Source organism: Muscardinus avellanarius, assembly GCF_963383645.1.
Source record: "Muscardinus avellanarius genome assembly, chromosome: 17".
In the NCBI taxonomy this organism is placed as follows: Eukaryota; Metazoa; Chordata; class Mammalia; order Rodentia; family Gliridae; genus Muscardinus; species Muscardinus avellanarius.
The window spans coordinates 56,843,718-56,915,552 of NC_137803.1; the positions used below are offsets into that span (position 1 = coordinate 56,843,718).

The 71,835-nt window shown below is 44.5% G+C and overlaps 2 protein-coding genes across 2 annotated transcripts in view; both read left to right on the plus strand.

Annotated features, from left to right (window-relative positions):
* Positions 1–28,441: 28,441 nt before the first annotated feature.
* YES1 (YES proto-oncogene 1, Src family tyrosine kinase) lies at positions 28,442–56,728 on the plus strand (the record flags this gene model as incomplete). Its single annotated transcript, XM_080714826.1, has 11 exons — positions 28,442–28,709; positions 36,314–36,413; positions 39,050–39,148; positions 40,585–40,688; positions 40,763–40,912; positions 42,730–42,885; positions 43,049–43,228; positions 47,977–48,053; positions 51,126–51,279; positions 53,407–53,538; positions 56,520–56,728. Exons 1-11 carry the CDS (start codon positions 28,445–28,447, stop codon positions 56,726–56,728), a joined length of 1,626 nt encoding a protein of 541 aa, XP_080570952.1. The 5' UTR covers positions 28,442–28,444.
* Positions 56,729–69,990: 13,262 nt separating this feature from the next.
* The window catches only part of ENOSF1 (enolase superfamily member 1), a gene marked incomplete at both ends in the record, with an annotated part of 35,170 nt that continues 33,325 nt past the window's right edge, over positions 69,991–71,835 (plus strand). Inside the window, one exon of the mRNA XM_080714721.1 lies at positions 69,991–70,074. Coding sequence (XP_080570847.1) covers positions 69,991–70,074 — 84 coding nt within the window. The remainder of the gene's footprint in view (positions 70,075–71,835) is intronic.

Here is a 71,835-nt window from a genome sequence, read left to right on the forward strand (position 1 = left end):
CCCCAGCCTATTTTTTATTCTCTATTTTCAAACAGTCTCACTAAGTTGTGGAGGGCCTAAGTAACAGGCTGTCTGCGAACCTATGATCCTCCTGTCCCAGCCTCCCAAAGTACTGGGATTACAAACATTCTCCACCATGCCCAACTTTATTTTTTATTTTGAAACAGGGTGTCACTGAAGGTCTTACTGAGCTGCTGAGACTGACCTGGAACCTGTGATCCTCTTGTGTCTAAGCCTTCCAAGTACTGGGATTACAGGTATATCTTTATAACGTATATCTTTATAACTTAATAAAGACTAGGTTCCTAGTTTATATTAGAAATATAAGAGCCAGGTGTGGTGGCGCACGCTTGTAATCCCAGTGCTCGGGAGGCTGAGACAGGAGGATCGCACAGGTTTGAAGCTAGCCTCAGCAGCTTAGTGAGGCTCCCAGCAACTTAGTGAGACTCTGTTTCCAACTAAAGTATAAAGTAGGTCTGGGAGTATAGTCTGGAGGTAGAAAACCTCTGGGTTGCACCCCCAGTACCACAAAAACAAAAACATTAAAAACAGAAATATAAAAATGGAGAAAATATATCAAAATGGGAAAAGTTTTACTGCTTTAGTAAACATAATTAAATTATTTTTAAAAATTCTAGATTTTTCTGAAATACATTTGGTTCTATCATGTTAATAGTGACAAACCAGGATTATAATTTAGGTTTGTATTTACTGAGGACAAAAAGGGAAGAACTCATTTTCTTGCTGCAGTATGTGTAAAGGAATGCATAGTTCACTGTCCCTGCCCCATGGCTTGTTGAGGATGGGGGTAGGGACAGGAAGCGCAGAGAGAAAAGAACTGACCACTGGAACTTTAAGATTGTCTAGTTTTCTTTCCCTGTTTCTAACAGTATGTAGGCGCCAGGTTTTCTGTTTCACTGACTGTAGAGGACAGTCACTTAAATAATTTTTAAATTTGACTTTCCTAGCAGTAAGTAGAAATTGGGGTGAAGTAGAGAAGGTTTGCTGGCTTTTGTGTATGTTAATATTTGTAATTGTTCTATGGCAAAGTGTATTATTGTTTTTTCTTTCTTTTTTTTTTTTTTTTAGCGGGCTTGGGGATGGAACCCAGGGGGATTTGACCTCCGAGCTACACCCCCTGCCCTATTTTTTATTCTTTATTTTGAAACCGGGTCTCACTGAGTTGCAGAAGGCTTCACTAAGTAGCTGTGGCTGTATGCGAACTGCGATCCTCCAGGTCTCAGCCTCCCGAATGCAGGGATTACAAGCGTGCGCCACCACGCCTGGCTGGCAAAGTGTATTAATTTCTAACCTTTGTCCTGATATGATTAGTCTTTTGTAGATATAAGAATACTTAAAAAAATAATAGTAATCATAATTGGGTGTGGTGGTGCACACTTGTAATCCCAGTACTGGGAGGCTGAGACAGGAGAATCACAGGTTTACAGCCAGCCTCAGCTACTTAGGCCCTCTACAACTTAATGAGACCTTGTTTGAAAATAGAGAATAAAAAAATAGGGCTGGGGATGTAGCTTGGAGGTAGAATGCCCCTGGGTTCAATCCCTGGGGCAAAAAAAAACAAAAAACAAAAAAGCAGGTAGTGCAAAAGAAGGAAATTGGCGTACTAAGAAAGAACTAGGAAGTAGAAGACAACCTGGATTTTATTTCACTTTTACAGTTATAAACTGTACGCTCAGTAAATTCCTTAGACCACTTGAAATAGGAGGTAATCAGGCCAGATGGTTTCTAGTAGCCTTTCAGCCTTATATAAATGTGTTTTTGCTATAGTTGCAGTATTTGTGATAAGAAATTAAGCAAATAATTTAAGCAAATATTTTAGTGTAGAATTTGCAGTAAAATTAAATGTCACATAAGGATTATAGTTAAAAAAGACTCATGCACTTGGCAGTAAACTTTCTCAAGCAAATATATTGTTATTCCACTAATTAAGTGAACATTTGTTAATCCTCTCATGTTACAAAAACTGCCAGTTTTGATATCAGAAATGCTTGGAGCATAGTCCTGCTCTCTAGGAACTCACAATTCGGTAGAATTGGCAATGATTGTACGGCTTTTATAAATTTTGTTTTAAATTAGATCTTTTTTGTGTTTTCGTGTGATAATCCATTATAATGTTTTCTTTTCTTTCCTTTTCTTTTCTTTTTCAGTACTGGGGATAAAACCCAGGGGCATTCTACCTCCAAGCTACACCCCCAGCCCTATTTTTTATTATTTATTTTGACACAGGGTCTCACTAAGTAGCTGAGGCTGGCCATGAAACTGTGATCTTTCTGTCTCAACCACCGAAGTACTGGGATTGCAAGCATGTGCCACTATGCCTTGCTTACTTTTGGGTTTTGATGATATTAGGTATCTGATACCTCTGAAACTTTAATAAGACCCTTTATACTAGACAGGCAGCCTCAAGTAAATTGGTTCAAATCTCTATGCTGAAAGAATTGATCTAATGTTTTTCTAGACACTAACTCATTACAGATGTTTGTGATCCAGATGTACAGGCTTCACAACACTATTCTAGTTTTATAATAAACATAATAAATGCAAGGCTTTTATAAAACAGTTTGTATTTATGGTACAACAATATTAGAAAGTTATGCTTTGTCCTCTTGAAGCAGATAGTTGTGATGTCAGTTATCAGGTAATTAGGGTCATTTGGACAAGAATTTTGCCACATTGTATCAGGAAAATAGCTACTGTCGATTGTCTGGAGAAGATGGCGGCCGCAGCAACAAGAGCTGGCAGCGGCCAAATAGGACAGGTATTTCTCTGAGAAGCCCCGGACAACAGATTTTGGTTTAATATCGGATTGGGACAATATATAGAGACATTTATAGCCATGACTTCCTAACTAAAATATAAAAAAGAAGAGACAGACCAAGATGGCGGAGACAGCGGCGGCCAGTATTCCGCCTTGAACTGTTGGAGAAATCTCCCAAAATAAAGACTGCTCCTGCCCCACGTGCTCAGGAATTCTGCACAACATACTATGTAAGAAAAAATGCTCCAGAGGAGGGCCAAGATGGTGGCGGCAGCAACAGTCAGTAACAGGGAGAGGCAGGTAGATTCATTCTGATCCACCCTGAACTTTTGGGGAAATCTCCCTGAAAGTAGACTGCACCTGCCCCACATGCTCAGAACTCTGGACAGCATACTATGTAAGAAAACTGTTCGGGGCGCATCAGATGGAGCCCCACATAAGTCTGGTCGGTCGGCCCTGCTCGTCCCGCAAGCCAAGGGCGCTCCTGGCCACCGCGCTCCTCTGCGCAGCGCTGGGGCTGGGTACGCGGAGCAGCAGAACCTGCTCTCCGTGGTGAAGCTGTGGCCTCCGCTCTTGGCGAGGAGATAAAACACATCGCTACTAAGTACTTGGGCCCCCAACTCCTGCAAAAGACTCGTACCGTTTTTTTTATTAAAAAATATTGAAGAGGGAGGAAGATGGTGGCGGCTGCAGTTGCAGCTGCAGCGACGACCATGGCCACAGTGGTGATGGTCAGCAGCAGCCGAATAAAGATATGCACCCCCTGAGAAACCCTGGACAACAGACTTTGATTTAATAGCTGATCGGGACAACACAAGAAACATTTCTAGTCATGACTTTCTATCTGAAATATAAGAGAGAGAGTGGAAAAGGGCGGAATTAGAGGCAAGATTGCAATGCGGCGCCCGCCACTGCAAGAAAGGTGATTTTTGGAGGGATATCCCAGAAGAGATCAGAAAGCAGACTGCCCCTGCCACACATGCACGGAATACTTAACAACATACTCTAGGAGAGACCAAGAAGGGGATGGCGGCCAGTATTCAGGAGAGGCAGACCGATCCAACCAAATCCACCTTGAATTTTTTAAGAATCTCTCCAAAAGTAGACTGTTCCTGCTCAGGAACTCTGAACAACATACTATGTAAGAAAAAGTTTTGCGGAGACGAACCAAAATGGCAGTAGCGGCGGCGGCCAGTATTCGGGAGAGGCAGACAGATCCAATCCAATTTACCTTGAATTTTTGAAAATATCTCCCCCAAAATAGACTGCTCTTGCTGCACATGTGCAGGGATTCTAGACAACACACTATAAGAAAAATGTGCAGGGCAGGTCGGAGGGAGCCTCACCGATTTGCTGCACTGGGTGTCCTGGGAGACCTCAGCTCATGGCCGCTTCTCTCCTTTGCGCTACATGGAGGGTAAGGGTGTGCTTGGAGCAGCGGATTTCATTCTCCATGGTGAGGCTGTGAGCCTCCTCTTTCAGTGGGGAGATAAAATCCATTGCTGCTAGGGAATTGGGCTCTCAGCTTCTGCAAATGACATGTGCTGTTTTCTCTTACTAAAATATATGTGGAGGGGAAAATGGGCACCTTTGTAAACGTCATGCCCACAGTGACAGGAACCAGAGCCTGCCAGGGGGTAAGGCCAGGTCTGGAGCCAGCGGGCCGGGCCTGGAGCCTGTTGTGTGGCAGGTCTGGAACTGGGTCAGCTTCACAGCAAAGGGCCAGCGGGTTTCTTCAACTGTGTGGCCAGGAAGCAATAGAAGCTGCCGCTGCCTCACCTAATCTCAGCAGATTCCCAGATCCAAGTGACCTCTATTAAAAAAAAAAAAAAAAATTGGTTGTGAGTGGATCGTCCTGTCAAAGTTACTCACCTCTGGCTTTCAGGTTTTCAGTAAGTGGGACTAAGTGTGGAGAAATAGAAGCGCTAATACACTGTTGGTGGGATTGCAAGTTGGTGCAACCACTTTGGAGAACTGTGTAGAAGATCCTCAGAAGAAGGAAAATGAACTTAGCATAGGATCCAGCAAGACCACCTCTGGGTGTCTACCACAAAGAATGAAAACCAAAATACCAAACATGACAACCGTGTTCATAGCTGCACAGTTCACCATTGCCAAACTGTGGAACCAGCCAAGATGTCCTTCAACGGATGAGTGGATTTCAAAACTACGGGATATGTACACAATGGAATTTTGCCCAGCCATAAGGGAGAACAAAATTATGGCATTTACAGTGAAATGTCACAAAAATATAAGAAATTCGATGCTTTTCTTAATGTGCAAATTATTAGGGAGAAATGGGTAACAGGAGGAACTCTAGATGAAGAAGGGACCTCATAGAGGAGCAATGAAGGTGACCTATCTGAGGGGATGGGAGGGAGGATGAGGGAAACTCTTTAAAGCACATGATGCACTTAACATATCAAAGTCAATCAGGAAGCCAAGCCTGGGTAGGAGGGAGGGGGAGGGAAGGGGTTAGAGATTGGGTGGGGGCTGATTGGGTGATGTGTGCATGTATAAATTTTTAAGAAAAAAATAACTACTGTCATTAAAACTTAAATTTGCTTTTTTTAATATTGGGGATTAAAATACAGGGACATTCTACCTCTGAGCTACACCTCCAGTCCATTTTATTTTATTTTATTTTATTTTATTTTGTTACTGAGGATTGAACCCAGAGGCATTCTACCTCCAAGCTACACCCTCAGCCTGATTTTATTTCTTATTTGGAAACAAACTCTTAATAAGTTGCTGAGAGGCTTGATAAGTTGCCACGGTTGGCTTCACACCTGTGATTCTCCTGTCCTAGCCTTCCTAGCACTGGGGTTACAAGCATGTACCACCACATCTGGCTCTATCAAAACTTAATCCACCCCCCCCCCCAAAAAAAAACCCAAAAAACCAGATGTGGTAACATATGCTTGTAATCCCAGTACTTGGGAGGCAGAGACATGAAGATCGCAGGTTTGAGGACACCCTCAACAACATAGTGGGACTCTCAGCAACCCAGTGAGACCTTGTCTCAAAAGAAAAAATAAAAACAGCCAAGGATATAGCCCAGAGGTAGAATGCCTCTGAGTTCGAGTCACTTTACCACAAGCAGACAGTGAGGTGTGCAAAGATGGGTTATTACGGTAACCAGTAACCGGTAGCAAATGCTGCCTTTTTGTAGACCTGGGTTAGTATAATCTCTATATAGTTTGTGTATACAGAGTTGGTCTCCTTCCCCACATGTGCAAGTGTATACAGTGTATTTATCTTATATTTGTATGTATCTAAGGTTTGTACCCAAATCTTCTGACTCAAAGGCTGGTCAGTTACTGTACAATATTGCCTTCATTTCTTTTTTCTTTTTTTTTTTTTTTTTTTTTTGGCGGTACTGGGGGGTGGAACCCAGGGGCTTTTCTGTCTCCAGGCTATACTCCTGGACCTATTTTATACTTTTTTTAAATTTGGAAAGGTCTCACTAAGTTGCCGAGAGCCTCACTAAGTAGCTGGGGCTGGCTTCAAACCTGTGTGATCCTCCTGTCTCAGCCTCCCAAGTGCTGGGATTACAAGTGTGCGCCACCACGCCCGGCTATTGCCTTCATTTCTGTTAACTGTATAATTTATTTTTAAATGAGTTAGTAGAAATAGATGGGGAGTCTCATTACCTAGTGGTCCTCTGTCACTGTGCTGTGGAAGGTCCCAGTAATTTGCCCTGTCATGAGGATTTGCTACTGGCACAGACTCAACAAACATTCAAGGCTATATTTGAAGGAAAAAGAGGATTCTTCCAAATTTGTTCATTCCTTAATTTTTTTAAATTTTATGTACATATTTATTTATTGTGCTGGGTGTTAAACCCAGGGGCTTTCTACCTCTGAGCTGTACCCAAGCCCATTGATTGATTGATTGATTGATTGATTGATTGAAACAGGGCCTCACTAAGTTACCATGCTCTAGCTGTGAAGCTGCGATCTTTGGTCTCGGTGCCGCCATGCCGGCTTTATTCCTTCCTCCTGTCTTCCAGACGTGTTTGTTCCTATAAACCCTATTGCATGAACTCCTCACTGTCTGGAAGAACATTCTCATCTAAAACTCAAAATGGAAATTTATTTGCTGCTCTTTTGCCACTGTGCCGGGCTCTTGTATTGACAAAGCTTTTCTTTACCTTCGAGCCTTTCTTCTTTGGCTTCCTTTTATTTCTTCAGTTGTGTCTCAAGAATGTCCTCTTTGTCCTCCTAGTAAGCTGGGGCATTGTGTTCTAGTGGGAATACGTGACGTGGCAGCGCTGTTGCCTGTGTCTGCAGACAGCTCCCGCGTGCAGCGCTCCAGCAGTTCATCACTGCACGCGCTTGTGAAGTCTCCATGCGAAGATGGGCAGATGGGTTTTACCCTGCTGTGATTGTGCCAACTCCACGTGGCGGAAATGGCTGCCACTAGACTGTAAGCCGCATGCGGGTAGGGGTCTTTGGGGGTGTTCTGAAGTTATTCCAAGCAGCTATGAAAATGATACTCGTGAAGAATTTTTTAAGTTCTGTAGGGAAGTGCAGCAGTCATCTGGCTGTCTGCCCACTGTGGGCATTTCAGCAGATAGCCCCTTGCTAAATTCATGCGGTGACCACAGATTTTACTTGAGGCTCCTTGGAATGGTAGGCCTGGTATTAAAACTAGTAGTATTAATGTCCAGGATGAATTCAGATAAGCTGTCAACTTGAGTCTGACAGACAAACTGAGCTTTGATTTGCCACCCTGACTCTTAAAGAGTGGTATGTAAGTATCTTCCAGGATAGTTACCATTTATAGTGAGTGGGTTCTGTTTCTTCATTACTGTATTTCATAGTCTTATATATGTCTGGAGACAGGCATGGTGGTGTACACCTGTGAGTAATCTGGAGGTTGAGACAAGAGGATGGTAGGTTCAAGGAGAGCTTCAGCAACTTAGTAAGATCTTGCTTTAAAAAAACAAAACAAACCCCCGGGAGTGTAGCTTGAAGTGGAATGCCCTGAGTTCAGTCACCAGTACCAGTCAACCAACCCCTGGCACACATCAATTCCTCTTACAGTATATTGATGTGACCAAGTCATAAGGGTATCTGGTTGGAAGGAGAGTTGGTAAAAATAATCCTTGGCAGGTCACCTAGCTACCAATAACAGCTCCACCATACAAGGGGACAGTGAATTTTTTATAAATAGGTAGCTATCTCTGCCATATAAGAGGCAGGAAGTAACTGAATAGTTCAACAAGTTAGACATGTATATGAAAAACCACATTTGATTTTATGAACATGGTTAGGTTGTTTTATTTGAAAGGTATGGCTATAAATGATACTTCCTCAACGCAGGCTTTAATATTGGTAAATAAAACAAATTAGATAGACTTCACATATCCCAGAACCTGTGTGCGTGAGTGTATGAGTGTGTGATGATCCCAGAGGCATTCTATCTTCAAGCTACACTCCAGCCTGATTTTATTTCTTAATGGGAAACAGGGTATCTCTAGGTTGACTAGAGTCTCCCTACTTCCTGAGGCCATCTTTGAACCTGCGACCTTCCTGTCTCTGACTCCCCAGTACTAGAATTACAGGTGTGGGCCACCACATCTGGCTTCTCAGAACCTTTTGAAAGTTTGTTTTCTAAAGCAGAACATCTGATAAATTTTAATTTCATATTTTAAGTGGCAAAGGAATCTATAAATATTTGTTGTTTGGAATGTAAAACCAATTTTAAAAAGCTAATGATATGCAAATTCTTGAAAGAATCTTTGGAGATAGGGACCGTATTGTCATGGGTTTATATGAAAAGTATCAGGGAGGCAGTTCTGGATTTAAGATGTGTGCCCTGAACCATTGAAAACGTGACTAGTGGGCAGTGCGCCACCTCAAAAAATGAGAAGTCTAAAAATGTCCCCAGTTGATTCTAGGAAGAGCTTAGCGGGTTCAGAGTAGAACTGGGATTGTATCTGCATTTGTTGGCTTAGTAGCAGATGGAAATGATAGTGGAACTACTGCCCAGTGTTACCTCACCACTAACCTTTCTGGTGGCCACTTCTCCTGGGGAGGAAGAACTCATTAAAAATAAGGTCAAGTGAAAGAAGGTCATGGGCCCCTTAAGAGATCAGTGGACAAATAGGAGTTTTAGAATAACTGATGGCCGGGCGTGGTGGCGCACACTTGTAATCCCCGCGCTTGGGAGGCTGAGACAGGAGGATCACACAGGTTTGAAGCCAGCCTCAGCTACTTAGTGAGGCGCTTGGCAACTTAGTGAGACCCTGTTTCCAAAAAAAAAAAATTTATATATATATATATATCTCATAGGTCTGGGAGTACATCCCGGAGGTAGAAAGCCTCTGGGTTCCATTCCTAGTACCCCCCCCCAAAAAAAAATAGAATGATGCTTAGAAGGGAACAACCAATAATAATATAGCTGATTTTTAGCAAGAAATTCACAGCTAGAGTAAGAAGGAAATCATAGATCCACAACTTAGTAAAATAGAAATAATAGATGACACAGGACATCTTGTGCTGTTTATCTCCTTTTTATCTCCTTTTTATCACCGAACTTCTGTAACAAGAGGTTGCTCTTCAAATTCGAAACACTAAAACAAGACTAAGAAAATAGATTTCAAACCTCTAGGTTCAAAACGATTCTTTCTCAGTGTTCTTCAAAGATTTTTTAATATTTCCAGCGCCCAGGAGTATGGACACAGGTAAAAATAAAAATGATTAAAGGAGGCCTTAAAACATGAAGTTTAGCAAATACAGACATAAAAAGTCTTCATTGTGTGTGTGTGTGTGTGTGTGTGTGTGTGTGTGTGTGTGTGTGTTACTGGGGGTGGAACCCAGGAGCTTTTCTACCTCTGGGCTATACTCTCAGACCTATTTTTTATACTTTATTTAGAAACAGGGTCTCACTAAGTTGCTGAGAGCCTCACTAAGTAGCTGAGGCTGGCTTCGAACCTGTGCGATCCTCCTGTCTCAGCCTCCCAAGAGCTGGGATTACAAGCCTGTGCCACCACGCCGGACTTTGCTTTGATTTTTTTTTTTCGGTCTGGGGGTGGAACCCAGGGGAATTCGACCTCCGAGCTGCACCCCCAGCCCTATCTTTTATTCTTTATTTTGAAACCAGGTCTCACTAAGTAGCTGAGGCTGTCCGTGAACCGTGATCCTCTGGTCTCAGCCTCCCGAATGCTGGGATTACAAGCGTGCATCTCCACGTCCAGCTTGCCTTTGATTCTTGATAAAATTCTAGAACTTTATTTTGTGGTACTGGGAATTGAACCCAAGGGCATTCTACCTCTGAGCTACACCTCCAGCTATTTTTTTAAATTTTCTAACAGGGTCTCCCTAGGTTGATGAGAGTCTCACTACTTGCGGGGGCTGTCCTCGAATTTGTAATCCTCCTGTCTCAGCTTCCCAAGTACTGGGATTATAGGTGTGTGTACCCTGCTTGGTCTAGAACTTTATTGAAGTGTTTGTTATAATTTATAAGCAAGCTGGGCAAGGCTGTGCACACTTGTAATCCCAAAACTTGGAAGGCAGAGATAGTGCCCTGTCTTTGTGGTCATATACAGAGCCAAGAGAAATAACGTTAAAGCTGTTTTTATATCTTTGCAGGGACTTGGGGGGGTTATTTTTTCAAGAGGATTGAATTAGGATTGTGTGTGTGTGTGTGTGTGTGTGTGTGTGTGTATACACACACATATATACATATATATATATATATAGAGAGAGAGAGAGAGAGAGGGGGGGGGGGGGAGGGGCATGCTTATTTGTTCAAAGCATCTGTGAACATTGTTTTATTTCTGTTAGAGCATCTGTGAACATTGTTTTGTTTCTGTTACTTATGTATGTAAGTAAAGATACCTTGAAGTTATTTTGGTTTGGTTTTGTTCTGAGGTGGCTTCTGACTGTATTACCCAGATTTCAAACTCTTGGGCTCCAGTGATCTCCTGACTCAGTATCCCAAAGAACTGGAACTATAGGCATGCATCGCTGTGTTCAGCCCCTTAAAGTTGCTTTATTTTGATTTTCCAGTTGACACTTACTGTACATTTTTCCAAGTGGTAAATTGCTTGCCAGTAATTTTTGTCCATTCTTTTTCTTACAGATTTGTAAGGACTATTAATGTATTACGGATATTCTTTTTTGTCTTTATGTTGTATTTTGTCTATATCTGTGCTTGTCTTTACTTCATCTAATATTTTCCTTATGTCAAAAAATGTTTTAAGCCAGAAATGATGGTGCACATTTGTAATCCTAGGGTATAAAGACAAACTGGTTAGTTACACTAGGCATGGGGGGTCGTGCCTGTAATCCCAGTACCTGAGAGGCTGAGACAGGAGGATTGCAGGTTCAAGGCCAGCCTCAACTACTTAGTGAAGCCCTCCAACTTAAACCCTGTTTTAAAATAAGAAGCCAGTGGTGGCGCACGCTAATCGCTTGGGAGGCAGAGACAGGAGGATCGTGCAAGTTCGAAGCTAGCCTCCCTGGTTTAAGAGACCCTGCTTCCAAATAAAAATATAAAATAGGTCTGGGAGTGAAGCCCGGAGGTAGAAGGGTTTCCAGGAACCCCAGTACCACCAAAAATAAATACATAAACAAACAGTAAAAATAGGGCCAACATTACAGCTCGGAAAAATGCCTTTAGGTTCAATCCTCAGTACTACAAAAAAAGGTTTAATAAAATTTTTCTTTTATAACTTTATCATTTTATTTCAAGAATACTTTCAATTTCAGTACTTGGGAGACTAAGGCAGAAGGATCTCAGATTCAAGGGCTGTCTCAGAAACTTAGTGAGGCCCTCAGCAATTTAGTGAGACTTTGTTTCAAAATAAGAAAACCAGGCATGGTGGTGCATGCCTATAATCCCAGTTACTTGGGAGGCTGGTATAGAATATTGCATGGTTGAGGACAGCCTGCGGCAAATAGTGAGACTCTGTTCAAATTAAAAATAAATAAAGTAGGGATAGGGGGATAGGGTTGTAGCTCAGAGGTAGAACCCACTGATCAGTGCTGGGTCTTCATTTATTCGGAGTTTGTCCTTTATTTACTTACTTTAGATAGACTATTGATTTTTTAATTTATTTTGGTACTTGGGATTTAACCCAGTGGCATTTTACCTCCAAGCTACATTCATGCACTTTTTTTTTTAAAACAGGGTCTCACTACATTGCTGAAAGTGTTAATTTGCTGAGGATGTCCTTGAACCTGTTGTGATCCTGTTACAGCCTCCCTAGTACTGGGATTACAGGCAAGCGCCACCACAAGGAGTGAGATTAGCCTCCCGAATGCTGGGATGACAGGCATGGCCACTGCCCGGCTAGTGCCAGCTCTTAATAGCTCACATTGAGCCAGGTGTGGTGGCGCAAGCTTGCAATCCCAGCGCTTGGGAGGCTGAGACAGGAGGAGAAATAGGAGTTTTAGAATGACTGATGGCCAGGCCTGGTGGTGCATGCTTGTAATCCGGTGCTTGGGAGGCTGAGACAGGAGGATCACACAGGTTCGAAGCCAGCCTCAGCTATTTAGTGAGGCCCTGTTTTCAAATCAGATATAAAATAGGTCTGGGAGTGTAGCCTGGAGGTAGAAAGCCTCTAGGTTCTGCCCCCAGTACCACAAAAACATTAAAAATATATATAAACATGGAGAAAATATATCAAAATGGGAAAAGTTTTACTGCTTTAGTAAATGTAGATAATTAAATTATTATTTTTTTTAATTCTAGAAAAAATAGGGCTGGGAATGTTGCTCAGAGGTACAATGCCCCTGGGTCCATTCCTGGTACTGCAAAATTAACTAATTAATTAGCTAATTAATTAATTTTAAAATAGGCATTGTGTCCTGGAATAGCCAGGTGGGCCCAGTATAGTAACAAAGGTTATTAAAATTGGAAAAGGAAGGCAGAAAAGAAAGGCAGTGTCATTGCCGTAGAGATGGAGAAGAGCCGGGTGTGTTGATCCCAGCACCTGTGGGGCTGATCACAGGTTCATAGCCAGCCTCAGCTACTTGGCAAGGCCCTGTTTCAAAATAATGAAGAATAAAAAATAGGGCTTGAGGTATAGCTCAGAGATAATGGCCCTGAGTTCAACCCCCAGTGCCCCTACACACATACAAAAAACGATGGAGGGAGAAGTGCATGAGCCAAGGAATAGCAGCAGCCCCTAGACCTGGAAAGGCAAGAAAACGTGTTCTTTCTTGGAGACCTCAGAAGGATGTGCACCTGCTGACACCTTGATTTCAGTTCATGGAAACCCTTGTCAGGCTTCTGGACCGTAAAACAGATGAATGGGCTGTTGCAAGTCATCACGATTTTGCAATACACTGTGTGACAGCAGTAGAAGAGTAATGGCGCTGCGTCGCTTCCAGGCTCTGGCTCTGTCAGCTAGTCCTGTGACTCCAGCTTTGGTTCCCTTGTCTGCAGAACAGGGATGATAATAGCACCTATCTTTAGTGGCATTGTCTGAATTATATAAATTAGTGCATCCACTGCATTTACTTTTAAACATACATTTAAATATTACTTTTAAAATAGTGGAGCTAGGTGTGGTGGTAAACGCCTGTAATCCCAATACTGGGAGGCTGAGACAGGAGGATTGTAGGTTTGAGACCAGCCTCATCAACTTAGTCTGTCAACAACCTAGGAAGACCCTCTTTCAAAAAATAAAAAGGGCCAGGGGTAGAGCTTGGAGGTAGAAGGCTTCTGGATTTGTAGTACTGTTAAATAAGTTTTAATAAGGTGAATGTGTAGGAAACTTATAATTAAAAGAATGTTTAATACAAGAAGAAATTATGACATTTAATAAGTATCCCGTGAACATTTAAAATTCCAAATATATGAGAAAATGTATCTTAAATTGGGCAGTTTTTGCCAATATGAAATTTGGAAAGATTTCATCCATGTCATGTCTGTTTAATTTAGTGTAAGCAATTGGATCTTATTAACTCAAAGGAAAAAGCAAAGGAACTTTTAGTGTTGTTTCTCTCATTAACATTTATTGATAGGATGGATAAATACAGATTGAGAAACATACTTGACAGGGAAATATCAAACTGATAGCCGGACTATAAAATGCATATCACACCTCCTTTACATTTTTCTACAAGAATCCGTAGAATAATGTCACTTGCATCCTGTCATTCACATAACAGCAGTGGAGATCGACGGTAGCATTTCCAGCTGAGGTGCTCCAAGGAGGACAGAGGCGGCAGCAGAATGATATGCCCAGAAAAGGCTCCTAAGAGCAGCGCAGACAGGCAAAATCCCACCCTGAATGCCGGGCCCGGTGGTGCTTGCTCGTAATCCCCATACTTGGGAGGCGAGACAGGAGGAGCACAGGTGCGAAGCCAGTCTTGGCAGTGTTGCAAGGCTCCCAGAAACCCAGTGAGACCCTGTTTCCAAATAAAAAATGAAAATCGGGCTGGGGGTGTAGCTTGGAGGTAGAATGCCTCTAGATTCAATCCCCGGTCCCCCCCCATCTCACCCTGAAATTGCACCTGAGCGACATAAATTGGTAAAAAAAAAATACTTTTTTTTTTTAAGTCTTTGCTCTTTAGTCTGATAAGAAAATGGACAGTTTGAAGTTTGTGAAGTAGGGTGGGAAAAGGTCAGTTTCAAGTTCAGAAATCTAAGTTAACCTTACATTAAGCTGCTGCATTCTTTGGGTACTTAACAGCACTTCTGCTCTGTAACTAGTTGCAGGCCATCAACCAAGCACAGTCAGCAACCAGTCAGCTCCTAGTGCAATGACCTGGTGGAGATACTTTGGAGGTAGCTTGTTCTGGTTCTAGTGTAATTGACAAATATTAATGTCAGGTGAAAAACTAACCAGGCTGTGATACAGTAGAAGTTCCCGAAGTCTGTGGGTGTGGGGAGTGGGAGCAAATGTGCTGGGAGCTCACGCACAGCTCACTGTTTGGTCCTGTTCATCTAAATTGAGCATTTAGTAGCCTTGCTAGGCTGAGACCTTAGTCTCAGCTTCTGACCAGCCTCAATCTGGTTGAAGCCATCTGCAACTTAGTAAAACACTGTTTCCAAATAAAAGAATAAAATAGGGGTGTGTGAGGAGGTATAGTCAACACCCCTGGCTTCCATCCCCAGTACCATCCCAAATAAGTAGGTGGTAGAGCATTCAGATTCAACTTTTTTATAATATTGCATCTATATTTATTACTAGAATGTTATAAAATGTTATGTGATGATTTTTCCCATGTTTTTCCTACATTGTGTGTGTGTGTGGGTGTGGGTGTCGGTGTGTGTGTGTCCCCAGCACTCTTTGTGAGTACAAGGTGGTAGAAGCGTACATGCACCCATCACCCAAGTAGTCCCCCAGCACTGTTTGAAACAAGGTCTCACTAAGTAGCTGAGGCTGGCCACTGACCTGCTATCCTCCTGTCTCTTGCCTCCCAAGTACTGGGATTACAAGCATGAGCCACCAAGCTGGGCTGTTTTTTCTACATTTAAGGTTTTTCTTTCAGTTTGGCACAAGGTTTGGGGAGTATGCTTGTTTATATTGTAAAATGTACTTTCCCCTTGTGTGGTGGCACATGTTTGTAATCCCAATACTTGGGAGATTGAGACAGGAGGATGGCAGGTTTGAGAACAGCCTCAGCAAGTACTGATACTCTCAGCAACCTAACAAGACTGTTTCCAAATAAGAAATAAAATCAGACTGGGGAGTAGCTCGAAGGTAGAATGCCTCTGGGTTCAATCCCCAGTACCACAAGAAAATGAATAAATAAAAATAAATAAAAGTTTACTTCTGCATTCTGCTTTACATTAGCTGCTGAGGTAGGAAGTTAAAGAGAAAAATAATTCTTTTACAAGTTTTATATTAATATCACACATTTTCCATTCTTATAAAATATAAAATCATAGAAGTATAGCTTTTCTTTTTTGGGGGGTACTGATGATTTAACCCAGGAGCATTCTACCTCTGAGCTATACTTCCAGCCCTGTTTTATTTTGAAACAGTCTTGTTAAATTGCTTAGGCACTGACTAAATTCCCGAGACTGCCCTCAAACCTGTGATCCTCTTGTCTCAGCTTCCCAAGTACTGTGATTAGCCACCACACCCAGTTAAAAGTGTTAACTTTAAGCTTGTGACTAATTACTAATGTGTGTGTGTGTGTGTGTGTGTGTGTGTGTGTGTGGTATGGGGCATTGAACCCTGGGGCATTCCACCTGTGTGTGTATTGTGTGTGTGTGTGTGTGTGTGTGTGTGTGTGTGTGTGTGGTATGGGGCATTGAACCCTGGGGCATTCCACCTGTGTGTGTATTGTGTGTGTGTGTGTGTGTGTGTGTGTGTGTGTGTGTGTGTGTGTGTGGTATGGGGCATTGAACCCTGGGGCATTCCACCTCAGGGTTATACTTTCAGTCCTTTTCATTTTTGTTTTGAAGCGGGATCTTCCTAGGTTGCTGAGAGTCTTGTTGCTTTGCTGAGGCTGTCCTTGACCCTTCTTTGATCCTCCTGTCTCAGCCTTCCTGGTCACTAATGTATTCTGCTCCTGCTAGTTCACTAAAGTAGTTCTCTTGAAATGTTGACTAACACCTTTTGCTAAATAGATGGAATGGCCCTAAGAAGTTTTGAGTACTCACACTCCTTCGTTACTAGACTTTTTTACTGTCCCTTGGTGAATGTGGCCCCTGCCACCTTTTCTGGCAGCAGTCCCATCTCTGGCTATAGAAGACTGACCCAAAAGGATAGACCAGTCTTAAAATTTGGAGTTGGTGCTTACAATTCCTCAGTCAAGCTGTAAAATGAAGATTATTTCCCTGAACTGTTGACAGACATGTTTTACCATGAAGCAAGGAGCTAAGAAGCCATTGTGCCATGGGAACACAGCATTGAGTGGAGTGGCTGAGAGGGATGGTGGATGGACAGCTGGTGGTAGCAGCCTGAAAATGGTTGAAAGCCCATTCTGTGCAAGGCTGAGGCAGGAGGGTAGCAAATTTGAGGCCAGCCTCAGCAACTTATTGAGACACTCAGCACCCTAACAAGACCTTGATTCAGAATTAAAAAAATAAAGAGCTGACAGTATAGCTTAGAGGTAGAATGCTCCCAGATTCAGTCCGGTACCAAAAAAAAAAAGTTGCATAGAGACCGAGACGAACACTTGGAAGGGTTAGAAGGGAGAGATTGGAAAGGGAAGGGTGTGTAGAAGGACTAAGAGAAAGAGAGACAGACAAACTAAATCTCCAAGACTTATTTATATCCCTGGTTCTAGGTTTCTCTTATGTCTTGAGCTCCGTGAGATAGTTCTAGCCTTTTAAAAATTCGCCTTTTGGCCGGGCGTGGTGGCGCACGCTTGTAATCCCCGCGCTTGGGAGGCGGAGACAGGAGGATCGCGCAGGTTCGAAGCCAGCCACGCGCGCTGGTTTAGGAGACCCTGTTTCCAAATAAAAATGTAAAAATAGGTCTGGGAGGTAGAAGGGCTTCCAGGAACCCCAGTACCACAAAAAAAAAAAAAAAAAAAAAATCGCCTTTTTTCATTGCCACCAGGTATTTGGGCCCCCAGCTTTTGCAAAAGACATGTACTGCTTTCTCATATTTAAAAAAAAAAAAAAGGAAGAAAAAAGGGAACATCTGTAGACGACCTGCTCACAGTGACAGAGACCAGAGCCTGTAGCACAATGAGGCCAGGATAGGAGACTGCCGTGCAGCAAGGCCAGTGCCGGGGCCAAGGAGGCCAGGATTGGTGCCTGCTGGGCAGCGAGGCCGGGGTCAGAGCCTGTGAGGCCAAGATATGAGCCTGACGCGCAGTGAGGCCAGTGCCGGGGCCTGCGAGGCTGGGATTGGTGCCTGCTGTGTGGCGAGGCCGGTGCCAGGGCCAGTGAGACCAGGATCGGAGCCTGCCGTGAGGTGAGGCTGGTGCCGGGGCCAGCGAGACCGGGATTGGAGCATGCCTTGTGGCAAGGCTGGTGCCAGGGCTTGCCAGGCTGAGATTGGAGCCTGCCGTAAGGTTAGGCCGGGATTGGAGCCTGTCATGTGGTGAGGCTGGGGCCAGCAAGGCCAGAATCAGAGGCTGTCGTGAGGCGAGGCCGGTGCCGGGGCCAGCGAGGCTGGGATTGGAGCCTGCCATGTAGCAAGGCCAATGCTGGGGCCAGTGAGGCCAGGATTGGAGCCTGCCATGAGGCGAGGTCAGTGTTGGGGCCAGCGAGGCCAGAATAAGAGCCTGGCGTAAGACAAGGCTGGTGATGGGGCCAGCGAGGCCGGGATCAGAGCCTGCTATGCGGTGAGGCCGGTGCTGGGGCCAGTGAGGCCAGGATCGGAGCCTGCCATGCGGTGAGGCCGGTATTGGGGCTTCCGAGGCCGGGATCGGAGCCTGCCGTAAGGCAGGGCCAGTGCTGGGGACTCCAAGGCTGGAATCGGAGCCTGCCATATGGAGGGGCCGGTATCAGGGCCAGCGAGGTCGGGATTGGAGCCTGCCATGCAGCAAGGCCGGGGCTGGGGCCAGTGAGGCCGAGATAGGAGCCTGCCATGCGGTGAGGCCGGTATTGGGGCCAACGAGGCTGGAATAGGAGCATGCTATAAGGTAAGGCCGGTGCTGGGGCCTCTGAGGCCAGGATTGGAGCCTGCTGTGCGGTGAGGCTGGTGCCGGGGCCGGTGAGGCTGGGATCGTAGCCTGCCATGAGGCAAGGCCAGTGTTGGGGCCTTTGAGGAACAGGATTGGAGCCTGCTGTGTAGGGAGGCTGGTACCAAGGCCTGTGAGGCTGGGACAGGAGACTGCCATAAGGCAAGGCCAGTGCTGGGGTCTCCAAGGCTGGGATCGGAGCCTGCCAGGCGGCGAGGACAGTGCTGGGGCCAGTGAGGCTGGAATCGGAGCCTGCTGTGAGGTGAGGCCAGTGCTGGAGCTTCGAGAGTGGGATCGGAGCCTACAATGCAGCATCCACAGGGAAATATCACAGAAAATAAAAAATTATATGCTTCTCCCAATATGCAAAAACTGGGAAGAAATGGGTAATGGGAGGAAATCTAGTTGAAGAAAGGCCCTTATGGAGGAGCAATTAAGGTGACCTATCAGAGGGTACGGGAGGGGGGAAGATGGAATCTCTTTAAAGCACGTGATGTACTTAAATATATCAAAGTCAATCACTGAATCAAGCATGGGATCAAGGGAGGGGGAGGGAATGAGATGGGGATTGGATAAAGGCTAATTGGGTGATGTGTGCTTGTATATCCTCACAAACCTTGTATTCCATTGAGATGTTGGACTACAATGCACCAATAAAAATATATTTAAAAAAATAATATTCACTTATGAGTTTGATTTCTTTTTCTTTTTTAAATTTATGAACAGCAAACACTGATTTAATAGACACAGTAGGAACTTATGGATAAATTATCATTATAAGATATTTGATATTTGCTTAGTCCCTGACTTTATTTTAATTGCTTTAAATTCTTATATAGGTATACAGTGAATTAACTTTGATATAATTTTGTATCCCAGCTGTCAATCAGATATTAGACAATTGTGGCCTTTCACCTTCTTATATATACACAGATGTGCATTATTCTCCAAAATAGGCACCTGTGTAAATATAGTAACAATAATGATGCACATGGAAAATATAAACTAGAAACTAGTCCTGGATATATTCCACCAAAAGATTATAACAAAACCACTAGCCTGTCCCCACCACCTGGTCCTCTGTCTGGCCCCAAATTGGCCCTTTCCCTGGATGTTTCTCACTATTTAGCAATGCAAATTTCAGGTGGTCTTTAGACATGCTCAATTTTTAAAATGTTTTTTATACTTTTACTGGTGCATTGAAATTATATATCTTAGTGAGGTACAAAGTGATATAAATATACAAGTTCACAACACTTGCTGTGTTTCCGTACGGATCCTATCCTGCTATCTACCATCTCCCATATAGATTAGTGAGAATGGTAGTGGTACCTTTATATTGGACATAGCATTATTTGAAATCTTCCCGTCTTCGGTTCTCTTTTCCCCTCCCTATCTTCCTTTCTCAATCCCCTTCCATTATTCTACTGATCCCTATATACTCAGTTTTAATACTGAGTCAAAAACATCTTGTTCCTTGTACTCTGTAGAATGATGCAACAATTTATACACTTCAAAACTATATAATAATGTAACTGAGGTATATATGGCTGCAGAGCTTCTTGAAATTTTAATGAAGAAAAGCTGCAAAGAAAGTTATGAAGACTAGTGCAGCTCACTCAGAGAGACTACGTATGTCTAATAGCATCATCAAAAGCACAATAAAGCAGACTTCAGAAATAAATAAATAAAATAAATAAATAAAAATTCGAGCAGGGCGTAGTGGCTCATGCTTGTAATCCCAGCATTCGGGAGGTGGAGACCTGGAGGATCGCGGTTCGCGGACAGCCTCAGCTACTTAGTGGGCCCTCTGCAACTCATTGAGACCCGGTTTCAAGATAAAGAATAAAAAATAGGGCAGGGGGTGTAGCTCGGAGGTCAAATGCCCCTGGGTTCCATCCCCAGACCGGAAAAAAAAAAAAAAAAAATTCGCCTTTTAGCCAGTCTTGGTGGTGCATGCCTATAATCCCAGTATTTGGGAGACTGAGACAGGAGGATCCCAGGTTCAAGGCCAGCCTCAACAATTTAGCGAGACCCTGTTTCAAAATTAAAGAATGAAATAGTGCTGGGTGTATGACTCGGTGGTAAAATGCCACGGAGATGAATCTCCAGGATCAAAAAGAAGAAGAAGAAGAAAAACCCTCTTTTCTTTTAAGGCCGATGTCTCCTTACAGATAGAAATCCTAACAAAGCAAACATGGGCTTTTCTTAGGTTTTGTACTAGTTGCTTTACATATGATAGTTATTTCTGAGACCCTTGCAGAATAGGTATTTTCTCAGGGGTGGAGGGAATGAGAAATTCAAGCTTAGTAGAGACTAAGTAATTTAGTCAAGGATTACAGTAACTAATACATGATGAGATGTAGGCCTAACTCCAGATTTAATTATTGATACTCCTTCAAAATATTTATTGGAAGCCAGGCATGGTAGTGCATACCTGTAATCCCAGTATTGGGAGACTGAGACAGGAAAATCCTATAGGTTTGAGGCCAGCCTCACCAATGTAGAGGGACCCTGTTTCAAAATACAAAATGAAACAGAGCTAGGTGTGGTGACACGTTTGTAATCCCAGTACTTGGGGCGCTGAGACAAGAAGATCACAAGTCTGAGGACAGTCTCAGCAATAGAGCAAGACCCTGTTTCCAAAACCCACAATAAAGAGAGTTGAGATTGTATTTCAGAAGTAGAATGCCCCTAGATTCAATCTCCAGCACCACAGTAAATAAAATGAGACTTGGGGTGTAAAAACATTAAGGCTTAGACAGGAGGATATCAGGTTCAAGGCAGCCTCAGCAATTTAGGGAGCTGCTCAGCATCTGTGTAGCTTGGAGGTAGACGGCCCCTGTGTCCAATCCCTATTACTACACACAAAGCGGGGTGGGCCACTGGCACTAGGCCAAGCTACAGGAGAGAGAGAGTAAACAAAAAGCTCTCCCAGAGCCGAACTGGAGTTCAGGAAGGGTAGAGACAGACAGGCAGTGACGATTCAGTGGTGAATGCGGTGGGGAAAGGAATAAAATATACTCTCAGGGCAGAGAGTGTAAAGATTCCTTGAACCTGAGAAGGAGGGCACAAAGATTCCTTGAACCTGAGAAGGCCGAGCCATCACAAGGAGGTTGGTTGTGCCGGCCATTTATGAAAGCAACGTGGTGCGTTTAAGGATCTAAACGAGATTAAGTGTGCCAGAAGGACAGGTCAAAGGCGCGCAGGGGAAGGAAGAGCTGGGGCAGGTGAGGCAGACACGCAGGGCTGGGGCTGCCTGTTAGGGAGCCAGCGCTCTGAGGAGTGTAGAGTCAGCCTGGCTGGCCTTGAGGAGCCGTGCCCAAGAGTGCTCTACCGTGCCCTCTACCAACAAGCTGTCTTAATAATTTCCTAAAGTGACCAAAGGTCATGGTTACGTTGAGATCCGTCTGCATTGAATTTAACAAATGTCTTAAAATCTTGACGTTTAACATTAGTCTGTGAGTTAGTTTTCTTACTATGATCCAAGTAAAAAATAAAATAAAAATGAGAGGAAGGAAGAAAATAGCTAAGGCTTCTTTACGATTCTTTATATATTCTTCCTGTCAAGCTCTTCTCGTGGCATACCTATGACAGACTCAAAGACTCTGAAGCTCCGGGGATTTAGAATGAGTTGACTTTTTCTTTAGGGGCAATTGTTTGTATGTCTAAAGTACAGAAGAAAAAATGGCAGAAAATTGCTGCCATTGGTGAGCCTGCAAACTCAGCTTGCGGCGCTCATGTTTCCTATTCTCCTTTGACTCCTGTCACGCCCCTGCATCCGCTGCTTCCTCCTCTCTTCCTGTGTTTTTATTTTACGGTCCTGTCTGTCCTTTGTGCTTTATGTTGAAGGAGGGGATTTAAAAATAAAAGAGAAAAATTATTGACTGATTATGGCCTGTGGCCCTCCATGACCAGGGGAGATTGTTCATTTCGTATCTTCTCTACAAGTTAATTTCTCAAAACTTTGTTGTAATTTGGAGCCATCGGGGCAGTGTGCCAAACTAGGGCTTTTCTCCCCTAACTGAATGCAGCATGTAGTGAATGTCACAGTTGGTTAGCTTGCTAGAGGTAGAAGTAATGCATGCTTAAACCTTTCTAAGCATCCAGTAATGTGTTCAATTATCCAGGGCTGGTGTGTACCTAAGTACTTCAGGAAGCAGAGGCAGGAGAATCTAAGTCCAGGGCCTGCCTGAGCCAGAGAAAAACCCTCTCTGCAGCCAGTCTCAGCAACTTAGGCCCCCCACAACTTAGTGAGACTGTTTCAAAATAAAAAATAAGCGAGGCGTGGTGGTGCGTGCTTGTAATCCCAGCATTCGGGAGGCTGAGACAGGAGGATCGCAGTTCGCGGACAGCCTCAGCTACTTAATGAGGCCCTCCGCAACTTGGTGAGTCCCGGTTTCAAACTAAAGAATACAAAATAGGGCAGGGGTTATAGCTTGGAGGTCAAATGCCACTGGGCTCCATCGCAGACCCACAAAAATAAATAAATAATAAATAAATAATAGGACTGGGGCTGTTGCTCAGAGGTAGAATGTCCCTGGGCTCAATCCCCAGTACAACACAGACACATACATTTTAAAAATATGTTATATCTAACCTCAGAATGGCAGTCATCAAGAAGTCAAAAAGCAGTAAATGTTGGCGAGGATGTGGGGAAATTGGACCTCTTCTGCACTGTTGGTTACAATTTGTTCAGCTGCTACAGAGATCATTTGGAGATTTCTCAGAAAACTAGGAATGGACTACCATATGGTATAGCTTCTACTCCCGGGTATTTTTCCAAAGGGGCCTGTATCAGAACTACAGTGATCTATACATACCCATGTTCATAGCAGCACAATTCACAATAGCCAAATTATGGAACCCATGTAGGTGTCCATCAACTGATGAATGGATTACAGAATGATGGGAAATCCACACCATGGAATTCCACACAGCTATAAAGAACAAAATTATATCATTTGCATGAAAGTGGAAAGACCTGGAGAACATTATGTTAATTGAGATTATCCAGTCACAGAAAGTGAAGGGATATATGTTTTCTCTAATAAATGCAAGCTAGGGAGTAATTGAGATACCAGAGGGACTCCAGACAATGGAGGGGAAACCTCCGTGGGGCTGGGGAGGTGGTCTAGAGGAAGGAGAAGGGGGAAGACAGCCCAAGAGTTGCACCAAAGTAGAAATGAATAGCAAAATAGCAGATAAGCAGTGGGAACGTGCTCAATGTTAGGTGTTTAGTCACTGTGGAGATGTAGATTAAACCCACAGAGATGCCGCCTCACACCTCTTAGAACCACTTTTTTAAAATGACAGTAGACAGCCTCAGCTACTTCGTGAGGCTCTCCGCAACTTAGTGAGACCTGGTTTCAAAATAAAGAATAAAAAATAGGGCAGGGGGTGTAGCTTGGAGGTCAGATGCCCCTGGGTTCCATCCCCAGACCCGCAAAAATAAATAAATAAATATAACAGCCAGCGCACACTGATCCCAGCACGTGGAAGGCCGAGACGGGAGGATCGCGGGTTCAAATCCAGCCTTGGTTACTTAGGTGCTCAGTAACCTAGGAAGACCATGTTTCCAAATAAGAAATAAATGGGCTGGGGTATAGCTTAGAGGTAGAATGCCTCTGGGTTTTCATCCGTAGTGCCAAAATAAGTGAAAATAAAAATAGCAAATGTTGAGAATGTGGAGCACCTGGAATTTACATTTGAATGGCGAGAATGTAAAATGTTAAAGCCACTGGAGAAGTTCTGTTCCTCATAAAGCTGTGCTTCCATAGAGCCCAGCAGTTTCACTCTTAGGTAGTTACCCAGTGAAATGAAAACTGTTCACAGAGAAGCCTGCAAGTTTATGCTTGTAGTGGCTATATTTGTGTCAAAAACCAGGACAACTCAAATGTCCCCCCATTGGGGAGTGAATAACATAGTGTATACATGCGGTGAGTGGAATAGTACTCAGTGCTAAAAAGGAACTAGACTTGTGATACCTGCAGAAGCGTGGCTGGATCTCAGATGCCTCGTATTAACTAGATGAAGAAACATGAACTAAAAGGCTGCAAACAGCCAGACACACGCCTGCAATCCCAGTGCTTGGGAGGTTGAGAGGAGGCTCGCAGATTTGAGGCCAGCAAATCTGCGAGCCTTTTTGTTCCCAGAGCCCCTTGGTTTCCAGGTACTTGGGCCAGGCTGCTCGCTGCTCTCTCTGGAGCGCCTGTGTTGTCTTCCCTGAGTGTCCAGCTCTTCAAGGCTGCACGCTGAGGGGTGGGGGTGCTCCCTCTGCCCAGCCCCCTCCCCAGCACTCCCTGCAGAGCTCACCGCTCCCGCTCTTTCCTGTGGCCCTGGTACTAACCTAGGCTACCATTCTTTTCTTGCTAGTACTTTTCACATTTTACAATACTATATTCCTTACACTTGTTTGTGACCTTTTGAAAGAAAGGAGACCATTTCTTGTCATACTCAGCTCCTTGTATGGTGTCTAATACAATACATGTCAACAAATGTGTAGTCAGTAGTTTGGAACATGGAAGAGACTTTCCCATATAAATGTTTGAAGTGATTTTACTTTATTCTCGTGTGTGTGTGTGTGTGTGTGTGTGTGTGTGTGTGTGTGTGTGTCTGTCTAACTGTGGATGTAACCCAGGAGCGTTTTACCTCTGAGCTATGCTCTCAGGTCTCATTCATTCATTCATTCATTCATTCATGGTACTGGGGTAGAACCCAGGGGTCTTCTACCTCCAGGCTACACCCCCAGGCCTATTTTATTTCTTACTTGAAAAAGCAGAGTCTCACTAAGTTGCTGAGCCGTGATCCTCCCATCTCAGCCTCTCAAGTACTGGGCTTACAGGCATGGTCCACCACACCCAGCTTATTATTTTATCTTGAAATGGTCTCACTAAGTTGCTGAGGCACGCCATTAACCTCTGATCTTTCTGTCTTAGCCTCCCAAGTACTGGGATTCTAAGTATGTACTCCCAATCCTGGGCCATCCTTGTCTTTTGATACTGGGGATTGAACCCAAAAGTGTTCTACCACTGAGCTTCACCGCCAGCCCTTTTTATTTTTTGTTTTGAGACAGAATCTCATCAAGTTGTCCAGGTTGGCCTCCAGTTTACAATTTACCTGTCTCTGCATCCCAAGTAGCTGGGATTACAGGTGTGTGCTAAGTGATTATAATTTCCTAAGGGCAACCCACAAAAATGTGTTTAATTCATTCTGCACCCAAAGTTTATTTAAAATGTAAATTATAGCCAGGTATGGTGGCACACGATTGTAATCCCAGCATTTAGGAGGCTGAGACAGGAGGATGGCGGTTCACGGATAGCCTCAGCTACTTAGTGAGGCCCTTTGCAACTCAGTGAGATTCTGATTCAAATAAAGAATAAAAAATAGGGCTGGGGGTGTAGCTCAGGTAGAATGTCCCTAAATTCCATCCCCAGTACCACAAAAAAAAAAAAAAGTATGAATTATACTCTACGTTTTAGCATTTCTAAATGAAATGGGCAGCAGTGATGGCACCTGGGTTTGGATACTGGGATGCTGGTGGGACTGGACTGAAAACGGTAGTCTTCACTGGAGCCGTTGGAAGGAGTAACTGAATAGTTGTGAGGAATTGGGCCAAAGACCAAGACAAAAACATCTGGAAGACGGGTTAAAGTAGTAATGGAAGACCGAATAAGGTGACCAAAAAAAAAAAAAAAAAAAAAAAGGTGTGACTTTGAGGGGAGAAGACTGGAAGTTAATTCAAGTAGGGCTCTTCTTGCCGGAAGGTTCCTAGGGAAGAGGTGAGTTTGGAATCAAGGAAACTGGGAAAGGAGGAAACGGGTGGCATATAGTTAGAGTTCTCTTTTCAATCAGCCTGCTGCAAAATTTTAAATAAATTGCAGTAATTGCTGAGTTTTCCCTCATAATTTTTCTCCTATACACAACTGCCATTCTTTCAAAATCTAATTTATATAATTATTAATATTTCTTTAATATTTGGTCTTGGCATATAGATAATTCTGCAGATTTCTTGTACTTTTTTTAATGTTCTTGTAATTGGAAACTTTGTACACTGTTAAAATTCACCATTCAGCCTTGAGTATTGAGTAAAAAGTTGTGTTTTAGTTTGCATTAGAAGACTAGGAAAGTTGGGTTCATTTTCTTGTGGCAATTGGCCTTTATATTTCCTCTTCCCATGTGAGAATACGAGTTTCTCAACTCGTGTCTAGTCTTCGATCTTCTTGGGCAGTAGCAAGCCCTAGGAGTATTATGGCTTCTTCCTCCCGACAGTTTCTCATTGTATTGTGTTTGGTTGCCAAGCAGATATCTCTTGAAATCCAGCAAATGTATAAAATCTCTCTTGTCTTTGTTCACAGATTTATGAATAGTCCATGCATTTATGATACACATCAATATACAGTACATAAATTAAATATTTGGTTGAACAAAAGCCAATAAAACTTTTTACCTGAAAAGTGAAATATTTGGAAGCCAACCAGTTGCATTTAACCACACCGCTTTTGAAATTGTTATCAGTATCCATTACCTTCAGTTGAAGCACATTGGCTCTACTCTTGATATCTTTTTTCCGTTCTTCGACTTTGCCAAATGGTTCCAGTGTATCACAGTTCATTCCAACAAAGACATGTGTATTATTTTATGATGAGAATTTCATAGTTTATGTCAAACCTGTAATCGTACCACCCTCTTGCTGTGTTGGTTTCAGAAGACTCTGTTTAGTCTGTCTTCCCTCCTGGTTCTTGTAGCTTGGAATCCAAAATTTCAAAGGTGTACCAACTCAAAACCAGTGAATATGTTATGGTGTGGGAATGTTATGGTTTGGGGAAAACTGTTCCCGGGGACCCCTGTTAGGGTCCCGGACACAATTTCCCTCAAACCACAACAAAACCCAGAAACCAGAAAAACATGGGTTCTTGTCCTGACCTACTGGTAAATACATATTAGCCTGGACTCTTGGTGAAGATTTAAAGAAGTTTATTAAAAAGATAGAAATGCAGAAGACAGTTAAAGCCCCATGCCATTCAGAAATGGCACAGGGGGACAATTCGAGCGAATTCACCAAAGGGACCACACGTGGACCGGCTTTTTTATACACATGACCTCCATCTTGTTCACGTAATTCTGATTAGTCCCCTTATTTCCCTGCCAAGGTGGAGCCCAGGTGTCCTTTCCGCCTAGGTCTCTTTTCACGAAGGACATGATCAAAGGTCAGGTCGACCCCCTCCTCCTATCCTAGCAGATTATCTAATCGTGTAGATCTGTCTTTAGACAGAGAAAGTCCTAACTCCCCTCTCCTTTCAACTTGCTAATTACTTTTAGCTAAGTCAGTCTAAGTTTCAATAGCTGTTTGCTTCCTGACCAAAGCCAAGCTTTTCTCTCTCCGGGTCTGCCATTTTGACACAAGTATTTCTGAAATATATCTATTAATAATCAGAGCTTTCTCAAATCTTCCTAAGCCATTCCCAATACTGGTACAGATAGACTGGGGAAAAGTGTGGCTGTGGAGTCTTCACAGCCTCAGGCAAAGATCATTGTGGGTCCTTAGAAGCTTGCCCACATGCTGAGAGTTGCCAGGCAGCGCGCTGAGCCTACATCACTGTGCAGTGTCCTACCTAGTGTCCTTCCTAGAGCTCAGCTGTTCAAACAGTAATCATTTGACATACAGTGCATTCCTCACAGTAAAATGACAACCTAGTTCCAGAAAATACTTTTAAGAACATATTTCCAGTAAGTTAATAACATCTTTTATGTATGTAATATTTTGTTCAGTTGTACATTTTTAGTAAAAGTAACTTTTGTTGTAAAGTTCATGCCATTTTAAAAAAATGAATTGAATATTTTCAAATACTGTAACCTTCACCTGTTTTCTCAAAAGAATGAACCCTAAAAAACATATTTACTTAAAAGTTACTGAACGTGATATATTTGTTGCTCAATTTAAGTTTTTATAGGTATCCTAAATATATATGTAGGATCATGGGGTCTAATTTAATGTTTATTTTTGCTGGGGAGGGGGAGGAAGTTTCATTTAAAAAGTGTCATATTTTTAATTGTATTTTTGAAGTATGCCGTACGCTAACTCCTGAAAATCTTTGCCTCTATAGATTTGATAATGGGCTGCATTAAAAGCAAAGAAAACAAAAGTCCAGCTATTAAATATAGAACTGAAAGCACTCCAGAGCCGGTCAGTACAAGTGCCAGCCAGTACGGAGCGGAGCACACTGCAGCGGCAGCAGCGGCTTCAGCAAAGGGGACGTCGGCCAGTTTTAGCAGTCTTTCCATAACGCCGTTCGGTGGGTCCTCAGGGGTGACTCCTTTTGGAGGCGCATCTTCCTCCTTCGCAGTGGTGCCAAGTTCATATCCTGCTGGTCTAACAGGTGAGACATAGTGGACAATTACGCTTGTCTGGTTGAGAGTGCCTTGGGCAATACATATTTAAGGTCAGTCTGCTAAGAAAAATACCTGACTCAATGACTGAAAAAATCGTATGGGCCGGGCATGGTGGTACCTGTTGTAATCCCGGTACTTGGAAGCTGAGACAGGAGGATCACAGGTTCACAGCCAGCCTCAGCTACTTAGTGAGGCCCTCTACAACTTAGTGAGATTCTGCTTCAAAATAAAGAATAAAACATAGGGCTAGGGGTATAACTCAGAGGTAGATTGTTTCTGGGCTCGATTCCCAGTAACTAACACACACACACACACACACACACACACACACACACACACACACACACATTGGGAAAAATTAAAGTCTCTAACATAAAAGTTATAGTCTTAATGGATATGGTTCTGGGAAACTTGTTCATAATCTGATGCTAATTTTGTATTCCTGGGTTATAACATTGTTTCATTAACTCATTATTCAAATAGTTATTAAGTACCTACTATGTGGCTGGCACTGGGAATATAAAGATTAAAAATGCACACCTGTAATCTCAGTACTTGGGAAGTTGAGACAGGATGACTGCAGGTTCAAGGCCAACCTCAGCAGTTTAGGTTCAGCAGTTTAGTGAGACCCTGTTTCCAAACAAAGAATAAAATAGGGCTGGGGTGTAGCTCAGGTAGAATGCCCCTGGGGTCAATCTCCAGTCGCAACAACAAAAAATTGTACATCCCCAGAGTGCACACCTGTAATCCCACTACTTGGGAAGCTGAGACAGGAGGATCACAGGCTCAAGGACAGCCTCAGCAACAGGGCAAGATGTGCAGCAACCTAGTAAGGGCCTGTTTTAAAACAATAGTAATTTGCCGGGTGTGGTGGCGCACGCTTGTAATCCCAACATTCGGAGGCTGAGACCGGAGGATTCACGGACAGCCTCAGCTACTTAGTGAGGCCCTCTGCAACTCAGTGAGATCCAAAATAAAGAATAAAAAATAGGGCAGGGGGTGTATGTAGCTTGGAGGTCGAATGCCCTGGGTTCCATCCCCAGACCCCCCCCCAAATAAAACAATAATAATTTTTGGGGGGGGGGGTACTGGGAGTGTAACCCAGAGGTAGAATGCCCCTGCTGAGTTCAGTTCCCAGTTTTAATATATATATATATATATATATATATATATATATATTCCATCTTCAAAAATTGTAAAACCTCTCAGGTCTGTAAATTGCTAGCTAGTACTAAGGCATTGTGGTAGTTAATCATATGGCAGCATGATAATGATAATACAGTGTTTCTATCAGACACTACTGATTTTATTTATTTGTTTGTTTGTTTGTTTGTTTGTTTGGTACTGGGAGTGGAACCCAGGGGCCTTCTACCTCTGGGCTATATACCCCAGACCTATATTATATTTTATTTGGAAACAGGGTCTCAGTAAGTTTCTGAGAGCCTCACTAAACTGCTGAGGCTGGCTTTGAACCTGCGTGATTCTCCTATCTCCGCTTCCCAAGTACTGGGATTATAAGCATGTGCCACCATGCCCGGTGATACTACTGATTTTAAAAAGAAAAATTTATGCCGGGCGTGGTGGCGCACGCTTGTAATCCCTGCGCTTGGGAGGCAGAGACAGGAAGATCGCGCAGGTTCGAATCCAGCCACACGCGCTGGTTTAGGAGACCCTGTTTCCAAATAAAAATGTAAAAATAGGTCTGGGAGTGTAGCCCGGAGGTAGAAGGGCTTCCAGGAACCCCAGTACCACGAAAAAAAAAAAAAAAAAAAATTAGAGGCTCAATTTAAATGTTTTTTTCCCCTCCATAGTCATAGATTGTATAAGTAGGAAACCTTGAAATTGATGTTTTATTCCAAACTCCATTTATTACATTATCAGATTTTCTCACAAAACAGCAAGAATTGGTAGTTGACAGCCTTTCATGGAGACAGTATGTTCAGAAAAGTAGATTTTAAAAATGTTAAGCTGGGAATGGTGGCACAAGCCTGTAATCCCAGCATTTAGGAGGCTGAGACCAAAGGATTGTGGTTCGCAGACAGCCTCAGCTATTTAGTGAACCCTCTACAACTTAGTGAGACCCTGTTTCAAAAATAAAGAACAACAACAACAAAAAAAAAATAGGGCAGGGGGTATAGCTTGGAGGTCAAATGCCCCTGGGTTCCATCCCCAAACCCACACACACAAAAAAAAAGTTAAAAAGAGCCGGGCAAGGGGCACACTGTTGTAACCCCAGTACTGATGGGCTGAGACAGGAAGGTCTGCAGGTTCAAAGGCAGCCATTGGCAGTTTAGCAAGGTTCTCAGCAATCAATGAGACCCTGTTTCCAAATAAGGAATAAAATCGGGCTGGAGGTTTAGCTTGGAGATAGTATGCCTTTGGGTTCAGTTCCTAGTGTCACAAAAAACAAAAACAGCTGGGCATGGTGGCGCACGCTTGTAATCCCAGCATTCTGGAGGCTGAGACCAGAGGATCGCAGTTTTCAGACAGCCTCAGCTACTTAATGAGGCCCCCTGCAACTTAGTGAGACCCTGTTTCAAAATAAAGAATAAAACATAGGGCAGGAGGTGTAGCTCAGGGATCAGATGCCTCTGGATTCCATCCCCTGACCCGCAAAAAACAAACAAACAAGAAACATTAAAGAGAGGAAAAAGAGCTCTTTGGTGAAGGCCCGTGTCAGCATGCTTTTCCATCGGCGTCACGAAGCAGAGCCGGCTCAGGGCTCCTGGTGCTGTAGTTCCGGGACGTAAGCGGGGACCTGGGTTTCTTTCGTGTGGCTCTTGGAGTATCCGCATTACCCTTATCCGTAAACAGCTGCCAGCACTCAGTGGAGTGATGCATGTCCTTAGTAACAGCTAAGGGAATGATGTTTCCCCTGGAATCATGGACTGCAAGCTTGCCTCAGTCTGCTTACCTGCACCATTAGCAGTGGCCTGCGAGCAGGTGTGGTGGCGCACGCTTGGAATCCCAGCATTTGGAGGCTGAAACAGGAGGATCATTGTTCTCAGACAGGCTCAGCTACTTAATGAGGCCCTTTGCAACTCAATAAGACCCTGTTTCAAAATAAAAGAATAAAAAAATAGGATTAGGGACGTATCTTTGAGGTAAAATGCCCTGTATTCAATCCCTAGTACCACCAAAAAAAAAAAAAAAACAGTAGCCTGCAGACTGCCACCCACTGACCCTGTCAGACAGCATTGGAGACTCACTTGCGATCCCCCTCTAGCCTCCCAGCTCTGAGTACTTTGGTAATCTCTGGCTGTGGTCGATTTCTCAGTCATTAGCAAAAGATGAGATTGTTTTCTGTTTTCAAGCTGTGTGTCTGGGAAAGATAGTGCTCCAAATAAATGTTGATAAAGACATACTTTAGTTACCTGAAACGATTTCCTTATGTGAAATACTCCATTCAGGTGTTTATTAACTGATACAGAAAGAGGAGAGCAGAGCCCTGATGGCATTTACGTTCTGATGAGGACTAACACGTGGCGAGGCCCTGCGGCTGATCAGGAAGAGTCGCCTCAGGAAGGAATTGCTTGAAGCCATACTTGATTGCGGAGATGCCCTGTTTACACAGCTGGGTAGAGCTTTCTAGGGAGAAGAGCTGATAAACACAAAGTTGTGGAAGTTTTGATGATTAGTAAAAGAGCAAAGTGGGGGGTTGTGTGATGTGAGATTGAAGAACTAGGCAGGACGTGGTCACGAGGGCTTCAGAGACTCACGAGGAGTTCGGGGACTTCTAAGCTGAAAAGAAGCTACTGTAGAGGTTTAAGTAAAGGAGTGTGCATGGTTGAATGCCTTTTAAAAAAACAACCTGGCAGTTCTGTGGAGAATGGGTGGTAGAGAAGCACGATACAGAAGCAGGGGAGGAGGTTAGTACCCATAGACCCAGCGAGAGAGAAAGAAAATACTGTAGAGATAGAACTGATGGTACTAGCAATAGACGTGGATTGGGGACCTGACTAGACAGTAGTACCATTTCCTTATGATTTGGAAAATACAGGTTAGAAAGGAAAATAAGTTTTGTTTTTGTTTTTGTTTATTTTGCGGGTCTGGGATGGAACCCAGGGGCATTCAGCCACCGAGCTACACCTCTGCCCTATTATTTTTATTCTTTATTTTGAAACAGGGTCCCACTAAGTTGCGGAGGGCCTCACTAAGTAGCTGAGGCTGGCCATGAACTGTGATCTTCTGGTCTCAGCCTCCCGAATGCTGAGAGTACAAGCGTGCGCCACCACGCCTGGCTAAGGGGAAAATAAGTTTTAGATGGTTATTAGGTATTTAATAGAAATGTCAAATAGGCAGTTGGTACATGACTAAAACTTAGGAGGAACGCCAAATTGAATGAGCTAATACTGTGTGTTTATGTATTCTTACCTTTGGTTTTCTGTTGTCTTGTGTTTAGAGACAGCAGGTTGTGTGTGTGTGTGTGTGTGTGTGTGTGTGTGTGTGTGTGTGTGTGTGTGTGTGTGTGTTGCTGGGGATGGAACCCAGGGGCTTTCTACCTCTGGGCTACACTCCTTATACTTTATTTGGAAACAGGGCTTCACTAAGTTGCTGAGTCTGGCTTCCAACCTGCATGATCCTCCAATCTTAGGCTGCCAAGTACTGGGATTACAAGTGTGCACCAACACGCCCGGCGAGACTGCAGGTTTTATACTGCTCTCTACGTTTCACAGTATTTACTTTGTTTTTGTTTTGTTTTGTTTTGTTTTGTTTGCAGTACTGGGGATTAACCCAGGAGCATTCTACTTCCATACTACACCCCAGCCTTATTTGTTTATTTGTTTGTTTGCTTGTTTGTTAGTGGTGCTGTGGTTCCTGGAAGCCCTTCTACCTCCAGGCTACACTTTCAGACCTATTTTATATTTTTATTTGGAAACAGGGTCTCTTAAGCCAGCGCGGCTAGCTTCGAACCTGTGCGATCCTCCTGTCTCCGCCTCCCAAGCTCCGGGATTACAAGCGTGCGCCACCATGCCTGGCTGGCTTGTTTGTTTGTTTGTTTGTTTATTTATTTTGGTGGTACTGAGGTTCCTGGAAACCCTTCTACCTCCGGGCTACACTCCCAGACCTATTTTATATTTTTATTTGGAAACAGGGTCTCTTAAGCCAGCAAGGCTGACTTCGAACCAGCACAATCCTCCTGTCTCTGCCTCCCAAGCACAGGGATTATAAGCATGCGCCACCACGCCTGGCCTTATTTTTTATTTTTATTTATTTTTTTGTGGTACTGAGGGTGGAACCCAGGGGCTTTTCTACCTCAAGGCTATACTCCCAGACCTATTTTATACTTTATTTATTTATTTATTTATTTATTTATTTATTTATTTTTTAGTGGTGGTACTGGGAATGGAACCCAGGGTCCTTCTACCTCCTGGCTACACTCCCAGACCTATTTTTTAATATTTTTTATTTGGAAACAGGATCTCTTAAGCCAGTGGAGGCTGGCTTTGAACCTGTGCAATCCTCCTGTCTCAGCCTCCCAAGGGCTGGGATTACAAACGTGCACCACCCTGGCTTCTTTTTTTTTTCTTCTTCTTCTTCTTTTTTTTTTTCAGTACTAGGGATTGAACCCAGGTGCATTCTACCTTCAAGTTACACCCCCAGCTCTATATTTTATTCTTTTTATTTTGAAGCAAGGCCTCACTAAGTAGCCTAGGCTGGCCACAAACCTACAATCCTCCTGTCTCAGCTTCCCAAGTATTGGGATTACAACTGGGCGCCACCAGGCCCAGCTTTTTCTTCTTTTTTTTTTTGGTGTGTGTGTGTGTTGGGGGGTACTGGGGTTTCTGGAAGCCCTTCTACCTCTGGGCTACACTCCCAGGCATATATAATATATATCTTTTTTTTTTTTTTTAAACGATCTCTTGAGCCAGCGAGACTGGCTTCAAACCTGCGTGATCCTCCTGTCTCCCAAGTGTGTGCCTCCATGCCCTGCTTATTCTTCTTTTTTGAAACAGGGTCTCACTAAGTTGTAGAGGACCTCACTAAGTAGCTGAGGCTGGCCATGAACCTGCGATCGTCCTGCCTCAGCCTCCCAGGTACTGTGTTACAGGTGTGTGTCACCATGCTCAGCTCTTCTTACTTTGTACCTCAATAAAACTTAGGGAGTCTTACTACTTGCCCCCCCCCCTTTTTTGCCATTCTTTAAAACTATTGATGGATGGGCTGAGCATGGTTATGCATACCTGTAGTCCTAGTACTTTGAACACTTGAAAGGAGGATCGCGGGTTGGAGGTCAGCCTCCCAATTTAGCAAGACCCTATTTCAAAAAAGGAGAGTCTGGGATGTAGATCAGAAGTTGAATGCCATTGGGTTTAATAAAAAATTAACAGATAAGTAAAATATATTGATGAATAGTTATAAACTCATCATTGAGTTTTGACAAGTCAGTGGAATTATATTGAGTAGCACATACATGTATTGAAACGTTTGGGTGTAGCTCACTGGTAGAGTGTTTTCCTAGCTTGTATGTTGCCCTGGGCTTGATCCCTTGCATAGCAAAAAAATAAAAGAAAAGAAAATTTTTAAAAAATGGTCATTGTAATTAATAACAGTGTATTGTTGTCTTAAATTTTTGCTAAGAGTATATTGTTTTTCTTACTACAAAAAATGATATACATGAGGCAGTGCATAATTAACTTAATTTAGCCATTCCATAATGCATACAATACTTCAAAACATTGTGTTATACATGATAAATATATACGATTCAAAAAAAGAATTATGTATTATGGGGTTTTTAACCAGATACCTGCTTTAAAAAGTTTTCAACACTGGAATGTCATGTATTTTACCTACATCTATTCTATTGTTGTTTGTTTGGTTGCACATAATAGTTCTGGCTGTTCAGTATGCTCATCACATTACAAAATATGACAGCTATTTTTGGAATTTATGCTTATTCATATAAGTTACACCATTTAATTTCTAAGACAAACATTTTTAGTTTTAAATATATAATGAATGTTCTTACTAAAACCCTAATGAAGCCGGGGGTGGTATATGTATATAATTCCAGTATTTAGGGGGTTGAGACAAGAGGATCGCAGGTTCACAGCTAGCCTCAGCTACTTAGACCCTGTTTCAAAATAAAAAATAAAAATTGGGCTGGGTGTATAGCACGGAGGTAGAATGCCCCTGGGTTCAATTCCTAGTACCCCCCCACCCCCCGAATAAAATAAAATAATAAAGCCCTAATGCTTACCGTTAATGGTTATCACCTATTTTTTATAGGAAGCTGGAAAGACTAATACCAAAAGTTTAAAGTGCTCATTAGTACTTTTCTTTCCAGATAAATGATTTGAAATTTGACGGTTTTTTTCAAGCCAGAGATATTGCTTCTAAAGTCAAAATTAAGTTTGTTTTTTCCAAGTCTATAGAACTTTGCATTTGTAGAGGACAGTGGTTCCGTGGAAGGTCTTAAGGAGCGTCTTATTAACTTAAACTCCAGTGCCCCAAGCCCCAACTTCTAAAATGAAATTCTGAACAGTAGGGAGAGAATTGTCTGCAGTTCTTTGCTGGTCAGTAGGTCTTTATTTCTCTTTAGCTAATTCATCTGTATAGTTTACCGTGGTCTTTTTCTCTTTGCTAGGTGGCGTTACTGTGTTTGTGGCCTTATATGATTATGAAGCTAGAACCACAGAAGACCTTTCGTTTAAGAAGGGCGAACGATTTCAAATCATCAACAATACGTAAGTGTTGTGAGTGTTCTGTGAGGGAAATATGGATAGAAACTGGTCTTTACGTTGAGTGTAGGGTGGGCCTCTGTCCCTGGGCTGGGTGATGAGTTTGGCCTCTTGAGACACATGACATCCTACTCCTGCTGTGGGCAGAAGTTACCACTTACACAGACTGTGTTGCTGCGGCTGAGCCATAAACAGTAGAAGAGCTTTAAAAATGAAGAGCAGACTGGGCTTGGTGGTGCGCGCCTGCAATCCCAGTACTTGGAAGGCCGAGACAGGAGGATTGCGGGTTCGAACCAATCTCAGCAACTTAGACTCGAGCAACTTAGCAAGACCATGTTTCAAGAGACAAAATAAAAGTTCTTGGGGTGTAGCCAAAGGGTATTTGTGTGTGTTATTGGGTTCACTCCCCAGTACCACACACAAAGAGTTACTTAGGGGGCATATACAAGTCTATTACTTTTCAAAATCTTTTTTTGCAAATCTGGGGATTCAACTGCCAAGCTACACCCCCTGACCTGTTTTGAAACAGGGTCTCACTAAGTTGCGGAGGGTCTCACTAAGTAGCTGAGGTTACAGTCAGTTTTTTCTTCCATCTTTGTTTCCAGCTGCTAACCAGTTAATGTTCTGCAGCATAAAACATGATCATGTCTCTGTTCAAAAGGCCTGCAGTAGCTACTAGTTGCTCTGGAGGTACAAGAAGCTGTGCGCTCCCCACCCCAACCCCGCTCCCCGCTGCCAGCCGAGCACTGCAGTCTCCTCCTTCCTGCTTCCACACAGGCCCTTTACTTTCCTGGAGACTGCTTGTCTCTCCGCGTGCGGTTTTGCTTTGTTCTGGTGGGAGAGAGAGAGAGAGGGAGAGAGAGGGAGAGGGAGGGAGAGGGAGAGGGAGAGGGAGAGGGAGAGGGAGTTGCCAGGGATTGGACCGACACCCCAACCCTCCTTTCTTTCCTTTATCTAACCCTGATTATCTTTCAAAATACAGTTCATATGTCTTTTCTCGCTGATGGCCTCTTCGTGTTCTGCCTGGCTCAGCCCCCACACCCTGCTGTAGTGAGCCGCCTCTTAGGGCGAGCATGGTGGTGTGCACCTGTAACAACAGTACAGGACACGCTGACATGGGAGGGTTGCATTTGAGGACAGCAGCAACTTAGTGAGCCCCTCAGCAATTTAGCAAGACTGTTAAAAAGGGCTGGGGATGTAGCTCGGGAGTAAAGCATGTCTGGTTTCAGTCACTAGTATCCCCCTACACACACACACACACACACAGGAATGGGACTCTTAGGTGGTCACAAAGCATCCTGTGGGAACTCGAGTCATGGTCTCATCGCTGTAATGTGGCGTTTGGCTTGCCATTCTCTCAGACCAAAGTCACCAGCGGCTGTTTGTCAGTGTCTGGAGATGACTGGTTCTCACAGTCATGGTGCCAGCAGTCGTCTCCAGTAGCAAATCTCATATACACCACCTTTGAGAGGCTAATACTGTTTGTTCTTACTAATTTTGGAAAAATCAAGGCTTGTATGTTATAAAGCACAATGTAGTTCTCAAATATAAGTTTTTGTGTGTGTGTTATTTGGATTGAACCCAGGGCCATTCTACCTCTGAGCTCCATCCCCAGCCCTATCTTATTTTTATTCTGAAATAGGGTCTCTAGGTTGATGAGAATCTCGCTACTTGCTGAGGCTGTCTTGAGCCTGCAATCCTCCTGTCTCAGCCTCCCAAGTACTTAGAATTTAATTTTACTGGGAAATTTTTAGATAACATTTCTATAAGTACACATTATTCTAGAAATTCAGTTTTTAATTGTTACTGTGCATTAACTGTTTTGTTTTAGAAGTGCTAGGGCCTCGTGATTTTTTTCCCTAGGATGACTAAAAAAGAATATTAAAATTTCATGTACTGTTAAAAAAAAAAATTTAACAACAAAAAGGTATGAACTACTGATACATCTACAACATGGATTAACATTGAAAAAAATATGCTAAATACAAGAAGCCGTATCAGTTGTTCCATATATATGAGATGCTCCCAATAGGCATAGCTATAGAGACAGGCAGTGGGTTAGCAGCTGCCGAGTGGGGTGGGAGTGGGGCTAGTAGGAAGGGGAGATGGGGTCACAGCTATTGGGTTAGGGTCTCCTTTGAGGGTGATAAAAATGTTCCAAAATGTGTTTCTGTGATAGCTGTATACGTCTGTGACTATAGTTAGAAATACTGAATTGTATACTTTAAATGGGAGAGTATTACAATATTCAAATTATATTAGGCTATTACAAAAATTCAGTCAAAAATGAATAATTTGAAAGATTTTTCTCCAAAATTACTTTATTCAGTATAGCTTATTGTCTTAGATTGAAAGAATCATGAAAAGATTGAATAACTAAAATTCGAGTGTGTGTTATTTGGGGGCTTTTGTTGTTGTTGATGTGGAGAAATCCACCATTGTGCTTTCACTTGGTCTTGGTTCCCTTAATTCATGTAACTTGTTATTAAATATTGTTCCTTTGCGTTTAATTCTTGATCAAGTGAATGCAGAAATAAAAAAATGGAAGTGGCTCTCATTTGCTTCAGACAAGAAAAGAGTAGAATATACTGTACGTCGGGCAGGGCTGTACCTTGTGGTGATTGTGGTTTTGTGTCTTACAGGGAAGGAGACTGGTGGGAAGCGAGATCGATCGCCACAGGAAAGAGCGGCTACATCCCCAGCAACTACGTGGCGCCCGCCGACTCCATCCAGGCTGAAGAGTGCGCGGAGCTTCATGTTTTATTAATTGTTTTGATTTTAAAAATGTTTTAGTGTACATCTACTTAACCACAAGTTTACACACACAATTACATACCAGTCTTAATACAGCTAATGTATCGTATTAATAGATATTACTTGAGAATTAATAATTAATGTCATAGTGTCCACTTAGGAGTAAAGTGCATCTGCATTAATCACACTGGTTATGCCCAGTCAGTCTTAGTCTGTGTGTGTGTCTGTGTGTGTGTCTGTCTCTGTCTCTCTCTCCCCCCCCCTCTCTCTCTTCCACTTTTTTTTTAATTGTAACAACCTTTCCCTGGTCCTTCACTTCAGACGTGCACTTGTGTTCGTGTGGCAGCAGTGTTTATCTGACCGAGGCGCCTGGCGTGGTTGCGTAGCCCCTCCTCGTCCCTAGGCAGCGCGCCCAGTGCTTAGGGGAAGGTTGAGCCCGTGGCCGTTGTCGGTCTGTTCAAGGCAAAATCAAACGTGCATGGATCACACGCATACACACAGAGAAAAAGGAAGACACGTGCACACGCCGTACAGTGAGGGTGGGAGGGAGGGAGGGAGGGAGATTTTAGCAACCGGGGAACCTGGCTTTAGATCTACAGGCACGCGATGTTCTGTTTTAAAATGTTAAGTCGGTTTTGGTACGTGTGACCTTTTAGGTCAAACTAGTTTATCCGAGATCCATAAACACTACTTCGTTTTCATATTACAGCACTTAAAGTTCCGTGCGTATCGTAGCTGCTCTGTCCGTGTTGTCTTATTTATGTATATTTGTCTTAATCTGTGACGTTACTTTTGTTTCTTTTGTCTGTCCCCCTTGCCCTGTGACTCGTTTTCACTCACTCGGCGTTGCGGTCAGTCCCGCGCTCCTCTTGGTCGAGCGCCTGTCCTCCTCTCACCGTGGCAGGCGAGCCCGCTGTCCAGAGCGGCCTCTGCGGCCCCGGCTCACACTGGTCTCCCGCCGCCGGCGGACGGCCTTTCTGTTCTTGCTGTCTTTTCTTCCCTGCCAGCTTGAGTTCCAGAGGCACATTGAGTAGTCGATCCAGGGGAGCACTAGCGAGCACACTAAGAATAGTACTTGGAATATTTCTGTTTAATGAGTATAAATGTATAGCCGGGCGTGGTGCTGCCCACCTGGAATCCCAGTACTTGGGAGGCTAAGACAGGAGGATCACAGGTTTGAGGCCAGCCCAGCAACTTAGCGAGACCCTGTTTCAAAATCAAAATGAAAAGGGCTGGCGGCATAGCTCAGAGGTGGAAGGCCTCTGGGTTCGGTAAATCCAGATGGGTGTGTTTTACTGTATTGCAGGTCATGGCCTGCAGCCGCTCTGCCATCCTCCATCCCATCCCATTCTTACTGATACTCGTGTATAATTTTTCTGGCCCTCACACCTTTCTAACTCAAAGCACCGTTAATCTTTTCCAGATGGTATTTTGGCAAAATGGGGAGAAAAGATGCTGAAAGATTACTTCTGAATCCTGGGAATCAGCGAGGCATATTCTTAGTAAGAGAAAGTGAAACTACTAAAGGTATGCGAATCATCAGCGGCTGTGTACAATCTCCTTAGCATTCTGAGAAAGTTACGAGTGTGCGTCTCTTCCAGGTGCTTATTCCCTCTCTATCCGTGACTGGGATGAAGTGAGGGGTGACAATGTGAAACACTACAAAATTAGGAAACTTGACAACGGTGGGTACTACATCACAACCAGAGCGCCATTTGACACGCTGCAGAAGCTGGTGAAACACTACACAGGTAGGTAAAAACAATATCCTGGGATTGGGCCAGGGCATTCTACCTCCGAGCCACCTCCCCCTTTTTTAAAATTGGAAACAGAGTCTCACTGAGTTGCAGAGGGTCTCACTACGTAGCTGAGGCTGGCCACAAACCTGTGATCCTCTTATCTCAGCCTCCCAAGTACTGGGATTCCAAGTGTGCACCACCACGCCCGGCTCTCTATTTTATTTTTTATTTTGAAATACATTCTCACTAAGTTGCTGAGGGCCTCTCTCTTACCTCAAGGCTGCGATCCTCCTGTCTCAGCCTCCCGTGTACTATATTATAGGTATATGCCACTACACCTGGCTCCTCGTGCTCTATTTTTTGAGGACAAAACTCAAAAGTCATCTTTCTTAAGGCTTAACACTTTTTACACACAATATGTGCGCATGGTTTGTATTTTAGTTTTAAAATGCGGAGGTGATGCTTAATATCTGAATCGGTTATTTGATAATGTGCTCGAAACCACACTGTCATTGGAATCCTATTATTTTATTGACATAATGTTTACTTTGAAGTTTCATTTCATAATGTAAAAATACCAGAATAGATTGTGAAAATATATAAGAAAATTTTTTTGTTATTGTACTAAGCAATAGGCCTTTTAATTTTTATTTTGAAACAGGTTCTCACCAAGTCACTGAGGGTCTGGTTAAGTGGCTGAGGCTGGCCTCAAACCTGTACTGTGATTACAAACCATAACAGCAAACATTTTTTGACCTTTATTAAGTAGGTAAACACTTAACATAAAAAGCTATACCAGATTACCTTCCCCTGCACAGGCTGTATCTTGTAAGCTTTCCTAAAGTATAAATTCAATGAAATTTGGTCTGAAGATGCAGTGTTTTTATCCTGGAGGAGAGGGGACGTTTCCATGGTAATTTCTTCACTGACAGCTAGTCACAAACTGAGCGCAGTCCGTCAGCAGTGTGGACGCTGGTCTCCATGTGGCCGTGCGCGGTGGCCCATGTAACTGCCGTGTTGAATGTGAGTCTGCGTGGCTGCTTGGTGTATGCCTGGTCATAGCCAGCGCCTGCAGAAGCAGGTGCACTCGGAGTTAGCTCCTTTGGTGTGGCCCTTGTTAAAATTCAGTCCCTAACTGAAATTCCTCCTCGATTTCTGGTGCCTTAAAATGAGCATGTTAGCAGAAATAACAAGGATAGTATTCTCTCTGGTAATAAATAAACCCCAGTGGCCCAACGCAGGACTCTGGAGGTGGCAGCTCTGGTTGTGAAGCTCATCGTTTCCTAACTGATGGATCTTGGGAAAGTTGCATAAGTTTCCAGACTTCCTTAATGTGAAATATTTATAAATGCTGAATTAACAGAAGAACGGGAACCTAAGTACCCACTAAATAATTACAAAATTAACAGTATTTCATTCTTTGCTTTTGATTTTGGTACTTGCAGGCAGCTTTACTTTTTTGGGGGGTACTTGGGATTGAACCCAGGGCCATTCTACCTCCAAACTACACTGCAAACCCTATTTTACCTTTTATTTTTATTTTGAAACAGGGTCTTACTAGGTTGATAAGAGAGTCTCACTGCTTGCTTACACTGCCCTCAAACCTGCCATCCTCCTGTCTTAACCTCTCAAGTGATGGGATAACAGGTGTGTGCCACCACGCCCTGTTGTAGAGAACTTGCGTTTTGTGTTTGTGGTTTTAGAGTAAAACTGACAGGACATTAGATTTTTGTTTTTCTACAATTTTAAAAACTTTTTAACACTGATATACTTTCTTTGTACCATACTTTTGTAAGCAATTAATTTTACAGTGTAGTTTATTTATCTAGAACATGCTGATGGTTTGTGCCACAAGTTAACAACTGTGTGTCCGACTGTGAAACCCCAGACTCAAGGTCTAGCAAAAGATGCCTGGGAAATTCCTCGAGAATCTTTGCGACTGGAGGTTAAACTAGGACAAGGATGTTTTGGTGAAGTATGGATGGGTAAGAAGCCTGAACTTTTGTTTTTTGTCATTCTGGGCCAGATTAAAATTTCACAATTTGTGAGAAAATACGTATCAGTACTTAAGATAACTGCTGTTCCTTGAAATTTGGTTTAAAATCTCTTGAAATACAAATTAAAATAATAAACAACATTGCTTTCAAGGAACATGGAATGGAACCACCAAAGTGGCAGTCAAAACCCTGAAGCCAGGCACCATGATGCCGGAGGCGTTCCTCCAGGAGGCGCAGGTGATGAAGAGGCTGCGGCATGACAAGCTCGTCCCGCTCTACGCCGTCGTCTCCGAAGAGCCCATCTACATCGTCACCGAGTTCATGTCCAAAGGTGTGCAGTGTGCTGCATTCCTGAAGAGTGTTGTCTGTGTTTACATCGGCATTTTTATTGTATAGTACAGTATTGTATACTGCAGTATTATACAATATGTTGCTTTATAATTATGACTTTTATGTAGACATTTGAAAAAAAGGAATGTGACACTTGAATGGAACAGTGATTAGTTCCAGTTAGTCCAGAGGATGTTACAAAGTATTGAAGGAAGTCAGTGTTGAGCCGGCTGGGGAGCCGGGCGTGGGGCGCACGCTTGTAATCCCAGCATGCGGAAGGCTGAGACCGGAGGATTGCGGACAGCCTCAGCTACTTAGTGAAGCCCTCTGCAACTCAATGAGACCCGGTTTCAAAATAAAGAATAAAAAATAGGGCTGGGGGTATAGGCCAGAGGTCAAATGCCCCTGGATTCCATCCCCAGACCCTCCAAAAAAAATAAATAAAAGGAAGCCTGTACGGTGGTGCACACCTGTAATTCTAGTATTTGGGAGTCTGAGACTAGAGGATCACAGTTCTGGCCAGTGTCAGCAACTTAGGCTCTCAGCAACTTAGTGGGACCCTGTTTCCAAATAAAAAAAATATAGGGCTGGGGTATAACCCAGTGGTAGAAGGCCCGTGGATTCTATCCCCAGTACCAGAGTGGAGTGGGGAGTGGAGCATTAAAGGAAAATCAGAGCCGGGTGTGCAAGCTTGTAATCCCAGCATTATGGAGGTTGAGACAGGGACAACCTCAGCTACATAGTGAGGTTCCTTGCAACTTAGACTATTTCAAAACAGAGAATAAGAAATCAGGCTGGGTGTGTAGCTCAGAGGTAGAATGCCCCTGGGTTCCATCCCCATTACCACAAAAAAAAAAAAAAAAAAAAAAAAGAAGAAGAAGAAGAGGAAGAAAGAAAAAGAAAATCAGGTAGGCTTATTTTAGAAGTGGGTTTCACAAAAGGAAATGGAATATCTTGGGATGTGGGGAAAAGGTTTTTATACAAATTGAATTACAATGATACAATCAGAAAGATACTTAAACAGTACTAAAGCAAAGCAATTAAAGTTAAAAAATTAGTTTTATTTTATTTTAATATAAATACAATCCCTACACTCAATACTACTGGACACTTCCTTTCTCTACTACTGTCAACTGAAATTTCTTCAATTTCCCGAACCCGTACTGAAAGGTGGGTCTTCAGTCACAGAGCTGAGGGCCAGGCTAAAGAGAAGCCCGATGCCCTTCTGCTAACCCAGGCTACCGCTGGGTTAGAAGAGGCACCAGTACCTGTTGGCTGACTTAATTTCACCCAGTTTGAATAGGATCCTTTTCTTTTTGTCTGTCTTGAAGCTGGGGATTAAACCCAGAGGCATACTACCCCTGAGTTACACCCCAGCTGTTTTACTTTTTTGTTTTGTTTTGAAACGGTCTCTCTAGATTGCTGTCTTGCTACATTGCTGAGGCTGTTCTTGAACCTGTGAACCTCCTTTCTCAACCTCCCAAGTACTGAGGTTACAGATGTGCACCACCACAGCTGGCTTTTTTTTTTTTTTTTTAATATATATACTGAGGATTGAACGTAGGGGCATTCTACCTCTGACTACACCCTCAGACATTTAGTGTGTGTGTGTGTGTGTGTATGTGTGTGTACTGCTAAGGCGTTCTACCTCCCAACTATACCCCCAGCCCTATTTTAGTTTTTATTTTGAAAAGGTCTTGTTAAGTTGCCGAGGCTAACCTTGAACCTGCAGCCCTCCTATCTCAAATTCTGAGGTACTGGGATTTCAGCTGTGTACAGCCACCACATCCAGTGAATTGGATTTATTTTTTAAATTGTTCCCTTTTTTAACTCTTTCCCCCCCCCCCCACTGGGTATCCTCTGTACTTTTTGGTTTTTTCTTTTTTTTTTTTTTAATTTTTATTGGTGCATTATATTCATATATCATATTGTGGTAAAAAAAAAATAACTTGTGTGTACAAACATGTACACATCACTGATTTAACCCTACCCAGTTCCCACCCCATTCCCTCCCCGTCCCTCCTTCCCTTGCTCGGCTTAGTGGTTGACTTCAATATGTTTAAGTACATTGTGTGTTTTAGAGATTTTCCTCTTCCCCCCTCCTTTCTCCTCCTTTAGGTTGTCTTGTTTGCTCCTCTATAGGATTTCCTTTTTCATCTAGAGTTCCTCCTATGACCCATTTCTCCCTAGCTCTCACATATTAGGAAAAGCATCTGCTTTCTTATTTTTTGTGACTGACTAATCTCACTTAGCATAATGTCCTCCAGTTCCATCCATTTCCCTGAAAATGATGTAATTGAGTTTTTTTTGATGGCTGAGTAAAATTCCATTGTGTACATATCCCACAGTTTTGTAATCCATTCATCTGTTGATGGACATCTTGGCTGGTTCCATAGTTTGGCTATGGTGAATTGTGCAGCTATGAACATAGATACACATGCATTAGTTTGGTAGTTTGGTTTCTTTTCTTTTGGTTAGATACCTAGAAGTGGTATTGCTGGATCAAATGGTAGATTTGTTCCCATTCTTCTGAGGATTCTCCATACTGTTTTCCAAAGTGGCTGCACTAATTTGCAATCCCACCAACAATGTCTTAGAGTTCCCACTTCTCCACATCCTCTTGAATCAGACTGAAGTCACTGATTTGTCTCCTTCTACCATGGTTTACCTTGGCCAGTTTGCTAGTTCCATCTAGTGGTGACAGGGACAACTACAAGCTACACATTTGCTATAGGAAATTTTTTATTTTATTTTATTTTTTTTTTTTTGTGTGTGTGTGTGTGTGTGGTGCTGGGGATGGAGGTCAGGGGCATTCTACCTTCAGGCTACACCCCCAGTCCTTTTTTTTAATTCTTTAATTTGAAGCAAGGTTTTACTGAGTTCCAAAGGGGCTCACTAAGTAGTATCTGAGGCTGTCCTTGAACCGCGATCCTCGCAATCCTCCTGTTTCTGTCTCCCGAATGCTGGGGTTACAAGCATGTACCACCACGCCCAGCTAGAAATTTTTTTCCCAAGAGTCTGAAATCAAGTGACATGTTCTGTTGATTTATAGCCAAAGCATGGCATTCTTAGGAAGGAGGTTTTTTTTTTTTTTTTTTTTTTTTTTTTTTTTTTTTTTTTTACAGCAGTCATCTGCCAAATACAGCTTTTCAAAGAGTGCACTGGAGCCAGGTGTGGCGCCAGTAATCCCAGTACCTGGGAGGCTGAGACAGGATCGCAGGTTCACAGGCAGCCTAGCAACGTGGAAAGGTCCTCAGCAACTTAGAAAGACCCTGTTTCAAAGTAAAAAATAAAATAGAACTGGAGTGTAGCTCAAAGGTAAAATGCTCCTGGATTCCATCCCCAGTACCAAAAAAAAAGTTTTTAAAAAAAGGGGGGAGGGAATGCATTGCATGAACTAGAAGAGGAGGGGGAGAGGGAGAGAGAAAGGAAGGAAATTTAAACTAGGATATTGATGGTATAAGAAATGTAAAGGAGGTGAGACTTATTAGTGATCTATTTGCTCCATGTAGTGGTTTTAAGAATTATTTAATTGGAAGGACATGTAGAATTCCGTGTTGTCAGAGCACTGTGTTAGGATTATTCCTAGGTGGGAGGTTTAGCATGTAAGATAAAAAAGTGTCTGGTTTTAAAACTCAGTAGTGAATTCCTCATTTAAGCATTCGGCTGAGCAGTCCGTCCTGTGTTACGCAGCAAGTGCACTGCCTTCTGGACTCCACGTAAGCCCACTGTTCTAGACTGTGTGTGTGTGGTGCTGGGGACCAAACTCAGGGCCTGACACATCTGAGCACGCCCCTGCCGCTGAGCCGCATCTCAGCCCCGCCCAAGAGCTTTGTTTGTGTTACTTTGTCACCTGGAATGTACTTTGCCGATCTCCTGGCCCATACACTTAGACCGATCCATTATCCATTTCATTTAGTTGTAATTTTCTTTATTCTCCTTGAATCTGGAGCAATTCCTGTGTCTTTGTCTTTCATAGCATATTTTTTTAAGAAAGCAGTCCAGCTTTATGTTTTATAAAATGTGCCTAATTTGAGTTTGGTGTTCTCTTGATTACATTCAAGCGTGCGGAATGCTCTTAACCAGCAGTAGAGAGGCGGCCTCCTAGCCTTGCGCTCTGCCCTGCTCTACCTGCTGTTGCGGAGGCTCTGCGTTCATCGGGCCAGCCTTTCCACCCTTGTTTAGATGCTTACATATACTTGTAACTACCTCAAGATGTTCCCACTTGTATGAAATTTTTATTCAGATTGACGTAAAAATGTGTATCTAATACATTTACAAGAAAATGGCTCCAATCTGATGAAGTTTTCTCTTGGGGAAAGGGAAAGGGTACATTTTCCATAATCAGAGGAAGTGTGCAAATTCCAGCCTAGTGATTTCTTCTGCAATTTTTAAGGTAATTTAGACATTTCCAAACTGCACCTAACAAGTTTTTAGGATTAGCTGAATTTGGTGGCACATGTCTGCAGTCCCAGTACTTGGAGGCTGAGAAAGAGTCACAGGTTCGAGGCCGGCCTCAGCAAGTAGTGAGGCTCATCAACCTAGCAAGACCCTGTTTCACAATGAAAGTAGAGCTAGAGTTGTAGCTCGAAGGTAGAATTCCCTTGAACTTAATCCCCAGCACACAAAAACAGAAAAGCCAAAAAGTTATGTATTATGTTGATAATTCATTTTGGGTGTAGAGGAATATTTACTTCAACCTTAATGTGGTATTTCCTTATTTTTCATGAGTATCTTTCTCTTTTTCAGGGAGCTTACTAGATTTCCTTAAGGAAGGAGATGGAAAATATTTGAAGCTTCCACAGCTGGTTGATATGGCTGCTCAGGTATTTTCATATTCATGTATCAGTTTAATTGGAAGTATCGATTTAAGATGTAGACTAAGCCGGCGTGGTGGGCACGCTTGTAATCCCAGGACTTGCAAGGCTGAGACAGGAGGGTTGCCAGTTCGCGGCCAGCTTAACTACCTAGTGAGGCCATCTGCAACTTAGTGAGACCCTATTTCAAAATACAGAATAAAAAAATAGGATCGGGGGTGTAGCTCGGAGGTAGAATGCCTGGATTCCATCTTTAGTACTGCAAAAAATAAAAAATAAAATGTAGTCTAAGCTTACCTGAAGAATAGTTTACATAGTGGAGTAATAAAATTTTAAACTAGAAACGAACTTTTGAGATAATCCAGTGTGAGCTCCTAATATTATAGAAAATATAGTATCTAAAGACCAAAGATAGATAAAATTCACATAATTTTTTTTTCTTTTCTTTTTTCTTTTTTGCACGGTATTGGAGATGGAACCCAGCAGCACTCTACCTCCAAGCTACACTGCAAGCCCTATTTTTTTTTTTTTTTAATTCTTTATTTTGAAACAGGGTCTCACTGAGTTGCAAAGGCCTCACTAAGTAGCTGAGGCTGTCCACGAACGACAATCTTCCTGTCTCAGCCTCCCAAATGCTGGGGTTACAAGCGCGCCCACCACGCCCGGCTCACATGATGTGTTGATAACAATGCCAACTATAGAGCTCCCAGTCAAGTGCTGCCCACGTCGTATGGCCATTTCTTTTTTTCTTTCTTCCTTTTTGGTACTGGAGATGGAACCCAGAGGCATTCTACCTCCAAAGTTCACCCCAACCTATTTTTATTCTTTTACATTTGAAACAGAATATCACTAAGTTACAGAGAGCTTAAGTAGCTGAGGCTGACCACTAACCTACACTCTCCTGTCTCAGCCTCCCAAGAACTGAGATTACAAATGTGCATCGCCACACCTGGCTATATTTATTAATTTTTTGTGGTGTGGGTAAACCCAGGGGCAATCTACTTTTGAGCTATACCCCCAGCTCTTCCACCCCGCCCCTCTGAAACAGAGTCTGGCTAGGTTGCTGAGGCTGTCCTTGAACCTGTAATCCTCCTGTCTCAGCCTTCTCAGTTCTGGGATTACAGGTATGGGCAATCATGCCCAGCTCGTTTATTTATTTTTGTGGTACTAAGGATTGAATCCAGGGACGTTGTACCTCTGGGCTACACACCCCAGCCTTATTAATTTTCACACATGGTCTTGCTAAATTGTTGCTGCTATCCAGTCCTCCTGTCTCCGCCTCCCAAGTAGTGGAGTTACAGGTATGTGCCACCATACCTGGCTCACATTTCCTTTTAGAAATGTTTCCACAAATATAAAGTCTATCTGTATTTGTATATCAACAGATAGATTTAAGATAACTAAAATAGGTAAGGGCTAGTCCAAAGAAATATTATGAAGTATATGCTGGTTTTTTTTTTTGTTTTGTTTTTTTTTACTGTAGTTAAAAAAAAAAAAAATGAATCAAAAGCCGGGTGTGGTGGTGCACACTTGTAATCCCAGCATTTGGGAGGCTGAGACCGGAGGATCACGGTTCGTGGACAGCCTCAGCTACTTAGTGAGACCCTGTTTCAAAATAAAGAATAAAAATATTTTGGGGGGTGTGGCTTGGAGGTCAAATGCCCCTGGGTTCCAGACCCACAAAAAAAAAAAAAAAAGGAATCAAGAAGGAAATATATAGCTAAGGATGAATCTACTTTATTGTTCTGAATTTTTGTTTTTAAAGTACAAAGTTTTAGCCAGGTGTGGTGGCACACGCTTGTAATCCCAGCATTTGGGAGGCTAAGAAAGGAGAATTGCTGTTCACAGACAGCCTCAGCTACTTAGGCCTTTTGCAACTCAGTGAGACCCTGTTTCAAAATAAAGAATAAAAAATAGGACTACAGGTGTAGCTTAGAGGTAGAGTGCCCCTGAATTCCATCCCCAGTACCGCAAAAAATAAAATAAAAAATAAAGTACAAAGTTTGGTAGGTTGTGGTGGTACACACTTGTAATCCCAGTACTTGGGAGGGTAAGATAGGATGATCACAGGTTTGAGGACAATCTCAGCTACTTAGTGAGGCCCTCTGCAATTTAGTGTGTCCCTGTTCAGAAATAAAGAATAAAAAAATAGGGCTGGAGGTGTAGCTCATGTAGCTAGGTGGTAGAATGCCCCTGGGTTTCAGTCCCAGTGCCACAAAAAAATAAGATAAATAAAAAATAAAATCGGGCTGGCAGTATAACAATAAAAGGTAGAATGCCTCTGGGTTCCATCCCAGTACCACACACACAGAAACAGTGCAGAGTTTGTATACAGATGTGTGGTAGGTGGTTTACTAACGTTTTACTAACTTCACTGGCATGCTGGCTCTCAGCTCTTACCTCTTGTGGAGTACCCACACGTGCAGAATCTGGCAACTTAGAGAAACTTCTTACCAAAACTACATGGGTAAGATAGGTGTACACCAGGCCGTGCCGGCCTTGGCCTGGCCTTGGGTAACCTGTAGCGGACGGTGAATCAGCGACCTTTCTAAAGGAGGAAAGGCCAGGCAGATATCAGCCTTAGTGGGGCATCTCTGTGTGCTCTCCACCTCCCTCTCCCTTCCCGGCCTCTTCTGCTCCCCCTTTCAAGGTGTGGAAGCCATTTGTAGTTCTCCTCGGGCCACACAGAGACTGACTGCGGGTGGCAGATTTTTGCTTTCTCTCTTTTTCCCACAATTCTGGGGTTTTGAGAGCTGAATTCAGCCTGCTTCCCTCCCCCCGGTACTGGGGAGTGAGCCCAGGGACGCTCTGTCTCTGAGCTCTACCCCAGTCCTTTTTATCGTGAGACAGGGTCTTGCCAAGTTGCTGAGTGTGGCCTCAAACCTGCAGTTCTCCTGCCTCAGCCTCCCACGTGCTGGGGCACGGGTGTATGCCACCACGCATAGTGCCTGCTTTTTCATTCCAGTGTTCTTTTCCCTGCTGTCTCCAGACTGTGCCTGTTGCTACGCCTCCTTTTAGTGTTGGCCGGGATCCCTTCTTGCTTTCCCGTGTGTCATGTTCTCTGTTTCCTTTTCTTCTCAGATTGCTGATGGCATGGCGTATATTGAAAGAATGAACTATATTCACCGAGATCTTCGGGCTGCTAATATTCTTGTAGGAGAAAACCTTGTGTGCAAAATAGCAGATTTTGGTTTAGCGAGATTAATTGAAGATAATGAATACACTGCAAGACAAGGTAAAATTACTGTTAAAAATGCTTGTAACCCATGTCCTGTGCTTCTCTTAACACTCTTGAAAAACAGGATTTTAAGGACTAGAAATTGTTTTAGGTCCCCTCAGGAGTTACAGAAACATTGATGTTATTTGTAAGATTGTATATAGTAAATGCTGCTACAGCTTTCTAATTATTTCCTCAAAGGAAGAACTTGACTTAGGTATTCTTGCATTATAAATATAGCATGTAATAGCCTCTCTACACTTTTTAACGTGACAACAAATAAATGTTTTTTATTGCTCTTTCTGAGCAAACTTGAATTGCTGAACTGCTGGCTTAGGTCAGAGGTTCTGAATCTGGGACGGCGTCCCTCCGCGCCCTGGGAGGCGGGTCACCACAGCGTGGGAAAAGCCAGGCGCTCAGAACATCCCACAGCATGCAGGCCAGCCCGACAGCAGAGGGTGAAACCCTCATCGGCCACTTTCCTTTCAACCTTTACAGTTACGCAGTTACCTCCAGCTGGAATGGCTTCCAGCGCTAACGGAATCGTGATCTGTAAAATCCGCACCCATCTTCTAAGGCTTAATGTAGCTGCTGTGTCTTTGTTGCTGTTGTGATACAGTGGAGACTGAGCCTAGGAGCACTCGGCCTCAGCCCCAGCCCCAGCCCTTTTTATTTTTTTTGTTTTTGAAACAGGATCTCACTATTGTTCAGTATACACGCTTCATGAAAGGCCTGTTTGTTGTTTGTTTTGCGGTGCTGAGGATTGAATCGAGGGCATTCTACCTCTGAGCTACACCCCAGCTCTCTTTTATTTTTTAGTTTGAAACAAGGTTGTACTGTAAGTTGTTGAGAATTCCACTAAAACTGCCGAGGCTGTCTTTAAACCTTGATCAATCCTGTCTCGGCCTCCCAAGTATTGGGATTACTGGTGTGTGCCACCACACATGGCGTCATGTTTTTATATGCCCATAATGATTAGCATAATACCTGAGCATAAAAGAAATATATTTAGAGCCGGGCGCGGTGGCGCGCTCTTATAATCCCAGCCCTTGGAAGGCTGAGACAGGAGGATCGCAGGTTCGAAGCCAGCCTCGGCTACTTAGTGAGGCTCTCAGCAACTTAGTGAGAACCTGTTTCCAAATAGAGTATAAAATAGGTCTGGGAGTGTAGCCTGGAGGTAGAAAAGCTTCTGGGTTCCACCCACGGTACCACCCAAAAAAAAAAAAAAAAAGAATACACTTATTTGAGTAAACTACCATGGCCTTTTAAAAATGGTGACACAATGAAAATATCTGGAAAGATATGAGATTATGGTTGAAAACAAGTAGCCATCAAAACCCAATAGAATATGGCTTTATCAACCCACAATTATTTACTGCTACTGAGTACCAGATTAGACTTAATAGTTACAGGTTCTATGATCCATATTTTTAGTTTACTACTACCTCTACCTCTATTTTCTTGAATTATTTTCTGTCCCTACTACCAACTTTAAAAAACATCATTGAATATCCTATAAGAAAGAAATGATTTTATTTTAATATAAATTTTTAAAATTAGCTGGGCGTGGTAGTGCACACTTGAAATCCCAGTACTTGGGAGTCTGAGACAAGAACATCACGGTTCCAGCCAGCCTCAGGTACTTAGTGAGGCCCTCTGCAACTCAGTGAAATCCTGTTTCAAAATAAAAAATAGGGCTGGGGTGTAGCTCAGAGGTAGAATGCCTCTCTGGGTTCCATCCCTAGTACCAAAAAAAGATAGTTTCTTACCATGTATCTTGTGTTATTTTATTTTATTTATTTATTTTTTTTGGTGGTACTGGAGGTGGAACCCAGAGGCTTTCTACCTCCAGGCTATACTCCCAGACCTATTTTATACTTTATTTGGAAACAGGGTCTCACTAAGTTGCTGAGAGCCTCACTAAGTAGCTGAGGCTGGCTTCGAACCTGTACGATCCTCCTGTCTCAGCCTCCCAAGCGCAGGGATTACAAGCGTGTGCCACCACGCCCGGCTTCTTGTGTTATTTTAAAAACTTAACTTCAGTACACATGTAGTAGGATATTGATAAAAGATCAGCCCTGCTATATTATTTTCACTCGGATTTTCAAAAATAAAAGGTAAGCAAGATTTCCAATATTGTTTTAGGTGCAAAATTTCCAATCAAATGGACAGCTCCCGAGGCTGCACTGTACGGCCGATTTACAATAAAGTCTGACGTGTGGTCGTTTGGCATCCTGCAGACAGAACTGGTAACCAAAGGCAGAGTGCCGTATCCAGGTAAGCTCACGCTCTCCAGCTCGTGGTCGTCCTGTCAGTGACTCTAACAGGAGTTGGGTTAGGAACAGAACTATAGCGGGGAGCATGAGCTCTGCGTCCTCCATCCCCACTCCCATTCTTTCTTTGGTACTGATGAGTGAGAGCCATGGTCCTTGAGGCAGAGCTGACACGGAGGCATCCTGCACCCCTCAGCTTTCTTCCCTGGTGTGTTTCCCAAGAGGATGTGTGTGTGTAGGGAATTAAACCCAGGGACACTCTACCTCCAAGCCACACCTCCAGCCCTATTTTATTTTTATTTTTCAAACAAGATCTCACTAGCTTGATGAGAGTCTCACTACTTGCTGAGGCTGGTTTTGAACCTGCAATCCTCCTGTCTCGGGCTCCCATGTAGTGGGATTACAGGTGTACACCACAACACCCAGCAGAAGCATGTCTCAGACACCTTACCTTTCCCAGTAATTGTGATTGGTGTGCTTTTGTAATATATATTTGCCCTCTTTTCCTTATTAGACTATTTTTTACATAAAGTTTATCTGTCATTATTAAAGAAGAAAAATAAAAATCCAGGCATGGTGTCGCACGCTTGCAATCCCAGCATTTGGGAGGCTGAGACAGGAGGATCGCGGTTCGCGGATCACGGTTCGCGGACAGCCTCAGCTACTGAGGCCCTTTGCAACTCAGTGAGACCTTCTTTCAAAATAAAGAATAAAAATTAGGACTGAGGTTGTCGCTCGGAGGTAGAATGTCCCTGGGTTCCATCCCCAGTACCACACAAAAAAGAAGAAAAAGAAAAATACTTTCCTCTCGAAAATAAGATTTTTTTCCAAAACTAAGATTTATGTAGCATCTGGAGGCAAAGGGAAATTTTAGCTCACTTACAATTCAGATACAATTAAACATCCTTTAAGTCTATTATATTCAAACTTTTCAACTGAATCATCCTGATAGCTGAGGAGAATGAAAGCATATAAAATCCAGCCTCAGGAAACACTGCTGTGCTGATCTCCCGAGTTCTGCATGTTGCAGGCTATTTCCGCAGTAGCCTCCACCTGAGATCTAATGTCACGTTATCACCACATCCCCTGTTACCTGCTGACACTCTCCATTCCAGGTCTTCTCACTCTAGTGACTCCCCTCCCCTCTCCAGTGAGCCTGCACGCCCCTAGACTCACCTTAGCGCTGGTCAGTGTTGCCTGCTCTCTTCTAGCTTGAACCTCTCCACTCGGTGATCTTGACATCACTGCAACTGTATCCTGTGCTCAGTCTAATGGACCCTTCTGTCACCTGCATCTCTGCAGGCCTCTTTCCCTAACCTAGCAATTTCTTGACACTGCTAGGATCTCTTTTTTTCGGTACTGGGATTGGAACCCAGGGACATTTGACCTCTGAGCTACACCCCCAGCCCTATTTTTTATTCTTTATTTTGAAACAGGATTTCACTAAATTACAGAGGGCCTAAGTAGCTGAGGCTGGCTGCGAACCAGCAATCCTCCTGTCTCAGCCTCCCAAGTACTGGGATTACAAGCGTGCACCACCACACCTGGCTTCACTGCCAAGATGACTCTACCTCCTTTGCCCTTTGCCTGCCTTCAAAGCCTCTTGTGAAACCGGCCCTCGGGTGCCATGGTCGGGTGCATAGTCACTCGTCTTCCTTGCGTTTACACTAGTCTTGGCCTTTCTCTCATCTCATCCAGTGTTTGGCAAAATTACACTAGCCGGGTAAGGTGATGCATGCTTATGATCCCAGACCTTGAGAGGCTGAGACAGGAGAAATGCAGGTTTGAGGACAGCCTCAGCAGTGTATCAAGGCTCAGTAACCTAGTGAGACCCTGTTTCAAAACAAAAAATTAACAACCTGGCTTGGTGGCCCACACTAGTTAGTAATGCCAGTACTTGGGAGGCTGAGACAGGAGGATAGCAGGCTCAAGTCCAGCCTCAGCTACTTAAGTAAGGCCCTCTGCAGCTTAGTGAGATCTTGTTTCAAAATAACAATAAAAAAAAATTAGGGCTGGGGGTGTAGCTCGGAGGTAGAATGCAACTGGGATCCATCCCCAGTATGACTAAAATAAAAGTGCTGGGTGTGGCTGGGAGGTAGAATGCCTCTGCCTCTGGGTCCAATTCCCAGTTAAAAAAAAAAAAATGCAAGAGAGGCTAGGGTGTACAGCTAAGTCAGGGAGTGCATGCCTCGCACGCACTGGGGCCTGGGTTTAGTCCCTAGCACCAAAAAAAGGGCAGGGAGAGAAAGGGAATAATGAGAAATGAGTCAAACGCATCTCCACTCATAAGCACATTACGTGTAAGTCCACTTTGCGTTCCAGTTAAAGACAGATAAGAGCTAGGCGCAATAGCACGCGCCTCTGCTCTCAGTACTTGGAGGCTGAGGCAGGAGAATTGCAGGTTCAAAGCCAGCACATGCGTGCTAACTTAGCAAGACCCTGAGCAAAACTTTAAAAAAAGAAAAGAAAAAAATAGGCCCAGAGGCGTGGCTCAGAGGTAGAATCCTCAATACCCCGACACACTCTTGGACCCAGGGGCCTTGTACCTCTTAGCTAAACCCCAGCCCCAAGGTGGGGAGGCTGGTCTTGAACCTGTGGTCTTCTTGTCTCAGCCTCCAAAGCAGTGGGATCATAGGCGTGCGCTGCAACTCTTGAATAAGCTTCTCTTGATGTGCTCTGCTTAAATTTTATTTTGTTTGGCTGGGTGTGGTGCACACAGCTATAATCCCAGTACTTCAGAAGCTGAGATAGGAGGATGGCAGGTTCAAGGCCAGTGAGTGTGGTAATTTAGCAAGACCCTGTTTCAAAATAAGAAAGAAAGGGCTGAGAGTATAGCTCAGAAGTGGAGCGCCCAGGTTCAATCCTAAACTCCGCAGGGTGGGGATCTGTTTGTCTGTTGAGACGATCTCTCGTGGGCAGACTTCAGAGACTTGAGGGCTGCTGGCGGCCAGGCCCTGCCCCTCAGCGTGTGAATCTGTGTGCTAGGCATGGTAAACCGAGAAGTGCTGGAGCAGGTGGAGCGCGGGTACAGGATGCCCTGCCCTCAGGGCTGCCCCGAGTCCCTCCACGAGCTGATGAACCTGTGCTGGAAGAAGGATCCTGATGAGAGACCCACGTTTGAGTATATCCAGTCCTTCTTGGAAGACTACTTCACTGCAACGGAGCCACAGTACCAGCCGGGAGAGAACTTGTGAGCCAGGTAGCCTCTGTATGCACGGGTCCGCCCCATGTAAAGAACTGTGTCGAGTTCCTCATGAGGAGGACGCAAAGGAAGAAAACCAAAAATCTTCGCTCTGCGTGGTTTAACAGCACGCTGGAATTCCAGACACGGTTGCACAGAACCACTTTTTTCCCCCAGGTGTAAAACTCTTAAGTACCAATGATGAATTTTCCAACTTATTTCAGGGTCCAAAGAGAGAAGCAAGCTGTCGATGGCAGTGCGGGTGAGGGCACGGTGAGGAGAGCTACACGGCGACTGTTTATAGCCTTGGCTTTTCTTCCCCAAACTCAGACTTGAGAAAGCTGTTTGTTATAGACAAAACTTGGGAGTTTTTGTCTATACAAAAGAAGTTATACCATAGTAAAATCTAAAAATAAGGAACTTTGTGGGACCATATAATTCCATTCCGGTTTTAAAAACTTGGCGTTTATTATTCTGAAAAGTTTTTTATGTTAAACAGTCAATATGCAGGCTTAACCTAGGCCTCCTTGTATGTGGAAATGGGCCAGGTTTCTGAAGAGCAAAAAGGATTATAAGCATCATCTAAAACTTGACTAAATATTAGAGCACAGCATTAGAACTTGAAAGCATAACATACTGTGTCCATACTCACTCATGAAACTGGAAAATAGAAAAAATTTTTTACTTCAAATATGAGTAGTTCAATTTAGAATAATGAACATAATTGTGGGTTAATCTTTTGTAAGATTGCGTTGATTTTTTTAAAGGCACTATATAATTGAAATTCTACTGTCTAATCCAAGAGAAAATTCTTTAATCTTTAGATAGCATGAAAAGTAAGGCCCAGCATTTAAGCATTAAAATTAAAGTCTTGGTACTGTGAGATGTTGCTGGCGCTTCTGTGGTGATGGGCGCTGCAGGTAGGACAATCGCTAGGTCAGGGAGGTGAGTGCACTTTTGCTTGTATTGAATGCAGACTGAGAGAGGGAAGTGAATTTAAAAGAAATATAAGAAAGGAAAATGGGGAGTTTCTCAGAGGGAGGGAGTGGACTACTTAACGTTGACGTCACGGAGAGGCAGGGCGACTTGCCGGCACTCAGAAATGAACTGTTAGAGACGTGACTGGCAAAGGACCTTTCTGCACATCCACGGTAAGTGGCGGCCTCGTCCTCCAGATGGTGACGTGGCGGCTCCTAGTCGACACAGCGTTTGCGCAGAACATTTGTAGAGCTCCATTTTCAACTCCACACTCAATCCTCATCCACTTTATAAATACACTGAGCAGTTGTTGTTCTTCCCTCTTAGCATATAGTTGATGTGGGAGGAAGCTTACTCTGAACGATCACACTAAGTCAAGAGGGGGATAGGGTTTGCACATTTAAAGTGCAGAAATGAAACATGCTTTTCTGACTAACTCACAAAGAAACTTCCAGGAATGGATTTCAGTAGCATTACTGGCATAAGAGTCTAACAAAGAAAAACTGACTGATAAATGGAAGCCTAGTATTTGTGTTTGAGAATACCGCGTTTCATAGTCACATTCATAGCACTGTATCCGCTTCCCAAATTCTCAACATACGGTGCTTAACTTTCACCACGTACTTGATTTAATCATTAAATGTACAGTTCTTTGCCAGGGACTGTGTTAAAATCAGACTGTTTTCAGATGTGAGTAGTGAACGTCAATCAAGTTGGCAACAGTTCCGGTGCTGGAGATCACGGTGGCTTCCTCTGTTTACATAACCTGCTGAGTATTGAATCCCTCTGCCAAGACGATCTTTTCTAAGACGAGTGCTGCCATTGTTTACCTTAATGTTCACAACCTATGACATGAGTTTTTAAAGGACTTTATGTGAACTCGGATATTGTAATTTTTTAAACGTTTTAAAATGGTCACAAAATTATGTTTATATACTGATTTCAATCAGGAAAATAAGCCAGGAAAGGTTGATGGCATTCACTAGATCTTAAGTGGACAGTTCCTCGTAGTAACAATTGTACAGTAAGATAAAACACTAACTTAATGTGTGTTCAGTTTAAATCGTCATGTGTTTTTTAAATGCCAAGAAAAGCAGTTTTGTATATTTGAAGATTTTGTTCCAGCAGCTTTGGTCTTCAGTGTCTTAATGTGGAAATTAACCCTTACCAAAAAAGGACTTGGCCAACGGCCTTCTAGCACACACACTTTTTTTAATGAATACTGGTAGCCTAAAACTTAATATTTTTATAAAGTATTGTAATATTGTTTTGTGAATAATTGAAATAAAAATTCTTATTGAATGTACATATTTATCTTTTCAGTTGCTATTCCTATTTTTCATTAATTTTGCTTAAATTGATATATTCTGAATTGATCATTGAGAAAAATGTTCAACTACATGTAATTTCTGAGCAGTTAAATCAGATATTAAATTTAGAACACTATTAAACTTATTGTAATTAATTTTACATTTTAGATGAGTGACATTTTTATAAGTATTGTCTCTTAAAATTTGTATCAAGCCTGGCTTGGTGGCGCACGCTTGTAATCCCAGCATTTGGGAGGCTGAGGCAGGATGATCACGGTTCACAGACAGCGTCAGCTACTTAGTGAGTTCTTTGCGACTCAGACCCTGTTTCAAAATAAAGAATAAAAAATAGGGCTGGGGGTGTAGCCCGGAGGTAGAAAGCCCCTGGGTTCCATCCCCAGTAACACACACACACACACACACACACACACACACACACACACACACACACAGAATGAAAATTAGGGCTGGGGATCCGAGCATGTTGGCACACGCTCGTAACCCAGTAGTTGGGAGGCTGAATTAGGAGGATCACAGGTTTGCGAGCAGCCTTAGCTCTTTAGGCCCTCCGCAACTTAGTGAGACCTTGTTTCAAAATAAATAATAATAAAATAGGGTGAAGGTGTAGCTCAAGAGGTAGAATGCCCGAGTTCCATCCCCAGTACTGCAAAAAAAATTTTTGCAATAGGGTTGGGGGTGTAGCTTGGAGGTACAATGCCCCTGGGTTCCATCCCCAAGACCGGAGGGAAAAAGAAATTGCCAAAAGCTAGGCACAATGGGACCACACTTGTAATCCCTGCACTTGGGAGGCTGAGACAGGAGGATCGCCCAGGTTCAAAGCCAGCCTCAGCTACTTAGTGAGGCTCTCAGCAACTTAGACCCTGTTGGATAGGCCAGAGGTAGAAAAGCCCCTGGGTTCCACCCCCAGTACCATCAAAAACAAAAGAAAAAGAGGGCTGGGAATGTCACTGGAGGTAGAATGCCCCTGGGTTCAATTCCCAGTACCAAAAAATATAACAACAACATATACACACATACCCCAGTATATATGGTCAGTGCATCATGTAGAGGAGCCTAAGTGATTTGAGTAAAGCCGTTCACATAGATTTCAAGTCGAATGGCCAGCCGGGCGTGGTGACGCACGCTTGTAATCCCCGCGCTTGGGAGCTGAGGCAGGAGGATCGCAGGTTCGAAGCCAGCCTCGGCTACCTGGTGAGGCTCTCGGCAACTTAGTGAGACCCTGTTTCCAAATAAAATATAAAACTAGGGCTGGGAGTATAGCCGGAGGTACAAAGCCTCCGTACCACAAAAATAAAAGCACTCCCAGTACCACACACACACAAAAAAATTTTTTTTTAAAGTAGAATGGCCACTTTTGACCATAAAGGACTTAATATCTAAAAATGCAAAATGTATGAGCTGTATTTCTGTGTGTGTTTTACAGTTCTTTTATTATAGGTCTAATGAAAATAAAATTACCTAATTTTAAATGGCCAGTCGAAGCACTTGTGATTTTCATACTGTAATTGTGTGCATTACCTCTTACAATTGTTACTGGCCTTTTTCCTGATTTTCAAAAAGTATCATTTAAACAACACATACTTGTCCTTCAGCAAACATGGAACATTTTTATAGTATAGTAGTTCTCAAGAATCTCTTCCAGTTTTCTTTTGGCCTTTTCATTTTATGTGTACTCTCTGACATTTTGTGTGTATGTTCAAATCTTATTTTTATGCTTACAAAACAGGCAGGCATGGTTGCACACACTTGTAATCCCCCTACTTGAGGCTGAGACAGTAGGCCGCGGGTTGGCAGCCAGCCTCAGCCATTTGATGAAGCAGAAGGGGCTGGAAAAGAGGCCCCCGGACCCGTCTCGGCTGCGGCCCCCTGGAGCTCCCTCCACCCCTCAGGAGCTGGGCCCTTGAGCGGCTTGATTTCTCGTGATCTATCACCTGCCAAGATCCCCCCTGCGCGCTGCCTTCAACACATGAGTTCTGGGGGAGACCTCGGACCCTAATACTAGCTGGTTATGTCTGTAGTCTTCAACCATTGACAAGAAACTTGAGAAACGGCTGGAATCGGTCTAGTAGACATTTTTAAGAAACTTCTAGAACCAGAAGAAACCTAGTCCAGGGAAAATAGAGAAGAAAATTCTTGCAGTTTTAAAGTGCAATTCCAGAGAGTCCTCACTTTGACTTAACTCTAAAGAGGACAGGGAGCCCCGAGGGAACATTTTGTTTTGTTTTGTTACATAATTTATCCACACTAAAAGCTACCATTTTAAGAATACAAATTTTTTTTCAGTACTGGGGATGGAACCCAGGGGCATTTCTACCTCTGAGCTACACCCCCAGCCCTCTTTTTAATTCTTTTGATGAAGATTAGTTTATCATGTTCTTCCTGATTCATGTTTTATGCATCTGAAGACAATTTGCCTTACCCAAGTTCACAAAGATTTTCTTAGGCCTCCTCTGAAGTCTTTATAACACTTCTCTTGAGGTGTGCGTTCTACTTAAAGGTAATTTTCTGTATGATATAAGGTAAGGGCCCAGAGTTGTTTATTCTGTTCTCGCACCAGTTTTTGGAAAGACTATTTTTTAATCCGTTATATTTCTGGACAACTGTTTAGATCAACTGACCACAAATGTATGGGTCTGTCCCAACACTTGTTTCCTTGATCCATACAGATGTGCGCCACCACACCAGGCTAGATTTCCATTGCATTTTAGAATCAACTTAGCAACTTTTTTTAGTAACCTTGCTGGGAAGTGGGACATGCTGGTACACACCTCTAATCGAGTATTTGGGAGGCTGAGATAGGAGGCTAGCAGGTTCAAGGCCAGCCTCAGCAACTTCGTGAGGCCCTTAGCACCTTGGTGAGACTGTGTTTCAAGATTCTAAGGCAGCACCTGGGCCTCTACGCACAGGCCGGGTTGCAGGAGGGGAGTCTGCGCCGCGGCTGAAGGGACCTGGAGCCAGACCCTCCATTGCCGGCCCTGGACCGAGCGCCCTTTGCTCCTGTTGGCTCGAGGGGCTGAGCCCAGGGCGGCCTGGCACCCGGCCAGCAGGACCCCAGATTGGCTTTAAGTTCAACACCTGCCCGCTCCGCTAACTCCAATTCTGGAGGCCTTTCCTGACTGTCCTGCCAGGTGACGGACGAATCGAGCACCGAGACCATCACGTGTGTCTCCCGCCAGCCGTTAGAGGCAGAACCTCCTCTCTTCTCGTCCGGCCTTCTCTTGGGAAAGGTTATATTTCAGTGACTGGGAGGTCATTCGTTCTCTCCCCAGCCACAGATAAAAGATTGCTCATAGGTAAGGACCCTTTAAAGTCAGACTTTATCAAACCGGCCCCAAACCCCGAGGCCTGGTGCCAGCCCTCCCTGCTGCTCCAGCCCGCAAGCACCAGGGCTCTTGTTAGACTCTACTTGTCCTCCTGAGGACTCAGAAGTTGCCAGCTGAGTCAGCGATGAGCGGGGCAGGAGGACAGAGGCCCGGCCAGCCTCGAGCCGGGGAGCTACGCACACCTTTGACTGCCATTTTGAAGGCTCAGCCCTCCCCCTGCGCCTGGGGAAAGTTTCCAACATGGCAGGCACGGCGCAGGCACACGCAGCTGTGGCACGGAAAGAGACGTTTCCTCCGTGCATGCACACGAGGGGAGCTCCCGGAATAAATGAATTCCACCAGGCAGAGGGCACACTTTTTTTTTACACTTCTGAAAATGGACCCTTCTAGACCTTTCTCTAGTATGTACCCCCTTATCACGACCTCTTAAGTTGTGCCCCCACTTCCCTAAATAAGTCCCCTATATCCCCCCAAAAAAGTTAAATAAGAGCTGAGATAGTGGCGCACGCTTGTAATCACAGTACTTGTGTGGCTGAGGCAGGAGGATCACAAGTTCACGGCCAGCCTCAGCAACTTAGACCCTCTGCAACCCAGACCCTGCTTCAAAATAAAGAATAAAAATAGGGCGGAGGGTATAGCTCAGAGGTAGAATGCCCCTGGGTTCAAACCCCAGTACCACAATAAAAAAACAGATAAATAGATATAAAATAGACTCAGAGTATAGCTTCAAGGTAAGAAACCCTGGATTCAATACCCAGTACCAAAAAACAGAATAAAACATAAAACAAAAAACAAACCCATATAGTTTGTTTTAGTTGATTTTCTTTTTTTTTTTTTTTTTTTTTGTGGTACCAGGGATTGCACCCTGGGGCAATCTACCTCCAAGCTACACCCTCAGACCTATTTTTATCCTTTATTTTGAAACAGGGCCTCACTAAAAATGGAAGCTGGCCAAGAACCTGTGATCCTCCCATCTCAGTCTCCCAAGTCCTGGGATTACAAGCATGTGCCACCATGCCTGGCTTCGTTGATTTTCAAGTGTTAAACCAACCTTGGATTAGTAGGATAAATCCCATGTGGTCAAGATATATTGTGCTTTTTATATACTGCTGGTATAAGACTTGCTCGTTTTTTTGTTTTAAGTTCACATGGGATATTGTTAAACAGTTTTCATTTCTAGCAATACCATTGTCTTAGTATCAGGGTAATACCATCCTCCTTAAGCTGGAAAATGTCCCTCATCTTGTATTTTTTAGAGTTTAATTAGCGTTCACTATTGGTCACGTATATTCTGTGGGTTTATGCCAATGTATAACGACATTCAGACTTAAAACCTCTGCTCTGCAAAAGTTACAGCCAAGGGAGAAAAAAGACAAGTTTTATATACACCTGGAAAAATACCTGCAACAGACACGTCTGGTGAAGGACTATTATTTGAAATATTCAGAGAACTCTTAGAACTCAAAAATGAGCCGGGTGTAGTGGCGCACACTTGTAATCCCCACGCTTGGGAGGCTGAGACAGGAGGATTGCGGTTTGCAGACAGCCTCGGCTACTTAGGCCCTTTTCAACTCAGTGAGACCCTGTTTCAAAATAAAGAATAAAATAAAGGGCTGGAGGTGGAGCTTGGAGGTTGAATGCCCCTGGGTTCCATCCCCAGTACCGCAAAAATAAATAAGTAAATAAATAAATAATCATAGGCCTTAATAGACCTTGTATGTAACAAGCAGTATAAACATATGCTTCCCAACATTTCTTGTCAGGGAAATGCAAATTAAAACAAGCCAGCAAGCCAAGTGTGGTGGTGCACACCTGTAATCCCAGTACTTGGGAGGCTGAGACAGGAGGATGGCAGGTTCGTGGCCAGAGCGTCTCATGCTGACCTTGAGCCAAAGTTGGGTCGGGGCCCGCAAGAGCCTGAGCCCCCCATGAAGTATGAATAGCATCTCCTTCAAAAAATTATTTTAAGATTATTTGGATCAATATGTGTAATTGGAATTTTATGTATAAGCATTATAACTAAAACAGGTGTGCGATGGCGTGTGAGAGACTCGGGCGGCAAAGAGCTTTTTCCCAAGGACGAAGTCTGGGCCGAAAGGTTAAGTTCAAGCTGACCTTAGTTTGAGCCAACATGTAAGATTAGGTTCAAGCTGACCTTGTGATAGAAGACAAAGCTGACTTTCTATAATTCATTAAATGTCTGGCACCCTGCCCTGAGAATCTTTTTTTCCTCTTTGAACTTTGCTGCTTACGTGAAGATGGATTTTTCTGTCCTGCATGATAAAAAGTATAAAAATTGCTATACGTTCTAAATCAACAGAGTCGACTGCAGCTGGTCCGTGTGTCAGCGTCTCTCTCACGACCTCGGCTCTTCCCTCACCAACACCCAAACCCCAACTCTCGCTAGGGCTGGACCCCGGCACGTGGCCAGCCTCAGCAGTGAATGAGACTCTTCTCAACCTAGTGAGACATTTAAAAATAAACGTGAAAAATAGGGCTCAGAGTATAGCTCGGAGGTAGAATGCCCCCAGGTTCAATCCACAGTAACACACACACACACCCCATCATCATCATCATCATATAAAAGAAAGAAAACCAGGCCAGTGCTACAAATCTGTTAGAAGGGCCCAAACCCAAAATACTGATACTACCAAAAGATGGTGAAGACACGATACAACAGGAATTTTTTTTTTTGTACTGGGGAGAGAACCAAGGGACATCCTACTACCTCTGAGCTACTCACTGACACTTCTAGGCCGATTTTATTTTGAAACAGGGTCTCACTAGGTTGATGAGTCTCACTAACTTGCTGAGGTTCAAGGACACCTTGAACCTGTGATCCTCCTGTCTCAGCCTCCCCAGTACTGGGATCACAGCAGGCGGCACCACGCCCGGCTCTTCTTTTTGTGTTATCAATTTTTATTGACACTGAGATAGAACAGCGTGTATTCCTGACAGCTCGGAGTTGAGTTTCTGCGTTGAGGTCCACACGTTACCCGAGTTCCAGCTTCGGTCTCTGTGCTGCCGCCACAGTGAGTAGCACCTGCCGCTTTCCGTCCTGGCTGATGGGATGTAAAAGGCTGCGGTCACCTCGGAGCTCACCGGTGTCCTGCGGAAGAAACAGACTCTTCCCGTGTGATCCAGCAGTCAGTGTCCGGCGTCTGTACCCAAATGAGTACAGCTTGAGCCGGGCATGTTGGCGGAAGCCTGTAATCCCAGCATTCGGGAGGCTGAGACAGGAGGATCACGGTTTGCAGACAGCCTCAGCTACTTTTTTTTTTTTTTTTGGTGGTGGTGGTACTAGGGTTCCTGGAAACCTTTCTACCTTCGGGCTGCACTCCCAGACCCGTTTTATATTTTTATTTGGAAACAGGGTCTCTTAAGGCAGCGCGGCCTGTGCGATCCTCCTGTCTCTGCCTCCCAAGCGCGGGGATTACAAGTGTGTGCCACCACGCCCAGCCAGCCTCAGCTACTTAGGCCCTTGGCAACTCAGTGAGACCCTGATTCCAAATAAAGAATAAAAAAGAAAAAAATAGGTCTGGTGGTGTAGCTTGGAGGTAGAATGCCCCTGGTTCCATCCTTGGTGCCACACAAAAAAAGAACAAAACAGAAAAATAAAACCTCATGTCTGCACAAAAACATACTGACGATGTTTATAGCAGCTGCCTTGATCCACTTGAGGAACTACAGCAAAATCACACAGACTGAGGCCGGGCGTGGCGCACGCTTGTCATCCCCGCGCATGGGAGGTGGACACAGGAGGAGCGCGCAGGTTCCAAGACAGCTGCCTGGCTTAAGAGACCCTGTTTCCAAATAAAAAATATAAAATAGGTCTAGGAGTGTAGCCTGGAGGTAGAAGGGCTTCCAAGAACCCCAGTACCACCACCAAAAAAAAAAAAAAAAAAAAAAAAAAAATCACACAGACTGAGAAGTTCCATTTTATTTCCTCGGCTCGGGGGCCGAGAAGGCCAAGCTCCCGGCATCGGGCATGGCGGTCTGGCCCAGGGCGGGGTGCTGCGCTCTCGCAGAGGCCGGGAGCCGAGGGCCGGGTCGGACCTCTCCCAAGGGCTTTCTTTCCCCTCGGGAGGGAGACGCCATTGCCCTCATCACCCTCTGGCCCCACCCGAACTTTGGGCCAGAGCAGCAGCTTAGCCATAGCTACCAAAACTTAGAAGCAGCCAGAACGCCCTCTCGTCAGGGCATGGGTAAATAAACTGTGCGAGCTCCATATAATGGGATATTATTCAGTGCTGAAAATGCATAGGCCAGGGGTACTGCTCAGCGGTGCAGTATGTGCTTAGCTTGCACAGGCCCTGGGTTCATTTCCTAGCTCCCATAATTAAGTAAAACAAAAAGATATCAAGTTATTAAAGAATATGGAGGGAACTTAGCCATGTACTGCTAAGTGAAAAAAAAAATACCAATCTGAAAGAGACTATATACTCTATGTCCAATTTCATGTGACCTTCTGGAAAAGGCAAAACTGAGAAGACGGTGGCCGCCAGGGGCCAGCAGTGAGGAAGCACCATCAGCAGAGAACAAGAACTTTTAGGGAAGTGAGGATATTCCATATTTAATTTTTTGAGGTACCAATATAAATAGGACCATGATTTCTCTCTTTTTTTTTTTTTTTTTTTTGCAGGTCTGGGGACCTCTGAGCTATACCCCCTGCCCTATTTTTTATTCTTTGAGAAGGGTCTCACTGAGTTGCAGAGGGCCTAAGTAGCTGAGGTGTCTGGGAACTGCGATCCTCCAATCTCAGCCTCCTGAATGCTGGGATGACTTCATTGGTAGTATATAGAATAATGATTGGTTTTGTTCATGAGCCTTGTCTACAACCAACTCATTATGACCACTTAGTAGATCAGAGATTTTTATCGGCTCTCAGATTTTTCTAGACATCAAAACAAAGTTTTATTTCTTCCTACCATATACATTATATGTGTGTGTGTGTGTGTGTGTGTGTGTGTGTGTGTGTGTGTGTGTGTGTGTGGTGGGGCTGTCCTTGAACCTGCAATCTTCCTGTCTCAGCCTCCTTAGTATTGGGATTACAGGCATGTGCCACCACACCCAGCTTGAATATTTTTTTATTTATTTATTTTGCAGGTCTGGAGATGGAACCCAGAGGCATTCGACCTCTGAGCTACACCCCCTGCCCTATTTTTTATTCTTTATTTTGAAACAGGGTCTCACTAAGTTGCAGAGGGCCTCACTAAGTAGCTGAGGTTGTCTGAGAACGGTGATCCTCGGGTCTCAGCCTCCCGAATGCTGAGATACAAGCGTTTATCACCATGCCCAGCTTGAATATTTATTTTATTGGAAGATAAAATCCAGTCAGGACGAGTGTTCAGTCACTAGGCCAAGGGTCCACAGAACCATTGTGTTTGACCTGCCTACAGTGCTTGGGAGAAAGAAAGTGAGCTGATGCTTAGAAACCAGGACAGTTTGTATTGTTAACATCTGGCTTTCAGACATGGAAAATAAGGTTTAGGAACTGTGGCTGTAATCCCCCTACAGGACCACAGCCCGCGGGTAGAGTGCCTGGCTCCCCTGTGGATCAGAAGGCCTGCCCCTGCCCACAGCTCCCCCGGGGTCTCCCAGGCCCTTAGCTACCTGTCACTGCCCAGGCTCTGTAGACCCTGAGCTGTCTGCCTGAAGCTGAAGGAATTCATCTCATCAGGATCGTGGCCATCCTTGGGCAACAGGGGCGACCGGCTGTCCCTGAAGTATCCCTGCCACTCCCACAGGAACACAGGATATACGAACCACAGCATTACTTTACAAAAACTCCATTCAGTCTTCAAGCACGCACCGGAGGGATGACCTGTACAGCATTCCACCTCGGGGGTGTGAAAATACGATGGTACAAAAACAGCCGGGCGTGGTGGCCCCTGACATCTCAGGACTGGGGAGGCTGAGAAGGAGGATCCCAGGCTGGAAGGCAGCCTCGGCAACTTAAGGAGGCCCTCGGCAACTTAGCAAGACCCTGTTTCAAAAAGGGGGGCTCAGAGGTAGAAGCCCCAGGGTTCAATCCCCAGTACTACAAACAAATAAGACAAAATGGTATGAACACCACCTGCTGCAGACTCTGGGGAGGAGGGGGCTGTGGAAGAAAACGGGGGCCAGAGTCTTCACCCTATTCTCAGAGGCTCCTGGAGTTCCAAAAATAAGCATCTCTGCTTTTAGAAAGAGCCTGGGTTAGCCGGGCGTGGTGGCGCACGCTTGTCATCCCCATGCTTGGGAGGCGGAGACAGGAGGATCGCGCAGGTTCGAAGACAGCCGCGCTGGCTTAAAAGACCCTGTTTCCAAATAAAAATGTAAAAATAGGTCTGGGAGTGTAGCCCGGAGGTAGAAGAGCTTCCAGGAACCCCAGTACCACCAGAAAGAAAGAAAGAAAGAAAGAAAGAAAGAAAGAAAGAAAGAAAGAAAGAAAGAAAGAAAGAAAGAAGGAAGGAAAGAAAGAAAGAGCGAGCGAGCCTGGGTTCAGCAGGCGAGACACGGCCACTCGGCTGCCCTGGACAACGCAATCTCTCTGAACCCCCCCCCCCCCCCCGCACACTTTTTCTAAGCAATAAAATTAAAAAGACACTGACCTACCTACCTTGCGGGGTTGGGCGGATAATGATTTAGAACACTCTGCATCAGTATCAGTAGGGGTGTGAAACTGGTAGCTGCCTCCCTCGATGGGTGGCGGAGGCCCAGGGGGAGGCCAGGCGGAGGCCCAGGGGGAGGCCAGGGGGAGGCCCAGGGGGAGGCCACGCGGAGGCCCACGGGGAGGCCAGGAGGAGGCCAGGCGGAGGCCCAGGGGGAGGCCAGGCGGAGGCCCACGGGGAGGCCAGGAGGAGGCCCACGGGGAGGCCAGGAGGAGGCTAGTGGGAGGCCCAGGGGGAGGCCACGCGGAGGCCCACGGGGAGGCCAGGGGGAGGCCCAGGGGGAGGCCAGGCGGAGGCCCACGGGGAGGCCAGGGGGAGGCCCAGGGGGAGGCCAGGCAGAGGCTAGTGGGAGGCCCAGGGGGAGGCCACGCGGAGGCCCACGGGGAGGCCAGGAGGAGGCCAGGCGGAGGCCCACGGGGAGGCCAGGAGGAGGCCCACGGGGAGGCCAGGAGGAGGCTAGTGGGAGGCCCAGGGGGAGGCCACGCGGAGGCCCACGGGGAGGCCAGGGGGAGGCCCAGGGGGAGGCCAGGCGGAGGCCCACGGGGAGGCCAGGGGGAGGCCCAGGGGGAGGCCAGGCAGAGGCTAGTGGGAGGCCCAGGGGGAGGCCACGCGGAGGCCCACGGGGAGGCCAGGAGGAGGCCAGGCGGAGGCCCACGGGGAGGCCAGGCGGAGGCCCATGGGGAGGCCAGGGGGAGGCCAGGCGGAGGCCCAGACGCCCCTGCCCGCCTCGGGCCATTCTGGGCCTCTCCCTCCGGGGCGCGGCTCCGGGCGGGCAGGGAGGCGCCGGTGCCCGCGGCCGGCCCTGCTGGTCAAGGTGCACCGCCTCCCGGAGCCACCCGCAGCTCCGGGGGCCAAGTCCACGCGGGCGGCCGCGCCCCCGACGGGCGGCCAATCAGCGCCCGCCCCTCGACGCCCCGCCCCGCGGCCCCGGCCCAGGTGAGGGGCCGGAGGGCTCTGCCGCCCAGTGCCCCGCGCTGCCCGGCCGGCGACATGGTGCGCGGCAGGATCGCCCGGCTCTCGGTCCGCGACGTGCGCTTCCCCACGTCGCTGGGCGGCCACGGCTCGGACGCCATGGTAAGCGCCGGCCCGGCAGGTTGGCGGCTGCTGACCACCGGGTCTGGGAGGTGGGCACCTGGTAAGAGCAGAATGCCTAATATCCACACGTGCAGAACGAAGGGCTTTGTCGGGTCCGCCCAAGGAAACCCCGAAACCCAGGCCTGGCTGCTTCCTCGGAGACCTGATGGGGCTTGCGGTGGTGGGAGCAAGGGCCTGGGGTCGCAGGTGGTCCCGCCTGCCCAGCCCCCACTCTGGGCCTTTGGGGTCCATCTGTGGAGAAGGGGTCACCGAGGGCCAGGTGACTGTGGCCGCCTGAGAGGACACTCTCAAGTTACTCTGCTTACACGCGTGGTGGAAGGAAGGGCACAATGGGGGGGGGTACTGCGGATAGAAGGGGGGCAGTCTACCTCCAAGCTACTTGCTCTATCCCCCACCCCCCATACTGGGGATGGAACCCAGCGACATTCCACCTCCGAGCTACATCCCCAGCCCAATTTTTATTCTTTATTTTAAAGCAGGGTCTCAGGCAGGGCGTGGTGGAAAATGCTGGTCATCCCGGTGCTTGGGAGGTCAAGGCAGGAGGGTCACAGGCCAGCCTCAGCTACGTAGTGATGCTCTCCACCACTTAGTGAGACTCTGTTTCCAAATAAAGAATATAAAACAGGGTTGGGGGTGTAGCTCGAAGGCAAAATGGCGCTAGAGTTACCCAGGCGTGGTGGCGCACGCTTGAAATCCCAGCATTTGGGAGGCTGAGCCAGGAGGATCACAGGTTTAAGGCCACCATGCACTAATTTAGCAAGACCTGTCTCAAAATAAAAATTCAAAGCCGGGCATGGTGGCGCACACTTGTAATTTCAGCGTTTGGGAGGCTGAACAAGAGAATCCAGGTTCGTGGCCAGCCTCAGCTACTTAGGCCCTCTGCAACTTAGTGTGACCCTGTTTCAAAATAAAGAGTAAAAATTAGGGCTAAGGGTGTAGCTCAGAGATAGAATGCCCATTGGATTCCATCACCAGTACCACACACACAAAAAAAAAGCTCAAGGGTATATCTCTCAGAGGTAGAATGCCCCTGGGTTCAGTCCCCAGCACCCCAGCACACATGTACAAGTTCTTTCTGGCATGTTATAATAAATGATTTTTTTTTTTTTTTGGTGGTACTGGGGTTCCTGGAAGCCCTTCTACCTCCTCCAGGCTACACTCCCAGACCTATTTTATATTTTTGAAACAGGGTCTCTTACGCCAGCTCGGCTGGCTTCGAACCTGCGCGATCCTCCTGTCTCGCCTCCCAAGCACGGGGATTACAAGCGTGCGCCACCACGCCCGGCTATAAATGATTTTTTAAAATCCCGTTGAGAGCCAGGCATGGTGGCGCACGCTTGTAATCCCAGCTGAGACTGGAGGATCGTGGTTCGCAGACAGCCTCAATTACTTAGTGAGGCCCTCCGCAACTTAATGAGACCCAGTTTCAAATTAAAGAATAAAAACTAGGGCAGGGGGTGTAGGTTGGAGGTTGAATGCCCCCGGGTTCCATCCTCAGACCCGCAAAAAAAAAAAAAAAAAAAAAAAAAAAATCTCATTGAGCCAGGCATGGTGGTGCATTCTTGTAATCCCAGTAATTTGGGGGCTGACACAGAAGAATTGCAGGTTTGTGGATCTCTGCAAGTAATGAGACTCTCGTCAGTCTAGCAAGACCTTATTTTCAAATAAGAAATAAAATCAAGCTAGGGTGTGTAGCTTGAGGGTAGGATACCCCTGGGTTCAATCCCTAGCACCAAAACA